Below are 72,089 nucleotides of genomic sequence, written 5' to 3' on the forward strand. Positions count from 1 at the left end.
CTCTAAACGATCTACTTTTACAAACTTTCACAATCTATCTTGATTAGATAAAAGCCTAATATCAAAAATAATGCTTACAAACGGTGAGCGATCTAGTGACTTCTCAGAAGCAACACGAATGACCTAGGAGCAATCCGACTCCACTATGATAGGTAAGAGACTATGTTCCAAGGCTAGCTCCAAGCCTTCCTTACAAGCCAACAGTTCTACTTCAACAGCTTCAACACAACGTGACAACAAACGACATGCAAAAACAATGATATTCCCATCGGCACCTCTAAGCACCATGCCACGTCCTACCGTGTCTTCATCCAATTTAAATGAGCCATCAATAGTTAATTTAACCCATCCATCACGGGTTTCAATCAGATTTTACCAAGTGGTTTCATGGGCTGCTCAGGTCGAACTACTGAGACGGCATTGACAATCAGTTGTTTGCTCATTATAATCGTTTCCGTGGGTTCATCCGAATTTCTTGGGATCTTTAGAGAAACTTCTTAGGATCTTTAGAGAAACCTTTTGAAAGACTCAACTGATGGCGGGAGCTTTTCATGTGTTACTTCATTACGATTGTGCCAGGCACGCCAAGCTACCAGAACAGAACAATCATCTGCTTAGGTACAAAGGTTAGTAGCGATCTAAACCAAATTGAAGAAGAGAGCTGCATATTTTTATTTGGTGAAAGGTTCTAGACATTCTCATATTTCGCCAAATACCGAACGCATAGAAACAGTGATACAAGGCATGAGCACCATCTTCTTTCTCCATCCCACAAATGTTAGTCTGTTGGCTTGCAAAAGTTCTCCATCTCCTGTATCGTACAATTATAGTCTACGCATATTTGTGCTAATTAGTCTACACTCATTGACTCACTTGCCGACGGTTTAAGTCAAGCATTCCATACGCTGATTAGTCAGTACTCTGAGCAATTTAAGTCTTAGGAAATGCAGCTAACAGATACGTTTAGTGTCTAAAATAAAATATATCATCAAAAATACTTTCAAAAGACAAAGGTATATTAGATAATTATCCGCTAAAATACACCGATGTAGGATTATAGTATATCGCGCTAACTAGAGCAAGCCGTTTCTCGGAGCCACGAGATAGCCATGGAAACAGCCGCGCGGCAGCACGCTAGCATGCATGCATGCAGAAGAGCAGAAGCATTGAAACCGTTGATCGCTCTGCTTCGTAACTAGCGATCGACACCGACGCGAGGCGTACAGTTGTAGTATAGCAGTAAACACGAGGCGGCTGAGCGACGTGTCGCGCCTCGTCGTGGCTGTGCCGCCACGCGGCTAGTTCTGTCCGAGTCACCGGCTCATCACCGCTCACCAGCAGCCGGCCGACGCTTGGCTTTGTCTCTTGCGTTGCATGGGCTCCTGTATCTCCTCGCGTGGATCCGACACGGAGCCCGTCTCCTCTCCATGATCCCGCCTCAGGATCGATGCGTCGTGGCCAACGGCGTGTTTCTCACGCTGCGGCCCCTCGTTTAATTAACACCCGCACTCGCAGTTCTAAACTCGATCTTTTTTTTTCTGAGGGGGCTCGTGTTCTTCCCGCCGTATGACGTAAAAGTTTTATCTTAACTCAGTTTTCTCTCTCCGACTACCCACAAGCAGTGGCGGACTCAGGATTTTCTCAAAGGGTATACTGCACCGAAAGTTTTACATCTTATTTGCAAGACTTTTTTCTCCAAATAAAAATATCAAATGATGATTATAAATATGACAAATAATGAAATAAAATACATTTTTGAATTATAATCAACATGTGAAGTGTATGATATATTAACCATCGATGGGCAGCTCTAATATTAAACTAACTCTCGCCGTTGTGAGCGATCTTAAATTTTCAAAGTACTCGATCACAGGATAATCATTTCGGCAACAATTAAAATATAATTAAATTGTAGTAAAAAAACAGTAATATATGTAAAACAGATATTACAAAAAGCTAAAATGCAAAATATAAAAAATATTACTACCAAAAATATTTATCAGCTGACTAAATTATGAGAGATAATGCTAGTATCATAGGTAGATACCGTATCATAGCACATACTACTAGAAAATTTTAGTGTCAAATAAATCTTGTACATATATTTGCATTGAGATTCTATAAATCAATTAATACAAGGGTACTATAATACTAGTTATATGATATTATGCATTGTGACTAGTCTCTCACCTGAAATATGTTCTACTACTTCTTATGTCTTGGTTCATAGAGCTTGCGCATATGCCTAGATCGTAAATTTAAACATAATGATACAAGATATATATTATAAAATGTATAATATTAGAAAACTCATATGTTTAACATTTTAGTGACATAATTTTTATGTGATATAAGTGATATTATGTTATCCAAACTAATAACCTAGTACCTCTGTATTAGAATATAGCACATCTTTGTAAACTATATTAGCCTATCAAAATATTTTATATTTTATAACGGACCGGGAGTGGTGTTTTGGCACATGGAAGTATATGCTTCCTATATTTTGAAATCCAACTTACACATATTTTAAAATGTCAAAAAGGTTAAAATAAAAAAATTCTCGTACATCTTCACCTCCTACACACCCACAAAATCGTTTCATGAAAAAAAATCGACTTGGCGTGTGACATGTGTAAAAAAATAGAATTTGGTGCTAAAAATAAGGTTTTTCACAAAAAGATTCTATTTTTTTTACATATACCAAAAATAATATTGATTTTTCATAAAACTTGACGAATATACATATATTGTGGGATATACATGTAGAATGTTTTGCCAAAAAAAAATTAACACTTTGAAAAATGTTTTTTCGGTAGAAGGAGCATATGCACCCTGATTGCTGAATTGAATTTCCGAGGTAACATTGTACTAACATTGTTAAGAAACTGACGTCTCTGTGCTGTATATGGCCTTGTCCTATTTGCTGTACTTGTATATACTCCAAGATCTCCCTTTTATTGTGTCTGAAATACATACAAAATATTATATATAATGGTGTGCAAAACACCGGAATTCATCAATGTTGTAGCATTAGCCACGTTTATTATTACGATCATGGTATCTTATTGCAAGATATGGTACAAGATATGGTACGTATTGATGTCACACCATACTATATCTCGACGCCGTATTGACAGTTTCCTAAGCTTGAGATACTTCCAGATATACATAAGCGTAAATCCGTGTGGCGTTCATACTATGCAAAATGGGAGAACGAAGGAACGTGACTCGAAAATCCACACATTGACCAGGCTGTGCCGGGGTATAATACTGGCTTCACTGAATCCTGTGAGCCGCACACTCCGTATAATTCTTTCCTTTGTCAGCGAACGCAGACTCGCACACACATCCTTTTCTTCTTCTCCGTGGCAAGCATCGGAAGAGCCTAGCTTTCCACCCTCTCGATCACCAAGGCGTCCTGATTGTTTAAGCTTGGTGCCATCGCAATCCGGCTCCAAGTCCAATAGGAGAGCTATCTTGCCATGGTCGCGCGGCATCCTTTCCTTGCCACCGAAGCAGACAGGAGGTAGCCGGCCATGAGAGCGACCATGCCGTGCTTGCATGGGCATGGGCATGGCGGCAAGGCCGTCTGTGCTGTGGCCGGTTGCCTTGCGTTCGTGACCTTCCTGGTGGTCGCCTTGGATCCCAGGACTCGATCTTCGTCCTGGTTCCTCTCTTCCTCTTCCTCTTCTTCTCCCGGCGTTTTCTCCCCGTTGCTGCCAACTGCGAGGGGCAGCAATGGTGGCAGCGGCGCCAGCGGTGGCCCTCTGTTGGCCACCTCTAGTGACGGCGCTGGCGGCGATTCGGGTGGCAAGAACAGCACCGGCAAGGAGGTGCTGTTCACCGGTGGCGGTGGCCGTGACCCGCTGGTGGCGTCCTTCGCCAACGCTGACTCTGGTTACGTCGACGACCAGCCGCCTCACGTCTCCGTCGCGCCGGCTCCTTCTCCGGCTCCGGTAAGAATGTTCTCCAGCTTGTCCTCTCGATCTCGTCGAAAATACATTAAATCAATTCCATTTTAGTTTTCCTTCAATTGTTTCCAGTTACTTCTGCTCTGTAAGTGTGAAACGGAATTAGTTTCAGTAGTTTCCGTATGGATTCTGCTGGCATCGGAGACGCGTGCATCGGTGCGCGCGACGCAACCTCTCTCGCGCGCACAGAAATTTCGTGATTTTCTTTTTTTGACAACCCCCCAAAAAAAGAAAGGTGTGAACAAAAGTTAATTACCTTTACGTAAAAATTGTACCCCTATTAAATTTCTCCGTGTAGAAATAGCAATAGTTAAGAATTTGCTGATAGGGTTGCCATATCCGAAATGTGGACATATGCCGATTTTGGTTTATCTTTGTATCCTTCTTATCTGGTAATCCTTGGTTTCGAACGACAATAATTGCTTTCTATTCCTGCCAGAAATGAACTGGCACGTATAAAATTCACATCAATAGTTTCCTAAAAGAACCACATCAATAGTTTTGTTCATGGATCAGATGGCGTATACACTAGAGAAAAAGATATATTCCTCTCTCTTTCTAGCTATCGAGACCAAAAAAACATGCGAGATGCTCTTGTCTTGGTGCTAACAGGTTCAAGTCACACGGAAAGACATATTCGTCCCTTCCTTGAACTTGACATGAGGGCACAACGTTCTGGATCATTGCTGTATACGTGTATAATATGCATCCAGGATTGTACAGGACCACACAAGTAGGGATTTGGACGGTTTGATCCAAATCGGCCGGCACTGGCTCTACTATGTTTTTTGGGCTGCACAAAGCTTACAGCAAAATGAAATTGCTTGCCAAAATCCTTAACAACGTTTGTGTCACACGGTTTGTTGGATAAAACCTTTCTGAATAACCTTACACACAAGAATACATGTTTCATGTTTGTTCTGCACAAGAATGATCAGTGTTATTTGCCAATGACCATTGCTCTTGAGAGCATCATCCGATCACATGTGCGATCTAATTCCTAGGAACGCACTATTCGTCCATAAGTATTCAACCAGTTGTCACTGTGCTATATATATGGGCCCAAAATTACGTATCAGAAACTGTTGCTAACTAAATCTGTTTGGATCAAACAGTTGCCTCGTTTGTTCAGTCTGCACTTAAAAAGTGGAAACTTTGCATTGATCCATATGCCTGTTCTGTTTATGTATGATTTAGAACTGGCAATAGGTTTTGAGTATTCAGAAAGTAAAGTTTACATCCTTCGCTTTGTTTGTATGGAGCATGATTTAATCGAATCTACTAATATTCTAAAACGTTTTGAACTGGTTAATACACGTATGATGAGTTGCTCAGATGTCATTTTGTGTATGACAGGAAAGTGGATTTGACGATGATGCAAGGCCGGACGGCGTGATTGAAGTAGTGCCAGTAATACAACAGAGGAGGAGGAATGTGAAATTAGAGAGGTTAGAACTCGGTCTCGCAAAAGCTCGTTCAGTGATAAGGGAAGCCATTCGAAACAAGGACAACAGGCCTCCGTTAACAGACAAAGACTATGTGCCGGTTGGACCGGTGTATAGGAATGCCTATGCGTTTCACAGGTACTCTAATTCCTTTTGCCCCTCATGAACATTTTACCATCAGGGATCGAAATGGATGACGAATAGTATCGAGAAAGATGTCTGACTACATTTTATTCAGTAATGGCACACAGTCTCGGTGCCACCGAATCTGATCTCTGTTTGCTCATTTCGGTAGGAGCTACTTGGAGATGGAAAAGCTGTTCAAGATCTATGTCTACGAAGAAGGCGAGCCACCGGTGTTCCACGACGGGCCGTGCCGCAGCATATACTCGACAGAGGGCAGATTCATATACGCGATGGAGATGGAAAACCGGATGCGCACGACGGATCCTGAGCTTGCTCATGTTTTCTTCCTTCCGTTCAGTGTTGTCAAGATGGTGAAGATGATCTATGAGCCCAACTCGCACGACATGAGCCCGCTGCGACGGACCGTCTTTGACTACATCGATGTGTTGTCGACCAAGTACCCGTACTGGAACCGGAGCGTCGGAGCGGATCACTTCATGCTCTCCTGCCACGACTGGGTAAGCAAACATGTACTGTAGCATTTCCGGAGGTTGTTGAACATGATGGGGGGCATGGTTTTGGCCAATCTTGCAAATACTCATCTCTGTTAATTGGGTACATCAGTGGCTGTCAGTTTGAAGGGGTATTAACATAGGAAATATTCAGTAAAAGATGGACTCTGATGGCGGATGGTTCTGTTCTGTGACAGGGGCCGTATGTGTCGTCGGCGGACGGCCACCTCTTCTCCAACTCCATCCGGGTGTTGTGCAACGCCAACACGTCGGAAGGCTTCAATCCTTCCAAGGACGTCTCTTTGCCGGAGATCAACCTCCGGAGCGACGTCATCGACAAGCATGTCGTTGGCGGCCCGTCGGCGTCGCAGCGCCCCATCCTGGCATTCTTCGCGGGCGGCGACCACGGCCCCGTCAGGCCGGTGCTCCTGGAGCACTGGAAGGGCAAGGACGACGACGTGCGGGTGAGCGAGTACCTGCCTCAGGGCGTGTCGTACATCGACGTGATGCGGCAGAGCAAGTTCTGCCTCTGCCCCAGCGGGTACGAGGTGGCCAGCCCCAGGGTGGTGGAGGCCATCTACCTGGAGTGCGTGCCGGTGGTCATCGGCGACGACTACGTGCTGCCTTTCAGCGACGTGCTCAACTGGTCGGCGTTCTCCGTGCGGGTGTCCGTGCCGGACATACCGAACCTTAAGAGGATCCTCGCCGGCGTGTCGCCCCGGCAGTACATCCGGATGAAGCGGCGGGTGAGGATCGTGCGCCGCCACTTCATGGTGAACGGCCCGCCGCAGCGCTTCGACGTGTTCCACATGATCCTGCACTCCATCTGGCTCAGGAGGCTCAACATCAGGCTCCACGGAGAGGACTGAAATTAAATCTGAAATAGGAGTATTCTTTTTTTTTTTGGAAGCTTGATGAAAAGTTCAGTTCATAGATTCTGACAGGCGGTTGGCATTGGGAAATTGGCGTGGGCCGTAGAGTTTGTTTCAGTCTTCAGTGCCATGTGTATACAGCGCATGTTGGAGAGTTTTTGGGCGTGTGGGAAGATATATGTGCAAATTCCCTTCAACATAGATTTCTTAAGGTCTCGAATCATACTGTTTTTCTTCCCATTTGTTGCAGAGTTTGTTTTGTGCTTGTTAATGGTGGTCTTCACTTGTTTGGAACGATTGATTTTCACCTGCGCATGCAAGGAAATGGCAACAACAAAACAACTTTGATCTCCACTTCTTGCATCTAGTACACATGCGCATGCATATTCGCCCAGCGCCTGATTCGCGTAATTGATCCCGCATTTCCACTCGGGGTACATGTAGATCTTGAATGTATCTACATATAATACATGGATATGTTGTAATTTTGTTTTTAATAATTAAATAATATATTTTAGTGTTAACTAGCAAGATGGCCCTCGCAAATGCGAGGGCATCATCTTTTTGTTTTTAAGTGGTTGAAGAACATTTTTTTGTTTTATGAATGTTCATATTATGCGTGATACATAATAATGTTGTTCTATGACAATCATGGATATTGCGGTAAAGAAAATTTCTCGTGTGCGATTATCATTTTTTAGTTCATTCAAATATGTAAACATCATGTTGTCATTTCTTAGACATCATAGTTATTTGGTCCGAAAACTATATACTTTCATAAGTGTTTCTTCCTTGCGCAACTACATGCCTAATAATGAACCACTAATCCTCCACCTCCATACACAAATCTCATTAATCAGTCTCTCCTTTTTACTTGGATAACCCTGTCATGTCATATAAACTTAGAATTTAGAACAAATTTAGTTGATCAATTTCTTGTTCTATAATCCTTAAGTTTCAGCATGTACAGCTCCTCGCAAGTATAGGTTGCAAGGTTGTGAGTAGACCAACCAATTAATTTTAACTTACTCTTCCTGGTTATATATTATATCATGTTGATCTGCTTTCAATTTTTTTTCATGGTTAATCAGTTTTGTAGTTTTTTAATGGGCAATCAGTTTTGGAGTTTGTCTCCTACACATATGAATTAATTCTGGAATTTTCCCATCACCGGATCAGTTTTTGTGTTTTTGCTTTGAAGGGACATCAGCTTTTGAGTTAGCTTCATGTACGTTCTTACTCATCATCTCGTTGATGAAACTTTTCTTTCGACGACCAATGATCTTTTGAGTTCTTTATGAAGAAGGATGAGCTTTTTTTAAACACACGTATAGAATGAGCTTTTGAGTTAGCTTTTTTTTACTCATTCACGGCACTTGTTCATCTATATTTTGGCACTTGTTCATCTATATTTTGGCGAATCAAGCAGGGAATAAATCCCATATAGAAAAATCCCAGAACATGAATAGCTGATCAGTCTATTAAGAAAGAAAGATACACCAGCTGTCTGATTCGGTTTGTAAAATAATTGTAGAGACCAGCTAGCTTGCCTAAGTCTGTACGCACAAAAAAAAAGTGCTCAGCTATTTGGCATATCTTACTATCTCGTAACATCATGTAAATTATATTGGACAGTTACTTACTTATCTCATATCATTATCTAGATCATGTACCCACTCCCTCTCGAAAAGAATATCAAAAATTTATCAAAACTTAGATGTATCTATAGACTATTTCGTCTATAGATATATCTGATTTTAGATAAATCTGCGGTATATTTTTGAGACAGATTGAGTACGCATCTACTACTTATCTCATATCATTATCTAAATCATGTACCCACTTCCTTCCAAAAAGATGTGAAAATTTTATTGAAACTTAGACGTATCTAGATACTATTTTATCTATAGATACATCTAAATTTAAACAAATCTATGACATATTTTTGAGGCAGTTAATCACTAACATTTATCTTATTTCGTCTTTTTACTACAAGTTCGTCTACGTGTATGGCCGATAGTCTAGCACACACGTCATTTTTTCTTCCTGTGGTCTAGTCCATTTATCCTAGATTCCTATTTTCTTTCTTGGATTTGAACTTCTCCTAGTAAACAACGTTGTTAGTTGGTCCATGTCTTAGGACGCTCAAAGATAAGTTAAACGAAGCTGTACAAATTAGTTACGCTGAGTTTTTCTCCTAGACGTGTTGGACATATTTTTTTATTATAAAATAAAAGATAATAGATGTGTCAAACGTGGTCACCCAGTTACGTTAATATTAGCCTTTTATTAAATCATAGCCGTAAATTTTAGATCTAACAGCTAAAATAATTCTGATGATGTGGATTAACGTGGTGTCTCTATTTTAAACTTCCGTATTGTGCTTTTAGTATATAAATAGATACTAAAGATCACCTGATAAATATATCCATGCATAATGTAATCCGTTGTATCGGAGGTATTTATGTCAACATCAGTGGATCTCCCAATTCACCGGTTGTCAACCCGAAGGTCCAACTCCCAAGCTGAGCAAGCAGAAGGCGTCGAGCTAGCCAAGGCATGTAGCGAGCTTGATGAGCTTACAAAGGGGATGGACCCTTCATTCAGCCAAGGGAGTCCGCGCTGGTGTTGGGCAGGTTCAGACAAGAACTTGCTCCTGATGCGGAGACCTCGCTATGAACAGAGGGATTTAGATATAGCTACTCCTAAGACAAGTAAAATGAGACAAAATTAGGGTTTGATAGTTTTCTTCGATAGCCCCGTCTTTCCCATACACACGGGACTTATAGTCTGGTACAACCATTCTTACAGCAGAGACAAGAGAGGACGGTGAAAAGTAAAACTGGAACGGTAACAACACTCGACTGACTAACAGTAGCCGTTGATCCTCCAGATCCTCTGTTAGCCGTCTGATCGACACAAACCATTTAGGTGAGTTAACTGAATTGAGATACAGTTGGTGTGCAGAAGTGTAGGTTCTGACAATACCCCCTCCTGGAGAGCAAACTTGCCCTCAAGTTGCAGTGTTGCTGTTAGGAAATCAAGACTTGATTGTACTTGAGTAAAAGGCAGGAAAAACTCTCTTGATAAAATTCGCATCCCCCCATGATGCATCAGGAAGGTTCTGCCACTCCACTAGCCACTATGTAACGAGTATCTTGTTCCTCGGTGAGGATATTGTTTCCAAAACTTGCAGTGGCTCAGTCCTGATCTTGCCATCGTCTCCGACGAGCGGAAGGCCTTGTTCAGGAACCGCATGACTGCCAAGGTGTTTTTTTAGTTGGCTTACATGGAAGACGGGATGGATGCTAACACCATCAACAAGAAACAACTTGTATGCTAGTGTACCGATTTTCGTCAGCACATGGAATGGCCCGTAGTACTTACTTGTTAGCTTGATTGACTGACGAATGCCGAAGGAAATCATTCTGTAAGGTTGCATTCGAAGATAAACTATATCACCAATTTCAAATGATCTTTCTGTGTGTTTGGCGTCGGCATATTTCTTCATTCTTACTTGAGCTTGTGTGAGGTTTCCCTTGAGGCGTGTAAGCATTTCTTGCTTTTCCCTTAATAAGTCCTTGGTGTTAGTATCTGTAGGTCCAGGGATAGATACCTCACCAGTCATTGGAGGAGCATAGCCATAAAGAGCTTGAAATGGCAACACCTTCAAGGCTGTATGATAGGTTGTATTGTACCACCACTCTGCGAGTGGGATCCATGCTATCCATTTATGTGAATATGTCTCCAGACATTGGTTAACACGTTTAGATTGACCATCAGTTTATGGATGATACGTTGTACTAAGCTTGAGCTTGACATTAAGGGATTTGAAGACCTGTTGCCACATGGCACTGGTGAATATGGGATCCCTATCTGTCACAAAATGCTGATGGGAGGGCCGTGCAGCTTGAAGACATTCTCCACGAATGCTTTAGTAACTGGATGAGTGGAGTATGGATGAGGTAGAGGTCTAAAGTGGGAGTATTTGGTCATTCTATCCACCACTACCAGTATCACCTCTTTTCCCTGTGATTTTGGTAGTCCTTCAATGAAATCCATGGTGAGGTGTTGAAATGCCATGGCAGGTGGGTCTAAGGGTTTTAGGAGGCCTAGGTATTGACAATGCTCGGCTTTGGTGCGCTAGCAGATGACACACTCTAAGACAAACTTTTGCATATTATTTTTGAGTCACGACCAGTAGAATATCCGTTTGATGCGCTGATAACTTACCACCATGCCGGAGTGGCCTCCAATAGCAGAGGCATGTAGGGATTCCATCAATTGGTGCTGCAGGTTTTTATCTAGACCAATGTAGATGCGCCCTTTATGTCGCAGAACACCAGCTTGTAGAGTGTAGTGAGGTTCAGAGGCTGGTTGTACTGTGATTTTTTGGAGGAGTTCCTGGCAGTGAGGGTCACCAACATAATTTTGCTCCACCGAGTCAACCCAAGATGGTGTGATGGCTATTGTTTCCATTTTCTGACATGGTTTCCTGCTCAGAGCATCTGCAGCTTTGTTTTCTTTTCCTTTCATGTACTCTATTGTATAAGTGAATTACAAAAGTTTAAGCAATAGCTTGTGTTGGATCCCTTAAGCAACTTTCTGATCAGTAAGGAATTTGAGGCTCTGCTTGATCAGTTTTTATTTTAAGCTCCGTGCCTAAGAAATAGTGCCGCCATCTCTTCAATGATTCCAAAATGGCCAGGGCTTCCTTGTCGCATGTAGACATTGTAGCTGCTTTACTTCGCAAGGTCTTGCTGAAATAAGCAATCGGCTTGCCCTACTGCATGAGTACTGCTCCCAAACCCGTGCCGCTAGCATCAGTTTCCAATGTAAAGGGTAGTTGGAAGTTAGGTAAGGCCATGACTGGAGCAGTGACCAAACTTGTCTTGAGCTATTCAAATGCAACGGACCGTGTGGTTGTCCATTTTAAGGAATCTTTCTTGAGGAGGTCATGCAAGGGACAACAAATAAGTCCATAATCTTTGACGAATCTGCAGTAATAGCCTGGTAACCTGAGGAATCCTCTCAACTGTGTTATGCTGGTTGGAAAAGGCCAAGCCTTGACTGCTTCAATCTTTTTTGGATCCGTTACAACACCTTGTTCAGAAATCACATGCCCCAAGTATTCCACTTGTTTAGTGGCAAAGACACACTTGTTGAGCTTGGCAAAGAGGTTATGTGCTCTAAGCTTGGTCAGTACCACTTTTAAGTGTTCCAAGTGTTCCTCTTTTGTTTTTCTATATACCAGAATGTCGTCAAAGAAGACCAACAGAAATTTGTGAAGATATCCAACAAACACATTGTTCACGAGGGATTGAAATGTCGTTGGGGCGTTAGTCAATCCGAAGGGCATAACTAGGTACTCAAAATGTCCAAAGTATGTCCTGAAAGCTGTTTTATGAATGTCTTCTAGCCTTATCCTTATTTGATGATATCCTGATCGAAGATCCAGTTTACTGAGGAAAGAAGCCCCATTGAGTTCATCCAATAAGTCCTCTAGTACTGGAATGGGGAATTTATCTTTAATTGTTTGTGAGTTGAGCTTTCTATAGTCTATGTACAATCGCTAGGTACCATTCTTCTTTCTGACTAGTATGGCTAGGGAGGCATAAGAGCTGTTGCTCTGACGGATCACCGAATTTGCCAACAATTCTTTAATTTGATTTTCCATCTCATCTTTCTGCCTATGTGGGATTCTATATGGTCTTATCCGAGGAGATTCTAATCCTTGTTTCAGAGGGATTGTGTGATCATTTGCTCTTTCTGGGGGAAGCCCTTGGGGTTCTTCAAAGATATCCGCAAACTCTGCTAGGAGTGCTTGAATTTCATCGTCTTCAGTTTGTTTAGTAGATGGTGTGCTAGCTGATAAAGGGAAGAGATAGTATCCAGTTGCTCCTTTATTCAACTCTTTCTCAAGTTGATCGATAGACATGAGATGCACTCCTCTTTTTAGAGAGTTATCCTTCAAGAAGAATTTCCTTTTCCCTTCGATTATGATCTTCACCTTTCTGGTATCATAGTCAAATGTGACAGGACTATGTGTTAACATCCAATCACCACCAAGCACTAGATCATATCCTTTGAGATGTAGTACTTTAAAAGAATTGTGAAATGTTTATCCTTGGATAGTATAGTCTAGGGATTGCACATGAGCTCCAGTTTGTAGTGTTCCACCCCTGCCACATGCGCAATTTCTAAGTTGTTGTTGATTGTAGTGCACTGAATCTTGGTGGAGAACTTGAGGTCGATGAAAGTATGTGTGCTGCCAGTGTCCAAGAGTGTTATGCCTTGCTTGCCTCCAGTGTTCACCATAATTATGAATGTGTTACTGGATACATTTCCTCTTTCTACTTGTATGGATATTTGCATGAATTGAGGTTCTTCTGTGTTATCAAGAGGTGGTGGTGCCTTGTCAACAGATTCTTCTTCTTCCCGTTGATCATCATCTGATCGTTCGGTTTCCTCAGATGTCATGAGGTTTAGCTTCTTGTACTGCTGGCAACGGTGTCCAAAAAACCATTTTTGGCCCTAGTATCTGCATGAGCGAGGCTCATTGGTTTTGCCCTCAGCTTTTGTTGGTGGTTTATCTAGATCCTTTCTTGTTACTGGGGTCTCAGTATCTTGCTTGGTTTTTAAGAATGGATGCGAGTTGTAGCTAGATTCTGAGTACTGGTTCGAGGACATCAGCTTCGTGTGACTCAAAGCAGCCGCATTAACACTTTGCTCCATATTCCTGGCATGTTCTACTGCCCGATATAAGGTTTTTGGTTCAAAAGACTTGAGATGATGTCGAATCTCGGTCTTGAATTCATTGATGTAACATTTGATGTAGTATGGTTCTTTTACATCAGGGTTTTCCTTTCTGTAATTAGCCATCTTTTCTTCAAAACTGTCTGTATATTCTGAGATAGTGTTGGTGCCTTGCTTGATGGTATTGAAGTCATCCACGACATCTGGTGAATGCAAAGCGAGCAATGAGAGCATCACAAAATTGATTCCAGTTCAAGTTTTCCTCAAGCACCCCAGAATTGCGTAACCAGGTATCAACTCTTCCCGTGATATACATATGAGCATATATAGTCAAATTTGGCATCCTCTGGAACATAGACCATATCAAAATACTTCTTTGTCATCCAAAGCCATTCTTGAGGATTAGTGCCATCAAATCTAGGAAAATCCATTTTTGGAGCTTTTCCAATGGATATGTAGAATTGTGTATCTCTATAAAATCCTTGATTGTTATGCTCTCTATTGTTGGGTCCCCTATCATGATGCTAGTGCTCTCGGTTTGGGTTCCCCTGATTCCTGTTTGTGGCATGGTTGGGATTGTAGTGGTTGGTGTGGTGATGTTTGGGTTGTAGATGGGTGGGTTTTGTTGGTAGTATGGGTTTGGGTTGTATGGAATAGGGTTGGGTTGGTTGTATGGTGGGAGGTGGAGTAAATAGGCATATTTGGTTGTGGGTTGTAGTTTGGTTGTGGTTGGTATGTGGAGGAAGGATATGGTTGTGGTTCTTGATAGGAGAATTGGGTGTGATAGTATTGGGTTTCGTAGTATGCCTGCCGATACTCATGTGATGCATATGCATGCTCCTGGTACCCTTGAGACTGTGGATCATACCTTGATAGGTCATGAGGATCAGCATCAGGCTCTGGTTGCTCGTGGTATGTTGCAGACGTGCCATTCTTCCTGCACGAGTGAGGAGGGCCTTCATGCCAAATGTATTCATCTTTTTTCACCAGAAGAGGAAGGCTGTTGCTTTGGTGGTTCTGTTTCCTTCCCCGCAGGTTGCTTTTCCAGACCAGCAGTGAGAAGAGCTTCTAGCCGAGACTGAGAGTTCTTCCATCTGAGTCTGCACCCCATCGACCTTACCACCGATTTCTTCTGCGCGATTATTGACGCTCTCTAGGTCCAACCTGAGCGCCTCAATTTCCTGTGCAGTTGCTTCCGGAACCTTGGACTTAGTCATTTCGTCGAACGCCTTGCGCGCACTCCACCACCGCCGTCTACCGCCGCCAGCACCCGCCTCCAAGACGCACAAATCAAGAGTAGGACCGGGATTTGACCGCCGGGGGAGATGATCCCCAGTAACCGCGCTGCTTCGCTCGATTTGCGCCCGAACTGTGCCGCCTCCCAGTCGCCACCGTCGACCACGTCGTAGAGGATGTCACCACACCCGCGCCACCGTCGACTACACCCCACCACCTCGAAAAGGAAGAGGAGGGAGGGCCCTTTTACGAGAGATCCCAACCGCCCTCGTCGCCCAATTCGATTCTTCGCCGTAGATCCCGCGCCACCGCGCTCTGCCCGATTGGAAAAAAAAAATCGGCCAAGGAAGGCCTTGCTCTGATACTAGTTTGTCAGATCATGATAACCCACAAGTATAGGGGATCGCAACAGTCTTCGAGGGAAGTAAAACCCAAATTTATTGATTCGACACAAGGGGAGGTAAAGAATACTTATAAGCCTTAACAACTGAGTTGTCAATTCAGCTGCACCTGGAAAAGCACTAGTAACAGGGGTGATGTGAAAGTAGCGATGATATGAGAGCAATAGTAACAAGATAACACGACAGCGAGTAATAGTAATATGAGAGCAATGGCACCGGAAAATAGTTGATACTACTTCCAATGACATGTAGAACGAGTATATGATGATGAAAGATGGACCGGGGTTCCCGACTATCTACACTAGTGGTAACTCTCCAATAACAAGTGTTGGGTGAACAAATTATAGTTGGGCAATTAATAGGATTGAAATAGCATTAAGACAGAACATCAAGATCATTAATCATGTAGGCATGTTTTCCATATATAGTCATACGTGCTCGCAATGAGAAACTTGTACAACATCTTTTGTCCTACCAGGCCGGTGGCAGCCGGGCCTCTAGGGAATCTACTGGAAATTAAGGTACTCCTTTTAATAGAGCACCGGAGCAAAGCATTAACACTCTGTGAAAACATGTGATCCTCATACCTAAGCCTTTCCCTCCAGTTGTCCCAATTTCTGTCACTTTGGGACCTTTGATTCCGGACATAGACATGTGCATACAACTTGTAGATACAATCTAAGCAATAAGTATAGAGCTTAAATCTAAGATCATGCCACTCGGGCCCTAGTGACAAGCATTAAACACAACAAGATTGCAGCAACAATAACTTCATAAACTTTGTAGATAGACAATCATAATGTAACAATCCATCGGATCCCGACAAACACAACACCGATTACATCGGATGAATCTCAATCATGTAAGGCAGCTCATGAGATCATTGTATTGAAGTACATGGGGGAGAGAATACCAACTAGCTACGGCTAGAACCCGTAGTCCATGGGGGAACTACTCACGGAGCATGATGGAGGCGGTGGCGTCGATGGAGATGGCTTCCGGGGCACTTCCCCGTCCCGGCAGGGTGCCGGAACGGAGACTTCGTCCCCCGAAACGGAGTTTCGCGATGGTGGCGGCGCCCCGGAGTCTTTCCGGAGTTTCGTCAATTGGTATCGCGTTTTTAGGTCGAAAGGGCTTATATAGGCGAAGAGGCGGCGCAGGAGGGGCACCAGGGCGCCCTCCCCATAGGCCGGCGTGGCCAGGGGCCTGCCCGCGCGGCCCTATGGTGTGGGGCCCCTGGGCCTCCTCTCCGGGTCTCCTTCGGTGTCCTGGTCCGTCTCGGTGAATTATGATGTTTGGTCTTCGTTTCGTCGAATTCCGAGAATATTGCCCGAACAGCCTTTCTGGAACCAAAAACAGCAGAAAACAGGAACTGGCACTTCGGCATCTTGTTAATTGGTAAGTTCCGGAAAATGCATAAAACATTATAAAGTGCAAGCAAAACATGTAAGTATTGTTATAAAACAAGCATGGAACATGAGAAATTATAGGTACGTTGGAGACGTATCAGCATCCCCATGCTTAGTTCCTGCTCGCCCTCGAGTAGGTAAACGATAAAAAGAGTAATTTCTGTAGTGACATGCTACTTACATAACCTTGATCATACTATTATAAATCATATGAGATGAATGAAGTGACTCAAGGCAATGATCTATAGTTGCTAACAAATAGATAACATATAGCAAAACTTTTCATGGATAGTACTTTCAAGACAAGCATCAAAAGTCTCGCACAAGAGTTAACTCATAAAGCAATAAATTCAAAGTAAAGGCATAGAAGCAACACAGAGGAAGATTTAAGTTTCAGCAGTTGCTTTCAACTTTCAACATGCATATCTCATGGATAATTGTCAACACAGAGTAATATGATGAATGCAAATAAGCAAGTATGTAAGAATCAATGCACAGTTGACACAAGTGTTTGCTTCTAAGATGGAAGGAAGTAGGTAAACTGACTCAACATAAAGTAAAAGAAAGGCCCTTCGCAGAGGGAAGCAGGGATTAAATCATGTGCTAGAGCTTTTTAAGTTTTGAAATCATATAGAGAGCATAAAAGTAAAATTTTAAGAGGTGTTTGTTGTTGTTGTCAACGAATGGTAGTGGGCACTCTAACCACCTCATCAAACAGACTTTCAAAGAGTGGCTCCCATGAAGGACGTTATCTCTACCAGCAAGGTAGATCATCCCTCTTCTCTTTTGTTTACACATGTATTTTAGTTTTAGTTTTATGGTTGACACTCCTCCCAACCTTTTGCTTACACAAGCCATGGCTAACCGAATCCTCGGGTGCCTTCCAACATTCACATACCATGAAGGAGTGTCTATTTGCAAAATTAAGTTGCTTACTGATAGATCAGGGCAAAACATGTGAAGAGAATTATTAATGAAGGTTGATTAATTGGGGGCTGGGAACCCCGCGCCAGCTCTTTTTGCAAAATTATTGGATAAGCGGATGAAGCCACTAGTCCATTGGTGAAAGCTGCCCAACAAGATTGAAAGATAAAACACCACATACTTCCTCATGAGCTATAAAACATTGACACAAATAAGGAGTAATAAAGTTTTGAATTGTTTAAAGGTAGCACATCAAATATTTACTTGGAATGGCAGAAAATACCACATTGTAGGTAGGTATGGTGGACACAAATGGCATGGGTTTTGGCTCAAGGTTTTGGATGCACGAGAAGCATTTCCTCTCGGTACAAGGCTTTGGCTAGCAAGGTTGTTTGAAGCAAACACAAGTTTGAACCGGTACAACAAAACTTACATAAGAACATATTGCAAGCATTATAAGACTCTACACTGTCTTCCTTGTTGCTCAAACACAATTACTAGAAAATATCTAGACCTTAGATAGACCAATCATGCAAACCAGTTTCAACAAGCTCTACGGTATTTCTCCACTAATAGGTTTAAACTACATGATGCAAGAGAAACATGATCTACTTGAGAGCTCAAAACAATTGCCAAGTATCAAATTATCCAAGACAATATGGAGCATTTTTTTTTCCAACCAAATAGCAATAAATGCAATAGCTTCCAACTTTTATCATTGAACATTAAAAGTAAAAGGAAGAACACAAGTGTTCATATGAAAAAGCGGAGCGTGTATCTCTCCCACACAAGGATTGCTAGGATCCGATCTTATTCAAACATAAACAAAAATAAAAACACATAGACGCTCCAAGTAAAGAACATAAGATGTGACCGAATAAAAATATAGTTTCAATAGAAGAAACTTGATAAGTTGATGAAGAAGGGGATGCCTTGGGCATCCCCAAGCTTAGACGCTTGAGTCTTCTTGAAATACGCAGGGATGAACCACGGGGGCATCCCCAAGCTTAGACTTTTCACTCTTCTTGATCATATATCATCCTCCTCTCTTGACCCTTGAAAACTTCCTTCACACCAAACTTCTCATAAACTTCATTAGAGGGGTTAGTACTCAAAAAACTTTAATTCACCTTAGCCCTGTAGTGACACATTGCAAGAACTCAATAAAACATTAGTTACAGCTCTCCACGTCTAGAAAGTCTTACTTAAAATCCACAAGAGACAATGCAAAAAACAGAGACAAAATCTGTCAAAACAGAACAGCCAGTAAACACGAATTTCTAAGAGGTACTTCCGTTGCTCAAATCAGAAAACTCAAAACTAATGAAAGTTGCGTACATATCTGAGGATCATTCACGTAAATTGGCAGATTTTTCTGAGTTACCTACAGAGAATCATACCCAGATTCGTGACAGCAAGAAATCTGTTTCTGCGCAGAAATCCAAATCTAGCATCAATCTTCTATTAGAGACTTTACTTGGCACAATATTGCAATAAAATAAAGATAAGGAGAGGTTGGTACAGTAGTAACAACTTCCAAAACACAACAAAACAGTAGCAAAATAAACACATGGGTTATCTCCCAAGAAGTGCTTTCTTTATAGCCATTAAGATGGGCTCAGCAATTTTAATGATGCACTCGCAAGAAATAAGAGTTGAAGCAAAAGAGAGCATCAAAAAGCAAATTCAAAACACATTTAAGTCTAACCCACTTCCTATGAATAGGAATGTTGTACACAAATAAATTCATGAAGAACAAAGTGACAAGCATAAGAAGATAAAACAAGAGTAACTTCAAAACTTTAAGCATATAGAGAGGTGTTTTAGTACCATGCAAATTTCTACAACCATATTTTCCTCTCTCATAATAATTTTCAGTAGCTTCATGAACAAACTCAACAACATAACTATCACATACAGCATGCTTTTCATGATTTCCAAACACATAATTTTTATCAAGCTAAAAAATAATAGGATTAAAACTTTCAAACCCACTTTTATCAATAATGTAACAAGATGATTGATCAATCTCAAAAGATATGGGACTCATAGATAAAGTCAAGAACTCTCCAATCCCATTTTCATTAGTAGTACAATTAATAGTATCAAGTAACATAGGACCATCATCTAGAGATTTATCATAAACATTTGCCAAGCAAAACTCTTTAGTACCATGCATATCGACATCAGGCACAAACAAAGCATTATCATAAAATTTATTAAAATATCATGGATTATCATGAATAACAGTAGCATAATTATTCTCACAAGTTTTACTCATAGGGAATATTTCAAGAGAATCCACAGGAACATAACATTCATCCTTCTTTGGTAAGCATGGAGGACAATCAAATAGTGTAAGAGATAAAGAGTTACTCTCATTAGAAGGTTGGCATGGGTAGCTAATCCATTCTTCCTCATTTTGTTCATCACTCTCCTCTTCTTTTTCATCCAATGAGCTTTCAGGTTCATCAATTTCCTCCTCTTTTTCGTCCAATGAGCTTTCAGGTTCATCAATTTCTTCTTCCACTTGGTTCCCGCAAATTGTGAGTGCATTCTTGTGCATTAATGAGTCTCTCTTTATAATCAATGATATAAGGATTATCACTGTAGCTTTCTATGCAAAAATTAAGGATAGAAGAGACATAGTCTTTAAGGTCCTTACAAACAACACAAGTTTCATAATTTTTAGCAATGAAGGATTCAATCTCAGAGGCTCCCATAAATAAGACAAATTATTCTACCTCTACGAACCCAAAATGGATATAGCTATTCCAATTATAGTTCTTAATTAAAACTTCCTCACTGAAGCCACATTGAAATTTAAGATGTTTAGTATCCTATTTAGAGCAACAGTTTATATCATGGCGTTTAAGCAAGATTTTAGCAATTGTATTCAGTTTTTCAATCACAGCACTCATAACTTTTCCCGTTCTTGATTCTCTATAATTATTATATAATTCAATAAGCTCCAAATAGATTGTAGGTTCTCCCATAGCAATAGTTTTTAATTTTTAGGTTTTTCAAATTTTTATGGATTTTTGGGTATATGAGGGAAGTAAAGAAAAACAAAAACAAAAGTAAATTAAGCAAAATAATACTAGACAGAAATAAACTAAGCACAAATAAACTAGGCAAAAGTAAACTAGGCAAAACAAAATAAAATAAAACAAAAACAGAGAGAGAGGTAGAGTGTACTCCCCAGGTGAACTTATGAGTAGAGCTATGCCTCTCCGGCGACGGCGCCAGAAAATAGTCTTGATAACCCACAAGTATAGGGGATCGCAACAGTCTTCGAGGGAAGTAAAACCCAAATTTATTGATTCGACACAAGGGGAGGTAAAGAATACTTATAAGCCTTAACAACTGAGTTATCAATTCAGCCGCACTGGAAAAGCACTAGTAACAGAGGTGATGTGAAAGTAGCAGTGATATGAGAGCAATAATAACAATGAATACGACAGCACAGTAATAGTAATATGAGAGCAATGGCACCGAGAAAATAGTTGATACTACTTCCAATGACATGTAGAACGAGTATATGATGATGAAAGATGGACCGGGGTTCCCAGCTATCTACACTAGTGGTAACTCTCCAATAACAAGTGTTGGGTGAACAAATTACAGTTGGGCAATTGATAGGATTGAAATAGCATTAAGACAGAACATCAAGATCATTAATCATGTAGGCATGTTTTCCATATATAGTCATACGTGCTCGCAATGAGAAACTTGTACAACATCTTTTGTCCTACCAGCCGGTGGCAGCCGAGCCTCTAGGGAATCTACTGGAAATTAATGTACTCCTTTTAATAGAGCACCGGAGCAAAGCATTAACACTCCGTGAAAACTTGTGATCCTCGTACCTAAGCCTTTCCCTCCAGTTGTCCCAATTTCTGTCACTTTAGGGCCTTTGGTTCCGGACATAGACATGTGCATACAACTTGTAGATACAATCTAAGCAATAAGTATAGAGCTTAAATCTAAGATCATGCCACTCGGGCCCTAGTGACAAGCATTAAACACAACAAGATTGCAGCAACAATAACTTCATAAACTTTGTAGATAGACAATCATAATGTAACAATCCATCGGATCCCGACAAACACAACACCGATTACATCGATGAATCTCAATCATGTAAGGCAGCTCATGAGATCATTGTATTGAAGTACATGGGGGAGAGAATACCAACTAGCTACGGCTAGAACCCGTAGTCCATGGGGGAACTACTCACGGAGCATGATGGAGGCGGTGGCGTCGATGGAGATGGCTTCCGGGGCACTTCCCCGTCCCGGCAGGTGCCGGAACGAGACTTCTGTCCCCCGAAACGGAGTTTCGCGATGGTGGCGGCGCCCCTGGAGTCTTTCTGGAGTTTCGTCAATTGGTATCGCGTTTTTAGGTCGAAAGGGCTTATATAGGCGAAGAGGCGGCGCAGGAGGGGCACCAGGGCGCCCTCCCCATAGGCCGGCGCGGCCAGGGGCCTACCCGCGCGGCCCTATGGTGTGGGGCCCCTGGGCCTCCTCTCCGGGTCTCCTTCGGTGTCCTGGTCCGTCTCGGTAAATTATGATGTTTGGTCTTCGTTTCGTCGAATTCCGAGAATATTGCCCGAACAGCCTTTCCGGAACCAAAAACAGCGAGAAAACGAGAACCGGCACTTCGGCATCTTGTTAATAGGTTAGTTCCGAAAAATGCATAAAAACATTATAAAGTGCAAGCAAAACATGTCAGTATTGTTATAAAACAAGCATGGAACATCAGAAATTATAGGTACGTTGGAGACGTATCAGATCACATTGGGGATTCAGACAAGAACTTGCTTCCGATGCGGAGACCTCTCTAGGGATTTAGATATAGCTATTCCTAAGACAAGTAAAAGGAGACAAATTTAGGGTTTGATAGTTTTCTTCGACAACCCTGTCTTGCCCATACACACGGGACTTATAGTCTTGTACAACCATTCTTACAGTAGTAGAGACAAGAGAGGACGGTGAAAAGTAAAACTGGAACGGTAACAACACTCGACTAACAATAGCCGTTGATCCTCCAAATCCTATGTCAGCCGTCCGATCGACACCAACCACTCAGGTGAGTTAACTGAATTGAGATACAGTTGGTGTGTAGAAGTGTAGGTTCTGACAGCAGGTCAGGCCAGTGATGCTTCTAGTAACTTCTACGCAAAATGAGACGCACGCCACCACGTCCGCCCGCACCAGCGTGTACGGGGCCGCCACATGCGCCTGCGTCAACAGCTGGATCTCCTCTGGCGCCGTATTGGTCCCGACCATGGAAGTCGCGAGTCTTCATCAAACTTGGTGACGAAGAATAGCCGACCAAGGTGCGAACCCTAGCTAGCTAGGGGTTTATCTATTTTATTTAAGTTTAACCATTTTATCCCTACATAAATTGTTATATATTTTATTTAAGTTTTACGAAAAAAATATAATTTACATCGGACCACTGGGACAGCCGCACCCAGACGGACAAGCACTCAGATTAGGGATGTCAACGGGTCTACTCCCCACAGGGGAGTGGTTTCTTATCCCCATTCCCATTTAACAACCAAACATACTTTTTTCCCATCCCTATTTCCACCGGGTTCGGGGCGGGGATTGGGTTCCCCAACAAGAAGCGAAATGTAAATGATCTTTCTCATAGTTTCATGATGTTACACTTTTGAGACAAAAAAATAAGAAACTTTTGTAATATGTTGTTGGTGAAGTGACAATAAATTAGTATCATTTGTTAAATATTATTGAAATATAGTACACCAAAGATAATAGGGAAAATATACACGGAAGCGCCGCACGGTTTCGCTCCGTGTGCGGCGGTGCCTCACGACTGGTCAAATACATCGCGCTTCTATAGAGACTGGAGCTGACCCACCCGCACGTTATTCCTTCCCCACGAGATGGCTGTTCACACACGCAATCCCTTCTATTGCCATGGGGAGCAGCGCACGGGGGCCGCCGCTGAGCACCACCGTGGCCCGTGGGGAGGCCGCTGCCGGGGAGGTTGCCGCCGCCGAGCACCACCATGGAGAGGCCGCTGCCGGGGGAGGCCGCCGCCGCCGAACACTTCCGTGGCGAACTGGCGATGCGCCACGCCCAGGAGGTGGAGGAACGCCGCGCCGGAGAAGGAAGAAAGGGGGAGGACGTTGCCGTGCAAGCACGCAGCGGGGAAGGACGCCGGTGCGCGAGCACGCAGCAACAACAGTGGAAGCCGGCGCCGTCGAGCACAAGCAGCCACGCTGGCAAGGATTCATCGACTTCATGGAGGAGAAGAGTCCTGGACTTCATGGAGGACAAGTGTTGGGGAATTGGGTGAGACGACGAAGAGGAGCTCGGCAGCTAGCTTCCTGCCTCTTCCATGGCTCTACAGGCGGAGAGTCTCGTGTGTGGGGGAAATACAGGGGAGAGATAATGCGGGCAGATGATGCTAATGAATTTGGCACTTAAGTTTAATTAACCGGGTAATTAGTACTCTGGTAATTATTTGGCAGAATTAACATGCTAATTAGTAATCTGGTAATTTGTACTACCTAATTAATCAGGAAATTATACATAACTAATTGAAGAACTGGCGGTCCTTCGAAAAATCTAATAGTCGTTTGTAAAAATCTGGTAGTTGTTTGTAAATAATCTGCAAGTTGATACAAGAAACTGGTACCGTTTATTCGAAAAATCTTGGTCGTTGTAAATAATTTGATAGCCGTTTCTACATAATATGGCAGTTAATACAATAAATCTGGTAGTAATTGAAGAACCTTACAATTCTCTCGAAAAATCCGGTAGTTATTGCTAAAATAATTTAATAATCATATCGTAGGTGGTATTAGTAGTAAATGTACAATGGTGAACCTCTTAATCGGTTGGAAAAAATGCGGTAGCTGACAAGAAAATCTCATACAGTACTAGTAGTTTTTTAAACATATGGTAGTTGTTCAAATAACTTGATTAGCGTTGCGCTTAATCTTGTGCAAATAGTAAAACGAACAGCAAACTCCTGCAAATACTAGTACTAGTACGAGTGAGCAGCGTGAAAGGAAACAACAGAGTTTGGCAGGGGCCTATGATAATAGGCGTACTAGAATATTATAGTCTGTCATGGATGTGCTAGTGCATGCAATCTTTTCTTTAGCTTGCGTTTCGTGGACGATCTCTGCGGGCGTGAGCTGCCGCCGCACGGAAAGCTAATTATGCGGCGCCGCTAGGTAGTTCTATCCAAGATAATATTACAGCATATTTCATATAATAATATACCAACTTATATCTATATACAGTTATAGCGGGGTGTAGCGGGGAGCGGGATTGGGAGACCTTTTAATCCCTATTCCTATTTTACATAGCAGGGATCAAAATGCCTCATACCCTTCCTCTAATAGATGAATTATGTTTACCGGGAATGAGCCCAATTGCCATCCCTAACTCAGATTTGCCTATTTTATGTCAGCGACCCAACCAAACGAAGCAAAGGTTCGATCCTAAAGCATTTATTTTGAAAAGTTTCCAAATGAGATTGATATAAACATTCGATCAACTACTACGGAATGCAATCTTTACATTGAAAAAAACGAAAAACTACTCTAATCCACCAACCAGACACGCAATTGGGCTGCTAGCCACGTCAGGCCGCACCAGATTCCGCAGCCCGATAGACACGGGCTCATCCAGTCATCCTCGTCATCTTCCGTCTCTGCAGCTGGGGTCCACCCAGCCACAATGCCAACACTGCACGATACTCCTGCTACAAATATGAGTCCACTCGCCGCCACTCCACTGCCCCAATCCAAAATCCAACCACCGCGTCGCCGCCAGCTCCGGCCGATCAACCCCGATGCTCCGCGCCGTCCTCTCCCGCTCAGGTAATCCTGCCCCCCCCCCCCCCTACTCTCGTGCTCGCGGCCGCAAATCCCTGATCACCCTGCTTTGTCCGCCTCCCCGTGCAGCCTCCGGCCTCCGCCGGTCGCCGATGGCCGCCCCGCTCTCCACCGCCACCGCCGGCTGGCTCTCCGAGGCCGCCTCATCTCCGGTACGTACACGCCTGTCGCTGTTCCCTCCCGAGCCCCACGTACCCATTCCGATCCGTGTACGCGCCTGTGATTGCTCGCGGTTTCCTTTTGCGTACGGCTCACCGGTCATTCCGCTCCCTCGCAGCCTAGGGTTCGCCTCCTCATCGGCGGCGAGTTCGTCGAGTCGCGGGCCACCGAGTATGTCGATGTCACCAACCCCGTAAGCCCGCTCTCCCGGCCCGCCAGTTGATTTCGAGCTGTACACTTGGTCCATTTGGAGCGTGTAATAAATGTAATAATATCTGGATGTTATACTGTGCCATTTCACAGGCAACGCAGGATGTGGTGTCTCGGATCCCGCTCACCACCGCTGACGAGTTCAAGGCTGCCGTGGACGCTGCCAGGACTGCGTTCCCCGGGTGGCGGAACACTCCGGTGACCACGCGTCAGCGCATCATGTTCAAATACCAGGAGCTCATCCGGGCCAACATGGTAATACACAACTACTAATAATAAGTTGACTTTCCTTCTGCCGGGTAATTTTACAGCTCCTTGCTCATGTGTGATCGCTTAACTGTCTGCTTCAATGGTGGTGATATTAGGATAAGCTGGCAGAGAACATTACAACTGAGCAGGGGAAGACACTAAAAGATGCTTGGGGCGATGTATTCCGTGGGCTAGGTTGGTTTTCACGACCTTACGCCTGTTCTTGCTGCTTGCTTACTTAGTGACTGTCTTGGCATTTCTATCTTGTCATTTTTGTTAATCTACGAGTAATTGACATGTGTAATGAATCCACTGCTCTTAGATTTTGCGCACAATAGGTAAGATTATATGTTATTTGGAAGGTCTACAAAACAGTAAAGCATGTCCTTGGAAATATCAGGTTATCCTTAAGTGTGCAGTATATGACATGGTTTGTTTTTCTCCACATCCTCCAGATCACACAACATGTCAATGCTACTAGCGTTTTTTCTGCTGTAGCCCAAAAGCAGCTACCCCTTAATAGTTCATACACTTGTTTATGAAAATGGCCTATTCTGCAAGAGATTGTTTGCTAATATGGACTACTACCTGACATCCTGGCTGTAAGGATTTGATTTCAAACTCTGATATTGCAGAGGTGGTGGAGCATGCTTGTGGAATGGGGTCACTGCAAATGGGTGAATATGTATCTAATGTTTCTCATGGGATTGACACCTTCAGTATAAGGGAGCCACTTGGTGTATGTGCAGGGATATGCCCCTTCAATTTCCCTGCTATGATTCCTCTATGGGTATGTCTGCCGCAACTGTTTGTTGAACATCAACTTTTGCTCTTATTATTAGGAATCTTGCGATCAGTATCAATTGTACTTTTCATACACCTTAATTTAGCCTGCAGGAACATGTAGTCCTGTACTATTTCCATGGCCTTATTTTTGTCAGTTGTCAACTCCTCTTCTTCCCCATGCTGCAAATATTGATCATTTAGGTTGTTTTTTGTTCCTTGGCTGCAGATGTTCCCCATAGCTGTCACTTGTGGCAACACTTTTGTTCTAAAGCCGTCAGAAAAGGATCCAGGTATTTCTCTTTATCAGCATATTGTTGCCCACTTTATTAACTACATGTGTTGTTGGTATACAAACTAAAACTGAAGAAATGTATGTTTGCGTGCTTAGGAACGCTGCAGATTAATAGCTTATCTGTGCTTACCTCCATGACTATTGTGTCCAATGTATCTTTTGTTGTATAAGGGATGGCAGGTTTATTGATATTTGGTGCATATTTATCTTAGACAACTCAAACATTTGCACCAGTATTACCATAGCACTAGGAAATGTCCCCCCCCCCCCCTCTATATCATTAGAAGTGGTAGCAAGGGAAAATGCTCACCATCCCATTAGGAGGGTTACAAGGTAGATATTACTGATTGCATTACACGCTTCCTAGACATGGAAATACCATTGAAGTTTTCAGTGAACTGGTACTAATATTATTTGTAAACCACGAATCTAATACATTCATACACTGTAAATTTGGATCATGGTAAGTGACACAAGTCCTTCAAAATGCTTTAACTTTAGGCCTTTAGGGTACTTTGCCAAAAAGAAGCCACATGATCAATCTGGGAATTTGATGGTAAATTGTTAATCTTCAGGGGCTGCTATGATGCTTGCGGAGCTAGCAATGGAGGCTGGTTTACCAAAGGGGGTGTTGAACATTGTTCATGGTACTCATGTATGGTACCCTTAGATACTTTTCTTCTTTAATCTAAATTTTAAGCTGGTCACTAAGTTATGCTGTTACATCACGTACTTTTTTTGTGCAACGATGCACAACTATAGTTTTTCACTCCTTAGAACACTGACAGAGCAGCACACGTCGTGGCTTAACTATAATCTGCCTTGCTTGCTCAGTAGCATTATGTGCTCATAATAGATATAAGAATCTATCATGCTTTTTTTTTTCTAAAAAGAACACTACTGCATCTATTGTGCTGGTGTCCTGAGCCTTGTTAAGTTGCTTGTGTTCTGATTCTGGTTTACCTTATCAGGATGTTGTCAACAACATATGTGATGATGAGGCCATTAAGGCAGTATCTTTTGTTGGTTCAAATACAGTAAGTGGATCCTATGATTCCCCTATTTCTTGATTTGCTGTACTTTTGCATCGCCCATCTGACAGTATTCTGCTCCGTTTTTCCTACCAACATACGCATTTTCTGCTTTTTGATCATTGACCAGCCTTTGTTATAAAAATGAGGATTCCATGCATACTTGATCCCATCTACACTTGGAAGATCTTTTTAATCTTGTGTGTATTATGATGCTTCAAAACCTAAGGAATTTTTGATCTACCAACATGTCATAAGAGTTATTTGTCCAGACACAAGTGTTCTTGGTGTTGATGTATCCCTTTTAATGGGATGAGAATGTGTTCTCATGTATTACACACGTCCAGTATAAGTTCTGTTTGTATTATTAACATTATATTTATTAGCACATACGTCGTTTCATTTGATTCTGCTATTGAATTATCTGTTGCTCAGAGCTAGTCAACAGTCATTTGCTTCTGCGAAGAATGATATTTTGTGATTTCTCTCTCTCCCTCCCATCTCAGGCAGGTATGCATATATATTCTAGAGCATCTGCAAAAGGGAAGCGTGTTCAGGTGAGTTTGCATCTATCGGTAATTTTTTTTCTGCATTTTACGTTGTAAGTAGTATAATCGAAAATAACTGTTACCGTTTCTTTTTAGTGTAACATGGGTGCCAAGAATCATGCTATCATCCTTCCTGATGCTGATCGAGATGCCACACTGAATGCCCTTATTGCTGCTGGTTTCGGTGCAGCCGGGCAAAGGTGTATGGCGTTGAGCACTGCTGTTTTTGTTGGTGGTTCAGAAGCATGGTAGAGTTTTATCCAAGCAAATTTCTTTAAGCTAAAAAGCCTTTTCTCAGATTTTGTGTTTGCATAGCTAACCTTGTTTTGTTGTTGTAGGGAGGATGAACTAGTCAAGCGTGCAAACAGCCTTGTAGTTAATTCAGGAGCGGCTAACGATGCAGACCTTGGTCCCGTGATCAGCAGACAGGTTTGCTTTCAGACACATGTTTGTGTATGCTCATTTTATCACATTTACCATTTTTTGCTACATACTGGAAATAACATTTGGAACCGTACGCAAAATTCTGCAATAACTGCTTTACCAAATTTTGATGTTCAAATATTACTAGTGTAAAGAAAAGAAATGTCAACTTTTGCGTGCTTCAAATATTCATTGAACTTCTGCAGGATCTTCATTTCTTTTATGCAGAAGATGTTCAACAGTTAAGAAGTTTAGATCTCCAAAGAGACTGGTTGATTTAGCATTTTAAAATAGACTGGTTGATTTTTATACAGTAGCTACTTAACCATGAAAAATTTCCGAGAAATTTTACGGTACACTGTAGTACTGTACTCCCTTCAGGTAGATTGGAGTACAATTTACATCCGACCTTAAGGATATTTAGGTTGTTAGAGTTGGGAATATTCTTCTTCTCATGAACAAGAAAATAAATCTTGCTGCAGAGGCAGGAGGGTGGGGTGGATGGAGAGGAGTAAAATGCAAAGAGGAGGAGTGAACCCCTCATGGTCAGTTTATTCCCGGCCACTTGCGCATCCCACAGCCATTGGCGCCACCTACGTTACTTTGGCCGCCCTGGACCTTCTGTAGGGTTCTTTGTACTTGGCCTGGAGCCATTGCCTGTAGGAGGCCACACAAGGAACTCTATGGTGTCGCCCTTGGTTAGCTATGTTGGACCTATTGGCGAGGCATTAGATTGATTTTTAATTTTGAATCACATACTGATAGTCTAAGAGGATAAATAAAGGGAGCAAAGAAATCAGCCAATAATACTTGGTGCTATTACTCTAATACCATTGTTGGAGTACATGGAAATCTCAACGATCAGGTTAGATGTAATGCGTGCTCTATATTAACCTAAGGGCATCGTAAATTTTATTCAAGCGAATTAACCATGAAAACCTTAGTTTCTAATCTTCATATGACCAGAGTACGAAATAGGATCCTATTGAAAGTGCTACACCTGCTTTTAGCAGTGATGAACTGTTGAGATATGGTATAGCCTATAATCTTATATGGAACCGTATTAGCTCCTGATGGTTTTCTGTCTCATTGGAATGAATTTATCATTCATATAACCGTTCCAATCTGTCTTTCAGTCTTTCTCCCTCCCTAGTTGCCACTGTATTACTTTGATTAATTGATTGTTTTCTTCTGGGTCTAAGCCACTAAGGCTGCATTGTTGAGCTCTAAAAATAAAATATCACGATTAGTAGTTTGGTAATTACACGCATTTTTCTTTTTGGTGGCTTAGAGCCCTTTGGTTTCTTGGTGAATCTGGTGCTCTAACAGTTTGCTATCGACAGGCCAAGGAACGAATCTGCAAGTTAGTCCAAAGTGGCATTGACACTGGTGCTCGTATTGTGCTTGATGGGAGAGAGATCGTGGTAATTTGTCAGAATTGATTTGCTTAAGTGGCTGCGTGCAATTCTACTGGGTTTTGGTATCACAGAGCCTAATAGCTCTATACTGTGCAGGTCCCTCACTTTGAGGATGGTAACTTTGTTGGTCCAACCATCTTGGCTGATGTTAAAAGTGACATGGACTGTTACAAGGTATTTGTTGAGAATGTGTTCCTTAATACTTGCCACAGGTTCAGTGAACGTAGACACATTTTAGCCTATATTTTGCATGTATTTGCAACAAGTAATTAGGGCCGGTGGGAGTACCATATTTGACTTTGCATATATATTATTAGTATTAATTTGCTAAAGAGTGATTAAGAGCAGGGTTGGCATTGTTCGTAGGGTCAGGCTCTCTGTATCATGTACAAACTAAAACATGGATTGCATTATCAACATATTGGTTTCACACTGATGTACAGACTTCTACGTTCTGTCATGACATAACTTGTACTGAATTAGTATGAAGTACCCATTATCTCTGTCGGGGCCTCTCCTAAAGTTTTATCTTTCAAAAGACATCCAGGGTGTTCAGTACCACCCAAACAGGTCTGTGGCAAATCATCTACTTTCCTTATAAACTTACCTCTGAATCCAAGTTTTTCAGACAATGTCCATTCAAAGGTTATCGTTCCTCTTAATTAGACCATACGAGCCATGATATCTTCATAGCAGAGTAGTGGTGTCTTATTTGCATGTCCCTTGATACATTTGGACTGACTGATTGCTGTTGGCCTGTTGCATGCTTTCTGAATTTATGGCATATTTTTGGTGAAGATTTAGTATTTGCTAGAAAAGATTATACAGGTTGAACATCAAATATTTACTGCTCTATACCAGCTTATTAAATAAAAATACTCAAATACTTATAAGCACCATGAGTGTCAATGTAGATGGCGGCATTTTTTTTTTTCAGTCAAGGAGACCTCCAGAATAGAGTTAATTTTTTTTTCGCATGCACGTTATATTTGACTGAATCTTGCATTATGCTGAATTTGAAACAGGAGGAAATTTTTGGTCCAGTTCTCCTCTTGATGAAGGTACGCCAAAAACTATTTCTTATACTTTCTGTGAGACTGCGGTCGATTTTTTTCCTGCTGATTGTGTTCTCAATTATTCTCAATTACAGGCAGAAAGCTTAGATGATGCCATACAAATTGTGAACAGAAACAAGTAATTTTATCTCCTGTGAACTTAGTCCCGAGCAGAGCATACAATACAATTCAATGATTTATAAATCATCCTCCATTTCTGTGTGCATCTCAGGTACGGCAATGGGGCTTCCATATTTACCACATCTGGTGTCTCTGCAAGAAAATTCCAATCGGACATTGAAGCTGGCCAGGTAGATCTCTCTGTTCACGCTATAAACTGAAATTCGAATAATCTAAGGTGGTTGCTAATTCGAATTGAAAGACATAAATTGGTAGAGGTGCACACTGAGATATAACTGAGAGCGTGACAGAAACTGCAGGAATTGTTAACAGAAACAAGTAATTTTATCTCCTGTGAACAGAAACTTAATTCTGAAATCAACAGAAACTGCAGGAATTGTTATGCTTATCTTCTGCATGGTATATGAATTAATTCCACAACATGTATTATTCCCAACATACGGTTTTGTCTTTGCAGGTGGGCATCAATGTACCTATTCCAGTACCCCTGCCATTCTTCTCCTTCACTGGCAGCAAAGCCTCCTTCGCAGGAGACTTGAATTTCTATGGTATGGCGCCCCACTCTGATATCAATCTCACTTGCTCCCCCTGAAACAGTCACGACTAACTAGAGTAGTCGCATCCGACAATAACTGATGGTATACATGGAATTGCAGGCAAGGCTGGCGTGCAGTTCTTCACTCAGATTAAGACGATCACACAGCAGTGGAAAGAGTCGTCTCCACAGCGCGTTTCCCTCTCCATGCCCACCTCGCAGAAGTGAGGTGACTAGAACTAACTCTCAAATATTCACCTCTGGAAATAGACCCATGCATTGGTGTGAAATTTGAGCTTCAAATGTCGCCTCTAGACTCTAGTCTGTAGATCGACTACCATGTGTAAACTTTGGAATAAAAACTTAATAAAGTCGTTGTGCTGCCGTGCCGGGCTGTTGTCTCTTTGTCAGAAGTGTTGAGTGTTATGAAATTGAGAATGGACCGTTTCTTCCATTTATCATGAGTTGGATAGTTATACAACAATTGGTAAGTCTCCCCGTAAACTTTGCAATGTCAAACTTGTCTCATACCAATTTAGCGAATACATTTAGGAATGTAGATGTTGGGTTCGAATCTAGCCTAACCAAACTTGCTTGGAACAGATTGGTCTGCTACATTGTCACCTGATTTAGTTCGTGAAATATTAGGACATGTAGAATGGTTGATAAGGCTGTCATATCTTACATATTACATGCAATTAGGGAAGACAAAAATGCATGTTGTAGTATAATGGATTATCTTTTAATGTTATCATGTACTCCTTTTGTCTCAGTTTACTAGTCTTCCCCGTATCCGTAGGTTGCCAATTTAACCTATATAATTTAAATTATATAATGCAAAAATTATATCGTTAGAAAATAGAACATCTAAACTTTCTGATGATATAATTTTTATAACATATAACTAATGCTAACTTGATTAAATTTGCGACCTAGGGGTACGCGCACACCTAATAAACTGTGAGAGAGGGAGTAAGATTATTATTTGCACACTCCTTGAATTAGGGCACGATTGAAAATAAACAAGAAAATGTGTGTATAAGATAACACATCTCATACAATGGAGAAAATGTCTCTCTCTATAAGAGATGGTCTCCTAGCTAAGAGAATACACATATATCTCTCCTCCAACTCATATCTCTCCTCCAACTCATCCCTTAATTAATCTATAAATCGTAGCCAAGCATGTTGGCAGCGTAAGCTCGAGCAGGATCCTTGTGAATCAATCTTTCTTTTAGGTACTAGATCCTTGTTATGGATTAGGTCCGCACTTGGCAAGCAGTTTCAGGTAGAGCTTGCAACTTGGTGCTATCCTGGCCGTTGATATGCGCTGCAAAAACAACACATGCAAAGAAAAATAATCAATTAAAAGCGAGTATTACAAGTGACCAGAAATCGACTAGTAGTAGTTGACTCACAGATTTGAGCCCTTGGAGTGCACCGCAACTCCGCAAGTGACATAGGCATCTCTAATGGGTCTGCCGAAGATGGTACCCGGGTTTACTGAAGGTTCACGACCCGAAGTTTATGAAGTCCGGAAGCCCAATGAAGAGATAGTTTGGAAATATAGAGTTGTATTAGGAATACTTGACTATTACGGGACAAACTAAAAGAGTCTCCCGGACTTTATAACTTGTACATCACGAAACCTCGGCTCCACCTCCTATATAAGAGGGAGTCGAGGGAGAAAAAAGGGATCGATTTCATTGTCAACACAACCCTAGTTTTCTAGCAGTCGAGTACTTTTCCGGCTGAACCCTCGAGATCTACTTACCCTCTACTTTCTACTAAAATCCTAGTCTACAATCCGTAGGCATGACAATTCGATACCTTGTTAGTAAGCCCGCCGATGCTATCCCACTGGAACCAAATGCTCTTGCTCGCTAGGAGAGATAGAAATAGTTTTCGATGGTAGCCTCGTTTCTGTCGACGTTGATGCCCTTGGCGGTTCTGATTAAATTTAGGAGATCATGTATGGAGCTGCTTGGTATTTTTAGCACCAGTTCAATGGACCAAGAGCTTTGAAATAAGTAAGTACATGTTGCTCATATGCATCATTAGCAGCAGCCTGCTCATATGCATCGTTAGCAGAGTTTTGCCTGCATCCTGAGCAAGGGCTTGTGGTACACACGGTGGGGTAGGAGGTACGAGAGCAATGTGGTGCGGCAGACAAGAGACCTCGTCGGTAAAGACACCCCAAAGTCGAAGACCACGCATATGGATGCGTATAAAGACATTAAACTCCTCATAGTTGGTGCCTTCAAAAATCACCAGGTATCGAGGAATGATGCATAGCCTGCAGAAGAGGATGCCATACTTTTTTTTAAGTCAACTATCAAATGTCAGATCCAATCGGGCGAGCGCTCAGACTCACGCTCGTGAGCAGAGGCAAGTGGCCGGCAGCAGCGGCGCTGCGGTGGCCTGGGGGCGGCGTGGGAGCGGCCGGATGGGGCCGGTCGGCCAGGGGGCGCGGGGAAGAGCAGCAGCCAAGAACCCTAGCCATATCGGGCAAATCCACATAAGATCAGCAACACATCTTGACCCCAAACCAGAAATGGGAGAGGAATAAGAAGGAGAGGTAGCGGTGTCCGAAAGAATCATCGGCGGCGGCGCAACAGGGCACATAGTTGCTATGTGCGGGAGGAGCTAAACCTAGAGCTCTGATAGCATGTTATGAATGGGAAACTTGTATTCACAGGGTCAAAGGTCAGTACATGTACATGTGTGATAATATGCAGAAAACCTCTCATACACTAAGGTTATACAAGAAAGACAAGAAGTTATACAAGAAAGGGGACTATACATCTCTAATATATGTAAGGCCATTTAATTAAAATATTAGTTGGAACTTTTCACTACTTAAGCTTCCACCATGCCAACTTTAGTTGTTTAGGCCTTTGGGGAGTGCCGGCGCCAAAAACCGCGCCCAGCCGCAACCTCCAAAATAGTGTTTCATTCGGCGCGGTCCAACTATCTATCTGGCACCCTAGGCCGAACCCACTAGAAAGGGAGGCTACCGCGGGCGCCGGCACGCCGCGTGTTGGCGGGAACGACGCGGGAAGAAGGCGCGGGAAACGCCTTCTAGCTGTGGACCTGCCCCGTCAATGTCGGCGGAGTCGTCTTCCTCCCCGCCTTCCACGCCCATCAAAGGCTTCTCGCCTTCAGCGTCGGTGTTAATGCTGCTCGTCTTTAGCGCATTCTCATCTTCAGTGACGGCGTTAATGCTCGCCAACGCCCCCTCGGTGCCATATAAACCCCCCGTGCCGCTCCCTCACCGCACATTCCAGCCAGCGCCCTCCAAACCTTCTCCAGCACCGACGCCCTCACCATCTCATCCAAAACTTCTCTAGCACCGGCGCCCTCGGCATGGACCGCCAAGAACAAGAAGGCGCCGCCGCCAACAGCTTCGGCCGCCATTGGCTTCAAGTTGCTGAGGCACGCACCCTCTGGAATGCGAGCTACCCCGTCCCACCGGACATGCACTGTTTGGGGGATGGGCGCTCAACCGCGGTGGCCTGCCGGTTCCGCCAGTGCCGACAGGGTCGACGCGCGCCGTCGCCATCTACGGCCATTTCTGGGGCTAGTTGACGCCGGAGGAGCGCAACGACCTGCGCTTGTCCCCCTAAACGACCACGCCTGGACCGCCTTCTTCCAGCGTCAGCGCGAGGACCGCCTTCTTCCAGCGCCAACACGAGGACCGCCTCACTGCCTACGACGGCAATGGCGATCCACCGGGAAACAATAACGCCAATGGATGGCGGCGGCGGTGGAACGCGCTCGGTAAGACCCTCGCGTGGGTCCTCAGCTACATCGCTGATGGGAACGATCCCCCGCTGCAAATGCCACCACGGTAGTTGCAGCTGGCGCCCTCGCGAGGCAACGACCCGGTGGACGGCGCGTCGCCAATCTTCCTCGTCCTCGCGCTCCTCGTCTTCGTGCTCCTCGCCACACTTCTTGGCGATGGTGAAGGACGAGCCGAGGAGGCTCCTACTACTCGAAGGCACTCGCCATGGTGGTGGTGGCGTCCTCATCCGTGATTGGCACCAACCTTCTCCGCTGAGCCAGCGGGAGTGGACGCCATAACCGGAGTACAAGGCGGCGGCGTCCATCGTCAAGGCAGAGGACAACCCCCAAGGAGTTCCCGGGGATGCGCCGCACCCAACTTGAATCGTTCCAGGCGACGGACGAGTTCGTCGAGGCCTGGAGCATGGCTGATCACCTCCGCGCGGAGGAAGAGCGCCGCCGTTGCCTCGACCTCGTCATCAACATGGATGATGACGACGACATTAGCCAATCCAGCAGGCCGCACGGGAGACGTGGGGATGCCGACAGGGCTGCAGCTACCTCCCGCAGCTGAAGGAGGAGCCCAACGACGAGGAGGATGACTACGCGGCGATGATGTACCGCTGCCTAGGGCTAGGGCGTGGCGGCAACATTGGCGGTTACTAGTTTTTTAGGATTTTTTAATGTCTATGTTTTTAAATTTGTACAAATATTGACCAAGTATGACCGAACTATCTATAAATCTACTATTTCTATAAATTGTGTTATATTCTAAATTTTTAATTATTTTTAGTATAGGGGCCGCGACTAGGAACTGCCCGGCTCCTATTTTTATTTTACCACTGATGCTTCTATATAAGCTCTAAAACGGCTGCGCCGGAGCCCATATAGGGAACACGTGGAGATGCTCTTAGTACTACACCGTGACCTTATTTATAACACCTGCAAATGTAGCTGTTACATGGAACTGTTAGATTGGGACATTGAATCCGCGAATTGAGAAGTATGGCATATTTTACCGTTAATGCCAGTACTGGTGGACCACAAGACCACAACCGTGTTGCATACAATCATTTTCGTTACTTATATTGTGTGATGCAATTTTGTTTTCATAATGGCAGCACGGTTGTAAAAGTGTAACTATAACTCAGATATTGCACAACTCCTTGTTTCAGCTGGCATGAGAGACAAGCTGCTTTAGAACGGATAGTCTCCACCGTCACATGTCTGATCCTACATACATCTTCATCCACAAAATACTGATACAAAAGCGGGGGAAAAAAGTTCCCGGGTGTACAAGGACGCAAACTAATACCGCCAAGCATGCATGACATAGAACCAAAGCCTAATATTATGAAAACTTCCACTTTTTATTGGTCTAATCTGAAGTGCTACTAATAAAAATTACTCGTTGACAATCCGATGTTCTATACATCTCTTCTTGCTGCGCATCTTGTTTTCAGATTTACTCCAATGATTAGCGCTAAGCTCGAACATGGAGAAATACCAAGCTCGAACATATCCTTATTTAGCATCCCGACACTTGTTAAGCAATTCGAAGTAGACTTGGCAGTTGAAGCTTTCCATGTCACCGCTGTTCGTGCACTGCAAATACAACAGATGCAAAAGATAGGCAATTAAAATCGAGTAGTAATTAGGACAGAAGTAGGCTAGAGAAGATCCAAATCATCTACTAGTAGATAGATACTCACAGCCATAAGGGCCTTGAAGAGCCGCTCACGGCACTCGTCCGCCTCCTGGCTCGTCATGGTTTCTGCTTGGGGTCCCTTCTCTTCTTTCATTTCTCTTTCTGAAAGAAACATGCCAAGCAAACAGTACACATCCATGCTTTTTTCCCCCGAAAAGGAGGCAAAGCCTCGAGACAAACTGAAGTGCGTACTCTCTCTTGTTATCGGAAAAGCAAGCAATACGTACCCAGGCTAGAGTTATCGAGCCCCATCATCACAATAATCGCCGCGAAATTCACGGCACCAGCGCTCGAAATCTCGCTGCAAGGAGGGGCACACTTTTTGCTAGCCTTGTTCTCGAAATCTCGATCGATGACTGCACGTAAGTGGCGATGGTTCTACTTGTTGCTGGAGAAGTCTTTGTCGAGTTGGCTGATATTTGTAGCGCTAGTTGGACGACGGTAATCCGGAGGAGTATTGGATTCTGTTTTCCCCGGCGTCGAGTTGGAGACCACGGAAGCTACTATCGTAAGAGTATCTTCACTCGTTTGGCCTCTCCACGCAAAAATCCGGACGAAATAACCGCTGGATTGGATGAAACTAATTCGTGGGGAGAACCATATTTCCAGTCGTCCACCCGAAGTTCGGCGGACAAAGGCGAAATTCAAACAAAACGAAGTCCCGCTAACATCTAGGTCGGCAAAAGGATCAGCCACAGATCGGCGATCGGAGGGAAATTACACTGAAACAGGGGCGTCGGCAGTCCCGTCTGGCACGACGGTGTCTGACGGCCTAGTTTCCTCATACGCCGTGGTCGAAGCGGCGGCCTATGTCGCTGCCGGCGCAGTCGACGTCGAAGCGGCGACAGTCGATGTCGTAGACGGTGAGGGCGAAACACTGGCCGGAGTGGATCGGAGGATGTCGGTGCGGTGACCCTCGTACCAAACCCTTGTCTCCTCGTCCATCAGGGCTGTGTTGTCGCCCATCAGAAACGCCAAGTCTGTGTTTCTCTTCTTCACCGCGGCCGTCGTCTTCAGCAAGGCGATCCGGGCGCCTTGGTTGGCGAGCATCTCCCTCCACCTGCCGTAGAACTTGTCGTCCCTCCCGGCGGCGTGCGTCCTCGCGTCGGCCCAACACTTATCGAACGACGCCTGCATCCTCTCGGCGGGATGGCCCATCTTTTTCAGATCCTTGAGCTTTTTCTGGCCGAGTTCCGGGCGGCCATCCGACGAGCCTGGCGCCGGAGCGTCGGGGTTGTACTGTTCGGTTTTGCTCTTCGAGAGGTTCGTGCGGGTTTCCGTCCACTTCTCGCACTTCTCGATGCGGGAGAAGACGTTCAGGAACTTGAACGTCAAGCCGGTGTCGTCGTGGTACATGTCGAAAGCACGGCGCACCTGCGACGAAATAGGGCGGCGATATGGGTCAGCTCACGGCGATCAGTACATGCAGGGTCGACGGAGGAGCCACGGCGTATGCATACCTTGGCTTCAAAGTCTTCGCCGCTCACCGGCAGTTTTTTGAGCTCCTCATGTATGCCGTGTCATTTGCTGCACGCCGTCTGTATGATCCCCCAATGGGTGGCCATGGCCTTGTCTCCCCGGTTCATGATCGTCTTGTTGAAGTAGGGATCGACGAGCCCTCGTTCAGGTTGCCGTCGGCGAGATCGGGCGGCGACGGCGTGAACCTGGACGTTTGGCCGTAGGTCGCCTCTTGGAACATGGCAGGCGACAACGGCGAGAAGCTCGAAGGGGAGAAAGCCGACGGGGAAGTGCTTGTACTTTGGATCGGCCACTGGTCGGGGAACATGGCAGCGCCGCCGCCGCCGCGACCATGGCCCATGCTCATGGCCATGGAGACCTTCTTCGCTTGTTCGTCCTCCGCCGCCAATGTCGCCCTCTTCGTGTTGAATTTCTTCTCCTTCTCCACCCTGGCGCTTGTTTCGATCTGTCGCCAGAGCTCGTCCGCCGCCCACTGCGTTGGACACACCCGGCGGCCGCTCCTTCTTCGGCCGCGACTTCCTCGGCTTCGGCGGCATGGTGGTGGACGAGAAAGAGGAGGAGGAGGAGAATGGAGACGGCTACACAAATTCGGCGGGAGAGAATGGGGATATGCAAGCAAATTGAAGGGAAAACGACATGATTTTGGCGGTCCAGTCGCCGACTACGAGGGTCCACACGCCTCTTTCGCGCCAAATTCTTTCGTCCGGAGCCCCCGAGCGCGCCTCGGGAGACCGGGGATGGCGTGGGCTCGCCGGATGGATTAGGCCCAAGTCCGGACGAAATCGAGGAACCGGGGGCGCGACTGGGCCGAATTACGCCGTCCAGATGGGAAAATCGTCGCTCGGGGGCCTTATCGGGGAGACGAGTGGGGATGCTCTAAGGGAGACCAATTGATGAACCATCCGGATTTGAACTATAGCTCTGAACCAAAACTTAAGGAAATCCACCAAATCTTTGGCTGACAGAGAATCTGTTAATTTTTTCAAACTTGGACAAAAGCTTGTTTTTTTATTACTGTAATTGAAAAGAAGACAATTGTCCGGCTAACTAGAAAAGGACACCAACCATCGTGGAGATGACTGTCTGCCATGGACACACCCAGCAAATCTAGCTACTAAATCAAACACATACCAGGTAGAGGAGAGAACAATAGTCCAAGTTGCCCATAAGCATCATTGTTATCACCCATTTTGCCTCCGATATGGCGACTCCAACTTCGTTGGTGACGAACACCTATGACGCGATCCTCGGGGCAGACATATGTGGCCCGCATCAGCTCAAGACGAATAATTGTGGGGACTCATATTAGGTATCTAGAACATCCACTATATATGCATCTCACATTGATCTCATCGTTCAGTGTCGCGAAGCATAAATTATACCGACATCACATATTACTTACATTCATTAGCGCACATAATCTTACACAAGTATGGCCTTATGGCTAAAGTGTTACTTCAATGCCACACGTACATGGGTAAAATTCGAGTCTTTCAGCGGATCAACAAAAGAATAATTGTGGCATGGTTGGCTCCAGTGACGTATCTGTGTATAAGTTATGGTCAATTGACCCTATAACTTTCCTATAAACCCATTTCCCTTTATAAATGGTATCTAGGCAGTATGAACCCACATATTTATGTTGTTAGCTACGCCAATGGTTAGGTCTTGTGTTCCTCATCATATGTCCAAATACCGTAGTGGTGTCACGTCGAGAACTAACTCTTGCCATCTTTATGCTCATTGAATTCATTTGAGCATATGTGCCTCTTCTTTAGAATTTAGATCCATGATTCTTACTTGTGAGCATGGAGGATTTAGATCACTTACTAACTATGAGTATCTTATGTTTTTCAAGTATGAATTTTAAGAAGCTTGCTTTCTAAATTCATATAAAATTAGTTCTAAGCTACACAATATTCTGGGAGAAACATATATGAAAAATAAAGAAACAACCACAATAGGACGGCAAAAGAGAAGGATGCAAACAAAACATCATTTATTCCTCTCTAAATGGCAGAATGCTGTCCTGGAGCACAAACGAAACATCCATTTCAATTAGTGAAGCAAACAGCGCAATTACAAGTTTGTTCATCACACCAGGAGTCTTTCAGATAGCCACCCCGCTCTTTTGCCACAGAGTTGCATGTAATCTTGCACGGCGAGTTGAGGCAAACTTTCTGCCCAAGTGCATGTAGGATGCACTCTCGCTCTGTGACACACAATAGCGTATAGAATTGTTGTTAGGTTAATTATGTGCACATGAAAAACATATGTCAAATAAACGAAGTGAATAGGACTAGATTTCTATGTATGCAAACTAGCATCTTTTGGCCTGTTTGGATATGATGCGGAAATCTGAGTGTCGGATGACATAATTAGGTATGAATTACCTAGAAATATATAAATTAATTTATGCATATATTTGCGTAATTAAGTTTGGGTTAGCTTCAAATGTAAGAGTTTTCCATGCATCAGATGTGAGTACAGACCTAAATGAGCTAGGTACTTCATTTGATGTATTTTAGATTTAAAAAATTGGCCAATTTTTTTAATGAATATTAAGGACACAAGCGCTTCTCTAAAAAAAAAAAGAAGAATGGCCATTTCTGAGCACTTCATTTCTTGACCGTAAATAATCTAGTTTTTTGCAATGACATAAATAATCTACTTGAGTAAACATACCTGCGGATGTTATATTTCCTAGTAACACAAGAACCAAGACCAGACAAACACTTGCAGCCCGTGCGTCCATTGCAGAATGTTGCACCAGTATGCAACGACCCTTTTTTCTTGGTTTTTTGGTTGTGTTTTCACGGGTGGCTAAGAAACATCAACGTTGTATTGTGTGAATAAGGGAACAAACTCCCATTTTATAGGCTCCTTGATAAAGATTTAAAAGAGCATATAATTTTTATTGTGCATATTAATTGTATAATTAATGATGAAATATTTGATCTATTTATTGCCCGATATCCTATTTATATAGTGTGTTCTAGTACCAACTACAACATTAAAACAAAAGATTGAGATATAAAGAAAATCTTCATCATTATTATAGTATGCAATAATTAAGACATATTATGACACGCAATATATGCAAGGGCATGAAATCTTTATCATTATTATTCTAGCTGAATGCCCGTGCGTTGCTATGGGTCTTACAAAGAATTAATGTCATGCATATCACATGGTAACATACCATATATATTAAATTAGCGGTGATGCCAGTCTTCCTTTAGAGATACCACGTTAGATTTTTGCTTAGTTGGAGAGAGAGAATGAAGAGATAGAAGGTTGTCTTCCCTTAGCTAAGGGATCATCTCTTACGAAATAAGGGAATACTATTTTCTCCATTGTATCACATATGTCTTCCCTTAGCAACAGATTTCCTACCAAAATTTAATTATTAATATTAATTGCTAGAGATGGTCGTAAGAGATAATGCATTGTATAACTTATATCTAATGACTTCTCTAACTGATGTGGAGGGGTAAGAGAATGCATGCCTTCTCTACCATTTTACATGCCCTTCTACTACCAACTACAACATTAAAACAAAAGATTGAGATATAAAGAAAATCTTCATCATTATTATAGTATGCAATAATTAAGACATATTATGACACGCAATATATGCAAGGGCATGAAATCTTTATCATTAACTCCTAGAATACAGTAGTATATCGCTATCGCCACATGTAAAGCTTGGCGTGTGGAGTTTCTCTCCTTCAATCTACCATGCATTTATGCTATAACATGTGTCATGGCATCAACAAGTTTTAAATTCAAATACTTTTATATTTTGAATGGCTAATCTGGTTGACTTACGTTTTCACCGTTGGTGTATCCGGAAGAGATCTTCAAAACTGTACCTTATGTTGACATGTTTTGCCAACTTTTTTGTGTTAGTATTTGCCAGTTACACAATACGAAACAACCTAGTTGTAAAAACTTAGTTGACATGTCAGCGATCAATGCAAGGCTGCATGACTAATTTTAGTGAAATGGTATCACCTCTTAGTTAGTTATTGGAAACAATAGAAAATACTCACTCTCTACCTCTATGTAACATTGCAATGTCATAAGCATGTATAAAAATATCTGGAGACTAAGCAATATTATCATGACAACCGTTCTTTCAGTTGCCATGTTATTCTACGTCATTCTAAATTAATGCAAGTCTGGAGATACTCTTTTAAGTGGAATGATATCATCTCTTAGTAAATCAAACCAGTTGAAATACTCACTAACTAGCTCTGCATAACATTGCAAATTCCAAAAGCATGTCTAAAAATATCTAACAACTTGTAATATTATCTTGGTAACCATATTTTCTTAATTTGACAACCATGGTACATAGAAACGACAAATGGTGTGACAAACACATTTTTTGAAACATTGGAACACATGATCTAGTTTTGAATTCCTCGTCAGTATGAACTTGACAGTAAAAACAAATCGCTAATCAGATTAGCGATTTATAAATAAATTATTTAAATATTCACTACTACTCTGTTCGTAATACAAGATGTTACAAACACTATCTGGTACCCACTATGGTGTGTGTGCTCTCTCCATAAAATGACACATGCACACATCATTTAAACAAAATTATTCTACAAAAATCTGAACATGTCATTATTAGAGTAGATCAAAATGCAAGTATAAGGATTTACAATTTGGAGAAGTGGTTTTCGGTGAAAGTGAACTCCATGGGTCAATGTCAACCCAAAAAAGCTGTCTAAAAAAGGTCAAACAAAAAATCTGAAATTAGTTTCATACACTAAAAATATGTTTTGTACTAGGAATACAATATAAAATGGAGTTATACGGCTTGAATCAATGGTTGGTGGGGGTGGGGGTGTGCACACTCCATGGGCACCAAATTGCATCTTTAAGATGTTATTCCAAGGAAGAACACTAAATTATAATATCCTTAATGTGAGTATATTGACTGTAATAACATCTTATATTATGGGATGGATGAATTTTTTGCATAGAATGTGATGACGTCAATGATTATGTAGAAAATTTGCACGCAATGCATGTTCTCTCCCATTAGAGGAGATTCTCATCAGAGACCGGAGTATTTAGGAATTTTAGAAAATGCACATTGCCCGAACACATTTATTCTAACAACTACCACCATTCTCTCTCTCTCTCTCGGTGGTGTTTTCCTAAGTAGATCAATTTCCCTATTCTTGTCCAATGTATCGCGAATTGGGCTTGACGGGGGATCCTAGGCCTTATCGGCAATGCTTCTTTTCCCTAGCTTAGTTCTCCAGCGCTCCACTCTTCTTGATAGCCTCTCAAGCTTTCTTGTTAGGTACAACAGGGGACTTGATACAAGTCAACTGTATTAATATGCTCTTAACCTTCCATAGTGGGAATAACATAGGTAGTGACATGCATTCTATATACGCAAAAGGCTTAGGGGGAAGTTATTACTACCTCCTTTCCGATTAATAAGGCTTGTAAGTTTACTAAAATTCAAAGCTTACAAAATTTGACCAAATGCAATAAAGAAAATATGAACATCTACAACGTGAAACAAATATATGATAATATACTTTATGGTGAATCTACTAATATTGATTTAAATGTTCATATTTTTGTCTATAACATTGGTCAAACCTAGAGTGTGTTAACTTTTAACTAAGTTTAAAAGCCTTACTCGTTGGAACAGAGTGAGTAGTAAGGAGAGTGATGATTGTGATACTCCCTCCACCCTAAAATGTAAGTCACCCTTAAATTTCGTTGGTTAGCAGTTTGCAAGTTTGACCATGATATTTTTATTATAATATAGGCATAACATTTGTATATGTATATATGAAATGAAAGAGATTTGCAAGGTGAATGCAATGATACCATTTCTAAATTCTGAATGCATACAATTTGATATATATTAAGGATCAAAGTTGCGCAACATAAACTGTGCGGAAAAAATGTAGCTTAGGTATTGGGAAGGAGGAAGTCCCATAATATATAAACATAATACACTTACCTCACACTTTGTTCATACGTTCTCCAAAATTAAGTCACTAGCTTATATGCTGATAGAGTTGTTTCATTGGTAAAAGGGGTGTCAGGGAAAATTGGTTACCCCACCTATTAATATGCAAACACATGAACAACTACTTTGTAGAACTTGTACATTGACTAAAGGAAAGTGTACCCGCTCATGCGAATGTACTCATCCACTAGGTCACCGAAAACTCCATACGCTAGCATCCTCAATGCCGTAGTGAATTCCTGCGAATGTACTCATCCACTAGAACAGTCCGTAAAGACGAATTTTTTCGAGGCACTTAACATGCTCAGATGAAAAAGATCAAATTGAATGAAAGTTGCGTACATATCTGAGGATTACTCACGAATTTTTGCAAGATTTTACGATGTTCCTACAAAGATAATAGCACAAATTCGTGACACCTAAAAATCTGTTTCTGCGCAGAAATCCAAATCTAGTATCAACTTTCTATCAAAGACTTTACTTGGCACAACAATGCAATAAAGTAAAGATACAAAGGTATTGCTACAGTAGTAACAAGCACCTTGACTCAAATATAAAACAAAAATTGCAGAAATAAAATAATGGGTTGTCTCCCATAAGCGCTTTTCTTTAACGCCTTTCAGCTAGGCGCAGAAAGTGAAAATAAAGTAACTTCAAGAGAAGAAGCATCAACATCATAATTTGTTCTAATAATATAATCAAAAGGAAACTTCATTCTCTTTGTAGGGAAGTGTTCCATACCTTTCTTAAGAGGGAATTGATATTTAATATTTCCTTCTTTCATATCAATAATAGCACCAACGGTTCGAAGAAAGGCTCTTCCCAAAATAATAGGACAAGATGCATTGCATTCAATATCCAAAACAACAAAATCAACGGGGACAAGGTTGTTGTTAACCATAATATGAACATTGTCAATCCTCCCCAAAGGTTTCTTTATAGAATTATCAGCAAGATTAACATCCAAATAACAATATTTCAAAGGTGGCAAGTCAAGCATATCATAGAGTTTCTTAGGCATAACAGAAATACTTGCACCAAGATCACATAAAGCATTACAATCAAAATCATTGACCTTCATTTTAATGATGGGCTCCCAACCATCTTCTAACTTCCTAGGAATAGAAGTTTCAAGTTTTAATTCCTCTTCTCTAGCTTTAATGAGAGCATTTGTAATATGTTTTGTAAAGGCCAAATTTATAGCACTAGCATTAGGAATTCTAGCAAGTTTTTGCAAGAACTTAATAACTTCAGAGATATGAAAATTATCAAAATCAAAACCATTATGATCTAAAGCAATGGGATCATTGTCCCCAATACTCTAAAAAAATTCAGCACTTTTATCACAAACAGTTTCAGCAGTTTCAGGCAGTTTTGCACGCTTTGTAGTAGAAGTAGAAACGTTGCCAACACCAATTATTTTACCATTGATAGTAGGAGGTTTAGCAACATGTGAAGCATCAAAATTACTAGTGGTGGTAATAGTCCAAACTTTAGCTACATTATTCTCTTTAGCAAGTTTTTCTTCTCTTTCCCACCTAGCATGCAATTCAGCCATCATTCTAATATTGTCATTAATTCGAACTTGGATAGCGTTTGCTGTAGCAAATGACTTAATATCTTTAGTTTCATTAGGCATAACTTTCAGTTTTAAAAGATCAACATCAGCAGCAAGACTATCAACCTTGGAAGCAAGAACATCAATTTTACCAAGCTTTTCCTCAACAGATTTGTTAAAAGCAGTTTGTGTACTAATAAATTCTTTAAGCATGACTTCAAGACCAGAGGGTGCACTCCTACTATTGTTGTAAGAATTACCATAAGAATTACCATAACCATTACCATTATTAGAAGGATATGGCCTATAGTTGTTACAAAAATTATTCCTATAAGCATTGTTGTTGAAATTATTATTTTTAATGAAGTTCACATCAACATGTTCTTCTTGAGTTACCAATGAAGCTAAAGGAACATTATTAGGATCAACATGAGATCTACCATTAACAAGAATAGACATAATAACATCAATCTTATCACTCAAGGAGGAGGCTTCTTCAACAGAATTTACCTTCTTACCTTCAGGAGTCCTTTCAGTGTGACATTCAGAGTAGTTGATCATCATATCATCAAGAAGCTTTGTTGCAGCACCCAAAGTGATGGACATAAAAGTACCTCCAGCAGTTGAATCCAATAGGTTCCTTGAATAAAAATTTAATCCTGCATAAAAGGTTTGGATGATCATCCAAGTAGTTAGTCCATGGGTGGGGCAATTCTTTACCAAAGATTTCATTCTCTCCCATGCTTGGGCAACATGTTCATTATCCAATGGCTTAAAATTCATAATGCTACTTCTCAAAGATATAATTTTAGCAGGAGGATAATATCTTCCAATGAAAGCATCTTTACATTTAGTCCATGAATCAATACTATTTTTAGGCAAAGATAGCAACCAATCTTTAGCTCTTCCTCTTAAGGAGAAAGGAAACAATTTTAGTTTTATAATATCCCCATCTACATCCTTATACTTTTGCATTTCACAAATTTCAACAAAATTATTAAGATGGGCAGCAGCATCATCAGTACTAACACCAGAAATATGCTCTCTCATAACAAGATTTAGTAAAGCAGGTTTAATTTCATAAAATTCTGCTGTAGAAGCAGGTGGAGCAATAGGAGTGCATATGAAATCATTATTATTTGTGCTAGTGAAGTCACACAACTTAGTGTTCTCAGGTGTATTCATTTTAGCAATGATAAAAATAAGTAAAGCAAACCGAATTAAATAAAGTAAAGCAAGTAACTAATTTTTTTGTGTTTTTGATATAGAGAAAGCAAACAAGACAGAAAATAAAATAAAGCAAGACAATAAAAAAAGTAAAGAGATTGGGTGTGAGAGACTCCCCTTGCAGCGTGTCTTGATCTCCTCGGCAACGGCGCCAGAAAAGTTTGCTGCTTACGCGTGACGGGTCTTGCAACGGCGCCAGGAAGTAGCTCCTTGTGACGGTAAAGCACACGTCCGTTGGGAACCCCAGGGAAGGTACGTATGATGTGTATAGCAGCGAGTTTTCCCTCAGTAAGAAACCAAGGTTATCGAACCAGTAGGAGATGAAGGTCACGTGAAGGTTGTTGGTGAAGGAGTGTAGTGCGGCGCAACACCAGAGATTCCGGCGCCAACGTGGAACCTGCACAACACAATCAAGATACTTTGCCCCAACTTAACAAGTGTGGTTGTCAATCTCACCGGCTTGCTGAAAACAAAGGATTAAACGTATGGTGTGGAGAATGATGTTTGCTTGCAAAGAACAACAGAGAACAATGATTGCGGTAGGTTGTATTTCAGATGTAAAAGAATGGACCGGGGTCCACAGTTCACTAGTGGTGTCTCTCCAATAATATAAATAACATGTTGGGTGAACAAATTACAGTTGGGCAATTGACAAATAGAGAGGGCATAACAATGCACATACATATCATGATGACTACTATGAGATTTACTTAGGGCATTACGACAAAGAACATAGACTGCTATCCAGCATGCATCTATGCCTAAAAAGTCCACCTTCGGGTTAGCATCCGCACCCCTTCCAGTATTAAGTTGCAAACAACAGACAATTGCATTAAGTATTATGCGTAATGTAAACAATACAAATATCCTTAGACAAAGCATTGATGTTTTATCCCTAGTGGCAACAGCACATCCACAACCTTAGAACTTTCTGTCACTGTCCCAGATTCAATGGAGGCATGAACCCACTATCTAGCATAAATACCCCCTCTTGGAGTTACAAGTATCAACTTGGCCAGAGCCTCTACTAGAAACGGAGAGCATGCAAGATCATAAACAACACATATATGATAGATTGATAATCAACTTGACATAGTATTCCATATTCATCGGATCCCAACAAACACAACATGTAGCATTACAATAAGATGATCTTGATCATGATAGACAGCTCACAAGATCTAAACATGATGGCACAATAGGAGAAGACAACCATCTAGCTACTGCTATGGACCCATAGTCCAAGGATGAACTACTCACGCATCAGTCCGGAGGCGGGCATGGTGATGTAGAGCCCCCCGGTTATGATTCCCCTCTCCGGCAGGGTGCCGGAGGTGATCTTCAGAAACCCCGAGATGGGGTTGACGGCGGTGGCGTCTCAGGAACTTTTCTCGTATCGTGGCTCTCGATACTAGGGTTTTCCAATACGAAGGAATATATAGGCGAAGAGGCAGCATCGGGGGAGCCAGGGGGTGGGCTCCTGTAACATCCCAAATTTCAATAAAAGAGAGAAGAAGAATTCGAGAGATCCAAATTTCAGAATCAACAAAAACTTTTAAATTGCATATAGTACCCTGCATAGGACTTGTGCATTTTGAGTGATATGCCATGATGATTGATTTATTGTTTATGTGATGAACTCTAAAACCCTAAAGTAATCAAGTGAAGATCACCAATCAAATAAATCAAAAGAGAAAGAAATCAAATAAGAGTAAAACCCTAAAAACCCTAACATATGGCCTATGCCATTTTTGTAAACTTTGACCCTAGACCCATTTGACCTTCACCATTACTTGTAATATGCTATTTGATAGTTATTACAACTTTGGGAATCAAAGAAATACCTTTTGAACCAAATCCAAAATCAAAATTTGCTCACATAGAATAATGGTCATTTTTTACTTTTACAATCTGGTCACCACTTCGAGCCTCTATAATTCAAGATTTCTAAACCAAACAAATCCCATTCTTTGCATGTCATCCAAGTACTCACCAAGGTGAACAACTTCTGTAAAGACCATTACACCAAATTCATCTTGGATCAAAAGTTAGATGCAAGCAAAGAGGAGACTTTGAAACTTTGGCAAGATCATCAATTTTCAAACTTTGATCAAACCAGGCCACCTCTTGCTCACCACTTGACCTAGCTATGATCCCTGGACCTCACCCTACCTAGACCATGCATTGACACCACCTGGACACGACCAAACATGGCGTGGCCATGGCCATGCCGGCCGTGTTCCCCATCGACGCCCACCCCTCTCTCCCTGCATCTCCAGCTCGAGCCACCTTGCCAAACGAGTAGCCCTTGATCTCCTGAGATCGCCTGTACCCGCCGTTGAACGCGAGGACACCGACACGACCCGGACGGAGCGCGCCCAGGACGCTCCAGGTACGCCACCAACGGCATGAAGACATCACCCGTGCACGGACGCGCGCGACACGGGCACGCGTCGTTCGCCGTACCCCGCCGTACCCCGAGCACCTCCGCGCGCCCTGGTACTCGTCTCGCCACGCGGAGCTCGCCGGACACGCTCACGTCACCCCCTAGCGCCTACCGCCGCTGAAGAGGAAGCTTCCTTCCAACACGGCCGCGACAGTACGCGCAAGCGCCCGACCATCGTACGCCACCACTTACCGCGCCGTTGACGCTCCGAGGACCACGGTGACGTTGTGAACACTGCGGCGCCAACGCCTAGCCCTCTAGCTCACCGGAGACGCCGCGCACTTGTCGACCACCACCCTGCCCCGCAGCACACCTCCCCTTCTATAAATAGAGGCCTTCCCCGAGCAATCCCAGCACACCACCATGATCTCCTCTCACCACCGCTTCTCCTCGCACCAGTAGCCACCTCAATCGACGCCGGAGCAAGCTCAATCGAGCGATCGGAGCCACGGAAATCCTGGTGAAATCGCCGTCGATCCAGGCCACCTCGAGCTCCGCCGCTGCTACAGGCTACCTCGCCGTCGTCTACAACCTCGTCAAGCACACTGCCAACCCTAGCTGGAGCCACGGTGAGCTCGCCGACCCCCTACCTCGCCGCGCCAGTGACTCGATCTCGCCGGAGATGACGATGGCCCTGCGCCGTCCGATCCTCGTTCTAATCCAACGCACCGCATCGCGCGTACCGATTCGGTCGTTATGACCGATCGACGGGTGGAGCCCACCGTCAGACAGCCCACGCGTGCGTGGACGCGTGGTGGGCTGGACTTGGGCTGTTTAATTCAAATCTGGCCCGTTAGAGTTTCCCGCCGGCCCTTTTATTTGAATCTCGTTTAAAATTACCAAACAAATTTCAATACTGGATCCCACTTTGAAAATCCATAGAATCTGTTTGGCTTGGCCAAATTTAACAAATTTCATATTGTTAGAAAGCTAGAGAAAAGTTCTACAACATGCCACTGGTCTTACCTTGAGATCTTTTGTAGAAATAATGTGACAAAAAGAACAAGCCAGGGACTTTTGCACATTCAATTAAATCTTAAAAATCAACCACAATAGATATTAAGTTAATTCCAACTCCAATAACTCACATTTGACTTACACTAATTGTTTCTACAAGAAAATTTTGTGGTCACTTTGCATGATCATGCCCTAGTTTAAGTAATGGGCAATATGACTAGTTTACTTAAGTGATATTGTCCAAAACTATTATGCAAACCATATGAAGTATTTCACTTCATTTAAATCTTGTCTCAAGTGAATTCATGTGATGTTTGAACCCCTGGTCAAACACTCTTATATGAAATACTTGGAGATTTAAATCATGTGTAGAATTATTAAATGGTATGAGGTGGTCTACCTCATTTAAATATTTTTCTCAAATAATGAGAATGAATGGTTGACTTGGCTCAACATAAGTTCATGTATTATTGTTTGAGAAATTAAATCTTAAGAAGATTTCAATGAGAGGAAATTATTCCTCAAGAACCTTATGGAAATTATCTTTCACATATGAAATGAGAGGAAATTATTTTTCCTCAAGCCACACAACCAATGCGCCCAAATTGAATTAATTGTGTGCTTAGCATAGTTTGTGTGAATGTATATGATGTTTGGAATAGCCATTGAATTAGTGAGTAATTATACTCATATTTAAATTTAGACGCTAGCACCGGAGACTACCAGGAAGAGGAAGGATTCTACCAAGAGGAGGAAGAAGAGAACCTTGAGAGCTACCAAGGGAAGCTAATACTCTTGCAAACAGCAAAGCTCCTTTGGGGCAAGGCACCATGATTCTTATCTTTCTTAACACAAGCCTATCCCAAGTTTTTACCTTACAAGTTTTACCTGCTTATTTCAAAGAGTTACTTGGATAAGTTAACTTGGTCTAAGTGATTAAGATTACTAGTGTAGCAAGGTTAGTCTCAAGCTAGCCAAGCAAGATAGCACCCCTTATGATTAGTGCTAGTGCTAAAATACTAAACCTGACTATTCTAGATGGGAACATGTGACTTTGAAAGGAATTTGAAACCTTGGAATGATGAGTCATTCCATTGAATGATTTTTGAAGGTGAAAATGACCAAGAGAAGATGGTGATTTTTGATACAAAACTGATATTGGTTTGAATGCGATACCTTTCCAATTTTGAGTACCCCCACAATACCTTATTATGGGTAGGGCTTAACTGGAAGTTTATACACCTTAGTATGGGTTCCCTCGGAACACACATCATAGGGGTTATGCCGAGGCTGCCTCCGTTGTTGAGAAAAGATGTGAATTGAGGTGAATTGTAAGGCCAAGCCCTGTGCAGTTCCCAGGTTGACAGTTGGTTTTCACTGGGAGGCCAAGCTCATGGGGAGAGGTGCTCATACTAGGGTTTGTAAGTGAAAGGTTATGGTTGATGATCCGCGTACTATGTTACAATGATTCGGGGTTATCCCGACGGATGAAATCAAATGTTGTGGCGCAAGTGTGCAACCTCTGCAAAGTGTAAATCTATTCGAATAGCCGTGTCCACGGTTACGGACGGTTGGAAATGCCATACAGTTTCTGTAGTCAAATTTTTGAAAATGTTGGTGAAATGCATGGTGAATTGGGGACTTGTTTTGGAATACAACAAATGTTGTGGGAATGACACTAATGTTCCCACTTGAGTTAGTTAGCTCATGAATAAGTCTTTGCTCAAATACTTGTGAACTAAAATTGGCTTTATGCAAATTAAACTAGAGCTTAGCACCCCTTATTAAAATTGTAGTAATTACAGTAGTGTTAGTTTGCAAGTACTTAAAGTACTTACGGCTTTGTCCCTGGCTATTCAAATGGCCAGAGTATGAAGATGAACAGAACTACCATGGAGATGACCAGCAGGACGCCTACGACAACTAGGAGTCTTCCGACGTCAAGCGTTGGCCTATGGACTAGAGAGTCCCTTTATCTTTACGCTTCCGCTATGAACTTGTGTTCGTTCGTTGATCAATAGATCAACTATTTGTGTAATATGGATCATGTGATTCAAGTTGTAAGACAATATGGTTTGTAATAAATGATGATCGTGATACTTAACTATTATGCCTCGCAACAACAATATTCCTGGGATTGCGATGAATGACATAATAGGCATCTGGACTTAAAATTCCGGGTGTTGACAAGTTGGTATCAGAGCCATTGTTTGACCTTAGAAGACCCTAGTTAGAATGGACGTTCAGAAAAAACCTAACTTTGAAATCAAATGAAGAGATTATTTATGAAAATTTATTCACATTCTTGCCTTTGAGACTTTTTCGAAATTTGATGAACCATGCTCTTTCTTAAATCTACTTAAAATTTTGCCACACTTGTTCACTCTCTAACTTACTCATCCATTTCGTTTTCAGATGGAGCCGAATGAACCCATCAACGCCAAGTTTTACCAGCTCGGAAACGGTGGGAGTCTGATTTTCGAGCACGACCTCAACGCTGTCTCGAAATTTCTTGGACACCTCCACCCCGAGTTCCACGGGATTCAGGTGAACGATCAACCCGGCGGCGAGTTGCAGTGGATCATCACTGCAGACCTGAGGGGCACGAGGGAGTCTCCCACCTCGGAGAGGATCCTTTTCTCCTTCCGTGAGAGCAACTGGCTCGACGGACTCGCCAGAGCCCTTCAGGAGGCACTTTCACGCCTCTGTGGACAGAACGTGGTGCGCCTACTTGCGTCCCGCTTCGCTCACCTTGTGAGGCGTGATGCCGCAGGAGTGCCCATGGAGCTGCAGTCTCACCCTGAGTTGAGGCACCACGCGGAGCATCTGGATTTCATGCTGTACCACACTCAGCAGGATCTGGACAACGCCCGTGCGTACGCCAACCAGAATCACCTCGCTTTGGCAAATCATGCCGAGGCCATCAAGATGCTGGCCAATGACCGCAAGAAGCTTCGCCTGCAGCGTGCGAAGAAGGATGCTACTATTGTGCGCCTTCACGCCCAGATCGCATCTTTGGAGGCCACTGTCAAGGCCCAGGAGGACCAGCTGAGGGAGATGGAGGAGGATGATGAAGGTATCGACCTTCAGGGAGGAGGAGCCTTCCTGAGTGACGACGACGACTTTGAGGAGGACGAGTTCACTGAGGAGGAGGACTACGCGTTTCTAGAGGCAGGACCTGACGATGTCGTCCCTATCGACATTGAGGACGAGGGTAGTTGCACTTGAGCACTTATGTAGGTGTGAGTTGTATCCCGTCCGTTGTATCGTAGCATGTGAAATGGTTCTTCAAACCATGGAAAGAGTTGGGTGTTAGCTTGTAATGTGTTATGTTGAATGAATGAATGAATGTGTGTGGTCATAAAAAACATTCAAGTTTTGAAGTTTTTAACTTACTCAAAATAAACTATATAATTTTTCCCTCTTATCTCATGATCTTCTGTATATCCAGATGGCCCCTCCCAATCGCCACAACAACAACGCCATGATGCAACTGCTGCAAACCCTGCTGCAAGACAGGGAGACTGAAAGAGCTGAACGTCAAGCCAACATCGCAGCACTGCAAAACCTTGCTAACCAAGGCCATGGGAATCATGATCACCCCGGATCAAAACTCAAGAACTTCCGAACACCAACCCTACGGTGTTTAGCAAGACTGAGGAACCCCTCGATGCCGATGACTGGCTCCAGACCATGGAAAACAACTGGGAAGTAGCTGGAGTGGAAGCCAACGAGATGGTCCTGTTTGCAACCCATTATCTCGCTGGACCAGCCCGAGCCTGGTGGACTAGCACCCGCGCCATGAACGGAGGACAATTCATCAGTTGGGCAGACTTCAAGCTTAAGTTCAGCAAGTACCATGTACCCCCGGGTCTTATCAAGAAGATGAGGGATGAGTTCCGTGAACTGAAGCAGGGTCGCATGACGGTGGTAGAATACCGCGACAGGTTCCTTACCCTGTCAAGGTACGCTCCTGACGAGACCGACACCACCGAGAAGAGGCAGGAGAGATTCCTGAACGGACTGCATGATGAGATGCAGACTGTCCTAGTCAACATCCCCTTCGCCGACCTTGAAGCCCTTGTTGATTCCGCCATCCAGATGGAGGGCAAGCTGAATCAAGCCAACGAGAACCGCAAACGCCGCATGATGCACCAGAGTGGGCCTAGAAATGCCCCGAAGTATCGCCCCAGCTCAAGCGGAGGTTTCACTCCGAGAAACAACAACAAGCTCCCTATGCAGAACTCGCGCCCCGGTTATCAGAACCGGAATGGAGGAAACCCCATGCCGGGAGGCCACCACAACAACAACAACTACAACAACAACAACAACAACAACTTCAACCGCGCTCCGCCCAGAGCTCCCAACCCCAACAACAATAACACCAACACTGCCCCCAGAACTGGAAACAACGCCATTCCCGTCGCCCCCAAGGACAAGTCCACCATCACCTGCTATGAGTGCGGAGTGGTGGGACACTACTCCAACGAGTGTCCCAAGAGGCTCGCCAAGCTCGCAGGAAACACCGCTGCACACCGCTCAGCAGCAACGCCGCGTCTCCACCGGCAAGAAGTTCGCCCCCAACAACCCCAACAACCGCAATGGCCGTCTCTTCCACATGAACGCCGAAGAAGCCCAGGAAGCACCAGATGTTGTACTGGGTATGTTTCTTGTCAACTCGATACACTGCGAGTGTTGTTTGATTCCGGAGCATCTCATTCTTTTGTCACGGAAGACTTTGCATCCACAAGTAAAATTCAACCTATCAGCTTGAAGCATGTCATGATAGTTCAAATCCCCGGATCAACCACCAAAGCCAGAAAATTTTGCAAAAATGTACCCATCATAATACATGAAGTCGAGTTTTATGCCAACCTGATCATTCTGGGAACCAAAGGTTTGGAAGTAGTACTGGGTATGGATTGGATGGCCAAACACCATGGATTGATTGATTGTGCTAAGAAATCCATCACCATGACTAGTAGCACCGGTATCATAGTAGAACATGTATCTGATAGACTACCCGGAAATTCACCTGCAACCAGAGTGTATCCAAGCCCACCTTGGATCAGATCAGGGTCGTTTGTCGATACCCTGATGTGTTTCCTGATGGTCTACCCGGTATGCCCCCAGATCGGATATCGAGTTTATCATTGAGTTAATTCCCGGAACAGGACCTATAGCCCAGAGAGCCTATAGCATGAACCCGGCAGAACTAGTGGAACTGAAGAAGCAACTGGATGAATTACTAGCTAAAGGTCTGATTCAACCAAGTGCGTCGCCTTGGAGATCCCCAGTTTTGTTTGTGGACAAGAAGGATGGTGCCAGTCGTTTATGTACGGATTATCGTAAGCTTAACGATGTCACCATCAAAAAAATACCCCTTGCCAAAGATAGAAGACCTGTTTGACCAACTGACCGGTGCCATAGTATTCTCGAAGATTGATCTTAGGACTGGATACCATCAACTGAAGATTCGTGCATCGGATATTCCCAAAACTGCCTTTACCACCAGATATGCATTGTACGAGTACAATGTCATGTCATTTGGATTGACAAATTCCCCCGCTTACTTCATGAACCTCATGAACAAGATCTTCATGAACTTCCTAGATAAGTTTGTCGTTGTGGTCATCGATGACATCCTAATCTACTCCAAGTCTGAAGAAGAACATGAGCAACACCTGGAAGCTGTCCTAGATACCCTTCGGGAGCATCAGTTGTATGCTAAGTTTAGCAAGTGTGAATTTTGGCTGAAGGAAGTAGGATTCTCGGGACATATCTTGTCTGCAGGAGGAATTGCCGTAGATCCCGCCAAAATCAAGACTGTTGCAGAATGGAAAGCCCCAACAACCCAGACCGAGGTCCGCGCTTTTCTTGGATTAGCCGGATATTACCGCAGATTTGTCGAAGGCTTCTCGAGCATCGCTCGACCAATGACCCAATTGCTGAAGAAGGACAAGAAGTTCGAATGGACTGACAAATGTGAAGAGAGTTTCCAACAACTCAAGAGTAGACTGACCTCAGCCCCAATCCTGATCATGCCGGACATCACCAAACCATTTGACGTCTATTGTGACGCCTCCAAGATTGGTCTTGGATGCGTGTTAATGCAAGAAGGCAAGGTGATATCTTATCTGTCTAGGCAACTGAAGCAGCATGAGCAGAACTATCCAACCCATGACCTCGAGCTTGCCGCTGTAGTATTAGCACTGAAGGTATGGCGTCATTACCTCATGGGTAATCGCTGCGAGATCTATTCGGATCACAAGAGCCTGAAGTATATCTTCACACGAGAAGGAGCTGAATATGAGGCGAGAGAAGATGGTTAGAGTTGATCAAGGACTATGATATGGAAATTCACTACCACCCCGGCAAGGCCAATGTGGTAGCAGATGCGCTGAGTAGACTGCCGTGTCAGTTGAACTCCATGATAGCAGAAGAACAACCTAGCCTCTACCAAGAGTTTGAGCAGTTTAGAATGGAACTAGTTAGTGAAGGATTCCTAGCCAGCATAGAGCTTCAGCCCACCTTGATTGGTCAGATCAAGGAAGCACAGAAGGAAAATGCCAGCATTGACGGAATCAAGAAACAGATAGCTGCAGGGAAAGCACCGGGATTCACCGTAGATGAAGCCGGAGTTCTTTGGTACAAAGGACGCCTCTGCGTACCATCGGACTCAGTCTTGAAGCAAGTCATTATGCAAGAAGCCCATGACACCCTTTACTCAATTCACCCCGGAGGTACCAAGATGTATCAAGACCTGAAGGAGCAATTCTGGTGGCATGGAATGAAGAGAGAGATCGGAAGCTACATCGCCAAGTGTGATATCTGTTAGAGAGTCAAGGCGGAACATCAGCGACCCACAGGACTGCTGCAACCCCTACAGATTCCAGAATGGAAGTGGGATTCGGTAGGAATGGACTTTATCACCGGTTTGCCCAAATCCAGCAAAGGCAATGATTCAATATGGGTAGTTGTTGATAGATTGACCAAGGTAGCTCATTTCATCGCCGTCAAGACCACATACCAAGGCCCGAAGTTAGCTGAACTGTACATCTCCAGAATTGTTGCCCTGCACGGAACCCCGAAGTCGATAGTGTCAGATAGAGGATCACAATTCACCTCAAGATTCTGGCAGAAGGTGCACGAAGGACTAGGAACCCGTCTGAATTTCAGCACCGCCTATCATCCGCAGACCGATGGACAGACGGAAAGAGTCATCCAGATACTGGAGGACATGCTGAGAGCATGTGTACTAGAGTACGGATCCAAGTGGGAAGACTGCTTGCCTTACGCAGAATTCTCTTACAACAACAGCTACCAAGCCAGCTTACAGATGGCCCCCTTTGAAGCTTTGTACGGAAGGAAGTGCCGTACCCCCCCTGAATTGGTCAGAAGTCGGAGAAAGCCAAGTCTTTGGACCTGATGTTCTTCGTGAATCCGAAGAGAAAGTGCACAAGATCCGCGAGTACCTCAAGACAGCGCAATCAAGGCAGAAGAGCTACGCCGACAAGAGACGTCGAAAGATGACCTTCGAGATCGGAGATTTTGTCTATCTCAAGGTATCCCCCCTGAAAGGAATGCAGAGATTTCAGCTGAAAGGAAAGCTCGCACCCCGATATGTCGGACCCTTCAAAGTTCTGAGTCACCGAGGCGAAGTATCCTATCAACTGGAGTTACCTGAAGAAATGTCGGCGGTGCACGACGTGTTTCACATCTCACTTCTCCGGAAGTGCCTTGAAGTCCCCGAGAAGACCGAAGTGTTCAAGAACATCGATCATCGATCGGTGGACATCAACCAAGACCTGATGTACCGCGAAGTGGTTCGCATCCTGGAGGAAGCTTAAAGAACCATCCGCACCCGAAGCATCAAGTTTCTGAAGATACAGTGGAGCAACCATACTGAAGATGAAGCCACTTGGGAGCGAGAGGAAGACATGAAGAAAGAATACCCAGATCTCTTTAGCACCTAATTTTTCTTTAAGATCTCGGGACGAGATCTTTTGTAAGGGGGAAGGGTTTGTAACATCCCAAATTTCAATAAAAGAGAGAAGAAGAATTCCAGAGATCCAAATTTCAGAATCAACAAAAACTTTTAAATTGCATATAGTACCTCGCACGGGACTTGTGCATTTTGAGTGATATGCCATGATGATTGATTTATTGTTTATGTGATGAACTCTAAAACCCTAAAGTAATCAAGTGAAGATCACCAATCAAATAAATCAAAAGAGAAAGAAATCAAATAAGAGTAAAACCCTAAAAACCCTAACATATGGCCTATGCCATTTTTGTAAACTTTGACCCTAGACCCATTTTACCTTCACCATTACTTGTAATATGCTATTTGATAGTTATTAAAACTTTGGGAATCAAAGAAATACCTTGTGAACCAAATCCAAAATCAAAATTTGCTCACATAGAATAATGGTCATTTTTGACTTTTACAATCTGGTCACCACTTTGAGCCTCTAGAATTCAAGATTTCTAAACCAAACAAATCCCATTCTTTGCATGTCATCCAAGTACTCACCAAGGTGAACAACTTCTGTAAAGATCATTACACCAAATTCATCTTGGATCAAAAGTTAGAAGCAAGAAAAGAGGAGACTTTGAAACTTTGGCAAGATCATCAATTTTCAAACTTTGATCAAACCAGGCCACCTCTTGCTCACCACTTGACCTAGCTATGATCCCTGGACCTCACCCTACCTAGACCATGCATTGACACCACCTGGACACGACCAAACATGGCGTGGCCATGGCCATGCCGGCCGTGTTCCCCATCGACGCCCACCCCTCTCTCCCTGCATCTCCAGCTTGAGCCACCTTGCCAAACGAGTAGCCCTTGATCTCCTGAGATCGCCTGTACCCGCCGTTGAACGCAAGGAAGCCGACACGACCCGGACGGAGCGCGCCCAGGACGCTCCAGGTACGCCGCCAACGGCATGGCGACGTCACCCGTGCACGGACGCGCGCGACACGGGCACGCGTCGTTCGTCGTACCCCGCCGTACCCCGACCACCTCCGCGCGCCCTGGTACTCGTCTCGCCACGCGGAGCTCGCCGGACACGCTCGCGTCACCCCCTAGCGCCTACCGCCGCCGGAGAGGAAGCTTCCTTCCACCACGACCGCGACAGTACGCGCAAGCGCCCGACCATCGTACGCCACCACTTACCGCGCCGTTGACGCTCCGAGGACCGCGGTGACGTTGTGAACACCGCGGCGCCAACGCCTAGCCCTCTAGCTCACCGGAGACGCCGCGCACTTGTCGACCACCACCCTGCCCCGCAGCACACCTCCCCTTCTGTAAATAGAGGCCTTCCCCGAGCAATCCCATCACACCACCATGATCTCCTCTCACCACCGCTTCTCCTCGCACCAGTAGCCACCTCAATCGACGCCGGAGCAAGCTCAATCGAGCGATCGGAGCCGCGGAAGCCCTGGTGAAATCGTCGTCGATCCAGGCCACCTCGAGCTCCGCCGCTGCTATAGGCTGCCTCGCCGCCGTCTACAACCTCGTCAAGCACACTGCCAACCCTAGCTGGAGCCACGGTGAGCTCGCCGACCCCCTACCTCACCGCGCCAGTGACTCGATCTCGCCGGAGATGACGATGGCCCTGCGCCGTCCGATCCTGTTCTAATCCAACGCACCGCATCGCGCGTACCGATTCGGTCGTTATGACTGACTGACGGGTGGAGCCCACCGTCAGACAGCCCACGCGTGCGTGGACGCGTGGTGGGCTGGACTTGGGCTGTTTAATTCAAATCTGGCCCATTAGAGTTTCCCGTCGGCCCTTTTATTTGAATCTCGTTTAAAATTTCCAAACAAATTTCAATACTGGCTCCCAATTTGAAAATCCATAGAATCTGTTTGGCTTGGCCAAATTTAACAAATTTCATATTGTTAGAAATCTAGAGAAAATTTATACAACATGCCGCTGGTCTCACCTTGAGATCTTTTGTAGAAATAATGTGACAAAAAGAACAAGCCAGGGACTTTTGCACATTCAATTAAATCTTAAAAATCAACCACAATAGATATTAAGTTAATTCCAACTCCAATAACTCACATTTGACTTACACTAATTGTTTCTGCAAGAAAATGGTGTGGTCACTTTGCATGATCATGCCCTAGTTTAAATAATGGGCAATATGACTAGTTTACTTAAGTGATATTGTCCAAAACTATTATGCAAACCATATGAAGTATTTCACTTTATTTAAATCTTGTCTCAAGTGAATTCATGTGATGTTTGAACCCCTGGTCAAACACTCTTATATGAAATACTTGGAGATTTAAATCATGTGTATAATTATTAAATGGTATGAGGTGGTCTACCTCATTTAAATCTTTTTCTCAAATAATGAGAATGAATGGTTGACTTGGGTCAACATAAGTTCATGTATTATTGTTTGAGAAATTAAATCTTAAGAAGATTTCAATGAGAGGAAATTATTCCTCAAGAACCTTATGGAAATTATCTTTCACATATGAAATGAGAGGAAATTATTTTTCCTCAAGCCACACAACCAATGCGCCCAAATTGAATTAATTGTGTGCTTAGCATAGTTTGTGTGAATGTATATGATGTTTGGAATAGCCATTGAATTAGTGAGTAATTATACTCGTATTTAAATTTAGACGCTAGCACCGGAGACTACCAGGAAGAGGAAGGATTCTACCAAGAGGAGGAAGAAGAGAACCTTGAGAGCTACCAAGGCAAGCTAATACTCTTGCAAAGTGCAAAGCTCCTTTGGGGCAACGCACCATGATTTTTATCTTTCTTAACACAAGCCTATCCCAAGTTTTTACCTTACAAGTTTTACCTGTTTATTTCAAAGAGTTACTTGGATAAGTTAACTTGGTCTAAGTGATTAAGATTACTAGTGTAGCAAGGTTAGTCTCAAGCTAGCCAAGCAAGATAGCACCCCTTATGATTAGTGCTAGTGCTAAAATACTAAACCTGACTACTCTAGATGGGAACATGTGACTTTGAAAGGAATTTGAAACCTTGGAATGATGAGTCATTCCATTGAATGATTTTTGAAGGTGAAAATGACCAAGAGAAGATGGTGATTTATGATACAAAACTGATATTGGTTTGAATGTGATACCTTTCCAATTTTGAGTACCCCCACAATACCTGATTATGGGTAGGGCTTAACTGGAAGTTTATACACCTTAGTATGGGTTCCCTCGGAACACACATCATAGGGGTTATGCCGAGGCTGCCTCCGTTGTTGAGAAAAGATGTGAATTGAGGTGAATTGTAAGGCCAAGCCCCGTGCAGTTCCCAGGTTGACAGTTGGTTTTCACTGGGAGACCAAGCTCATGGGGAGAGGTGCTCATACTAGGGTTTGTAAGTGAAAGGTTATGGTTGATGATCCGCGTACTGTGTTACGATGATTCGGGGTTATCCCGACGGATGAAATCAAATGTTGTGGCACAAGTGTGCAACCTCTGCAGAGTGTAAATCTATTCGAATAGCCGTGTCCACGGTTACGGACGGTTGGAAAGGCCATACAGTTTCCGGTGTCAGATTTTTGAAAATGTTGGTGAAATGCATGGTGAATTGGGGACTTGTTTTGGAATACAACAAATGTTGTGGGAATGAAACTAATGTTCCCACTTGAGTTAGTTAGCTCATGAATAAGTCTTTGCTCAAATACTTGTGAACTAAAATTGGCTTTATGCAAATTAAACTAGAGCTTAGCACTCCTTATTAAAATTGTAGTAATTACAGTAGTGTTAGTTTGCAAGTACTTAAAGTACTTACGGCTTTGTCCCTGGCTATTCAAATGGCCAGAGTATGAAGATGAACAGAACTACCACGGAGATGACCAGCAGGACGCCTACGACAACTAGGAGTCTTCCGACGTCAAGCGTTGGCCTGTGGACTAGAGAGTCCCTTTATCTTTACGCTTCCGCTATGAACTTGTGTTCGTTCGTTGATCAACAGATCAACTATTTGTGTAATATGGATCATGTGATTCAAGTTGTAAGACAATATGGTTTGTAATAAATGATGACTGTGATTGTTAACTATTATGCCTCGCAACAACAATATTCCTGGGATTGCAATGAATGACATAATAGGCATCTGGACTTAAAAATCCGGGTGTTGACAGCTCCCCACACCTGGGCGCGCCAGGGGGCAGGCCGCGCCACCCTATGGGGTGGCCCCCCTGCTGGCCGCCTCCGACTCTTCTTCTGTGTTCTGGAATCCTCCGTAAAATAGGGCCGTGGGCTTTTGTTTCGTCCAATTCCGAGAATATTTCCCCGTGTAGGATTTCTGAAACCAAAAACAGCAGAAAACAGGAACTGGCGTTTCGGCATCTTGTTAATAGGTTAGTACCGGAAAATGCATAAACATGATATAAAGTATGAGTAAAACATGTAGGTATTATCATAAAACTAGCATGGAACATAAGAAATAATTCATTAACATCCGAATACATTGCCGGAAGAGAGGCGCCTTGAACAAGAGATTAGTCCGATGAAACTAGTCCCGTCATAGTTGATCATGGATGGCTTCTCGCTTGCGGTCCTTCCCTACGGTGCGTACCTTGACCGAGCCCATGTACCTTTGTACTTGGTTTTCTTCATGCTCATGGACGAGAAGAGTCACAGCTGTCAGGATCTCGCTAACATCATCGGACTCGTCCGACGATGTGTCGATGACATGCATGGTCGTAGAAAAACTCATATGAACTATACACCATGGTCTACCATAGAGTATTACGGACTATGAGCAATGTTTTTCATATGTATGGATTGAAAACAGTGGACAGCGAGGCCTTCAAATTATCTATAGGCTAGCGATATAATTGGTCGAACATGTTGCGGAGTGATGGCTGTGAAATACACCAATTTTGCCTCATGTTTAAACCCTAAACTATGTCAATAAATTTACTATACTTCTCTCTAAGTGTGCCACTAATTACTAGTTATTGCAAATATGTGCAATCATTTCTATCTTTGAATGGTGTGCATGAAATCAAGTCTTAATGTCAATGGAGCTGCAATTACTGAAGAAAATCTTGTCACAAGTGCAGCAAAATCAACCAGAGGGTCAAAGTCGATTCCAGAAGGGTTAACGGGCACTCGTACGAGCAGGACCCACCTGTACCATCCGTCCGTCCGGTGCGCCGCAACATTCCCGAGGTCAAAAACTAATTTCATGAAGGGAGTGATGACGCGTAAAGCACACGCCCGTTGGGAACCCCAAGTGGAAGGTGTGATGCGTACAACAACAAGTTTCCCTCAGTAAGAAACCAAGGTTTATCGAACCAGTAGGAGTCAAGAAGCACGTTGAAGGTTGATGGCGGCGGAGTGTAGTGCGGCGCAACACCAGGGATTCCGGCGCCAACGTGGAACCTGCACAACACAATCACAGTACTTTGCCCCAACGTAGCAGTGAGGTTGTCAATCTCACCGGCTTGCTGTAAACAAAGGATTAGATGTATAGTGTGGATGATGATGATTGTTTGCGAAGAATAGTAAAGAACAATTGCAGTAGATTGTATTACAGATGTAAAGAATAGGACCGGGGTCCACAGTTCACTAGTGGTGTCTCTCCCATAAGATAAACATATGTTGGGTGAACAAATTACAGTTGGGCAATTGACAAATAAAGAAGGCATAACAATGCACATACATATATCATGATGAGTACTATGAGATTCAATCAGGGCATTACGACAAAGTACATAGACCGCTATCCGAGCATGCATCTATGCCTAAAAAGTCCACCTTCGAGTTATCATCCGAACCCCTCCAGTATTAAGTTGCAAACAACGAGACAATTGCATTAAGTATGGTGCGTAATATAATCAACACAAATATCCTTAGACAAAGCATCGATGCTTTATCCCTAGTGGCAACAAGCACATCCACAATCTTACAACTTTCCGTCATCTGTCCCGGATTTAATGGAGGCATGAACCCACTATCGAGCATAAATACTCCCTCTTGGAGTCACAAGTATCAACTTGGCCGGAGCCTCTACTAGCAACGGAGAGCATGCAAGAACATAAATAACATATATGATAGATTGATAATCAACTTGACATAGTATTCAATATTCATCGGATCCCAACAAACACAACATGTAGCATTACAAATAGATGATCTTGATCATGATAGGCAGCTCACAAGATCTAACATGATAGCACAATGAGGAGAAGACAACCATCTAGCTACTGCTATGGACCCATAGTCCAGGGGTGGACTACTCGACACATCGATCCGGAGGCGATCATGGCGATGAAGAGACCTCCGGGAGATGATTCCCCTCTCCGGCAGGGTGCCGGAGGCGATCTCCTGAATCCCCCGAGATGGGATTGGCGGCGGCGTGCGTCTCCGGAAGGTTTTCCGTATCGTGGCTCTCGGTACCGGGGGTTTTGCGACGAAGGCTTTAAGTAGGCGGAAGGGCAGGTCGGGAGGCGTCATGAGGGGCCCACACGATGAGGCCGGCGCGGCCGGGGCTTGGGCCGCGCCGCCCTATTGTGTCGCCACCTCGTGGCCCCACTTCGTTTCCTCTTCGGACTTCGGAAGCTTCGTGGAAAAATAGGACCCCGGGCGTTGATTTCGTCCAATTCCGAGAATATTTCCTTACTAGGATTTCGAAACCAAAAACAGCAGAAAACGACAATCGGCTCTTCGGCATCTCGTCAATAGGTTAGTGCCGGAAAATGCATAATAATGACATATAATGTGTATAAAACATGTGAGTATCATCATAAAAGTAGCATGGAACATAAGAAATTATAGATACGTTTGGGACGTATCAAGCATCCCCAAGGTTAGTTCCTACTCGCCGTCGAGTAGGTAAACGATAACAAAGATAATTTCTGAAGTGACATGCTATCATAATCTTGATCATACTATTGTAAAGCATATGAGATGAATCCAGCGATTCGAAGCAATGATGAAGATAATGAGTAAACAAATGAATCATATAGCAAAGACTTTTCATGAATAATACTTTCAAGACAAGCATCAATAAGACTTGCATAAGAGTTACTCATAAAGCAATAAATTCGAAGTAAAGGCATTGAAGCAACACAAAGGAAGATATAAGTTTCAGCGGTTGCTTTCAACTTCAACATGTATATCTCATGGATAATTGTCAACACAAAGTAATATAACAAGTGCAATAGGTAAACATGTAAGAATCAATGCACGGTTGACACAAGTGTTTGCTTCTGAGATAGAAAGAATGGGTAAACTGACTCAACAATAAAGTAGAAGATAGGCCCTTCGCAGAGGGAAGCATTGATTACTATATTTGTGCTAGAGCTTTTCATTTTGAAAACAAGAAACAATTTTTTCAACGTAATAAAGCATATGTGTTATGTATAAGATATCCTATAAGTTGCAAGCCTCATGCATAGTATACCAATAGTGCTCGCACCTTGTCCTAATTAGCTTGGATTAACATGGATTATCATTGCATAGCATATGTTCAACCAAGTGTCACAAAGGGGTACCTCTATGCCGCCTGTACAAGGGTCTAAGGAGAAAGCTCGAATTGGATTTCTCGCTTTTGATTATTCTCAACTTAGACATCCATACCGGGACAACATAGACAACAGATAATGGACTCCTCTTTAATGCATAAGCATTCAACAACAATTAAAATTCTCATAAGAGATTGAGGATTGATTGTCCACACTGAAACTTCCACCATGAATCATGGCTTTAGTTAGCGGCCCAATGTTCTTCTCTAACAGTATGCATACTCAAACCATTGGATCATGAAAATATCCCTTACTTCAGACAAGACGAACATGCATAGCAACTCACATGATATTCAACAAAGGTAAAAGTTGATGGCGTCCCCAGAAACTGATGGGATTCATAGCATAGAAAACAAAAAAAATTCCTACCGCAAGAACGAATAACAAGCCAATATCCAATCTAGAAGATGGTATCAACGAGAAGATCATGAGACTAACCCTCGAAGATTTCCAAAGCCTACGAGATTAGATCTCGTTGTTGCTGTAGTCGATCACTTGCTGCTTTCAAAAGCGCGTAGAAGATCTTGATGGTGCCACAGTCGGGCAGCACCTCCGTACTCGGTCACACGTTCGGTGTTGATGACGACGTCCTTCTCCCCATTCCAGCGGGCATCGGAAGTAGTAGATCCTCCTCGGAATCCCGCCAGCACGACGGCGTGGTGGCGGTGGTGGTGGAGAAATCCTGCAGGGCTTCACCGTAGCCGTGCAAGAGGGAGGAGGAGGAAGGGGCGTCTAGGGTTTGGGGAGAGGGGGCAAGGTGTAACACCCCAAATTTCAATAAAAAGAAAGTTAGAGAATTCCAGAGAGCAAAATTTCAAACCAACAAAAACTTTTCAAAGTGCATATAGTACCATGCATAGGACTTGTGCATTTGAGTGATATGCCATGATGATTGTTATTAATTGTAGTTGATATGCTCTAAAACCCTAAGGTGATCATATGAAGATCACCTACCAAATAAATCAAAGAAGAAGAAATTCCAATAAATGAAAAAAACCTAAAACCCTAACATATGCCCTATGGCATTTTTATAAATTTTGACTCTAGACCTATTTGGTCTTCACCATTAGTTGAATAATGTTATTAAACACTTATTACAACTTTTGGAATCAAAGAATCACATTTCAAATGAAATTCAAACACAAATCTAGCTCACATATGATAATGGTCAAAGTGACAATTATAGTCTGATCACTACTTTGAGCCTTTGCCATTAAATTTTCTCAAACCAAATCTTGCTAACTCTTTGCACCATTTCAGAGTCAACATCAAGGTGAACAACTTTTGTAACGACCACCATGCCAAAATCATCTTTGATCATTAGCTATGCTCATCCAAAGTTTCAACTTTGTAACATATGCAACATTCTTCACTTAGCCAATTTTGGCAAAACTTGGAATTAAACTTTTCCACCACCACCTCTAATCACCTCTGGTCAAATACAACTTATCTAAACAAATACTTTTCAAATAGATTCACCTTTTGAATTATTTCAAATTTAGACAAGTTTGCAATTTCCAAATTCGGGCACTATTTGCAACTATTTCAAATAGTGATCTACTCCACCTAAACTACCCTAACCTACACCATTGTGTCCCCTGGTCCCCTCTAACCCTAAATGATGCATAGTAATGCTAAGGAGAGGAGGAGGGCAGCTAGGGCATGGCCATGCCGGCCATGTCGCCAAGCCCGACGACCTCCCCTCTCTCCCCTTGCATCCCTGCCCTGGCCACTGCGCCACAGCACGCCACCGCATCGCCTAGCATCGCCATGGTCAAGCTCGACGACGACACTGGCCGAAGATCGCGCACCCAGCACACGCCCTGGACGCCGCTCGCGTCGCGCATGCATGCCACAGACACGCTCAGTACACGCGCCGCGCCACCACCTCACGCTCGCCCTGGCCCCGCTGACCAGCTGTTGAGCATCACCGCGCCACCTGGACGCCGCCAGACATGCGCGCAGCCCAGACCCGTGCCCGCCGCCGCCGGAGACGGTGACAAGATCCCGCCACTGCCGCCGCACGACACGGAAGCAAAGCGAACGATTCTGACGCCGCCCGACCACGCCGTCACCACCAGTAGACTCGCCTGGACACGTAGAGCATCGCCATGACCTCGCCTAGCTCGACCAGCCACCGGAATCGCCGCGCCATGGTCGACCGCCACCCTGCCCCGCAGCACCCATGCGCGGCTATAAAAGGAGAGCTCCCCTGAGCAATCCAAGCACACCACCGCACTCCCCACCTCTCACCGCTTCTCAACCACCTCACCACTCACCTGATTCACGCCGGAGCAAGGCCAATCGAGAGCTCGCCGCCGCGGAAGCTCTGCAGCAATCGCCGGTGAACCAGTCCACCCCAGGCGACGCCACCTGTACCTGGAGCTTCGCCGTCATCCACATCTACACCAAGCACACTGCCATCCCTCGCTGGAGCCGCCGTAAGCCCTCCGACCCCCTACCTGAGCCGCCGGCGAACTTCTCTCTCGCCGGCGAGAATATGCACTGGAGCCGTTAGATCTTGATCTAATCCTACGCCCCACGCTGCCCCATACCGCTTCGGCGTTTAAGAGCCGCTGACAGGCGGGACCCGCTGTCAGGCAGCCCGTGCGGCACTGGACCGTGGATGGCTGGCCTTGGGCCTGTTTAAATGATTAGGCCCAGTAGTTTTTCCCGCCGGCCCTTTTAGTTCAAATGTTATTTAAACAAATTCAAATAATTTCAATACTGCCTCCACTTTGAAATTCAATAGATTTAAATTGGCTAAACCAAATTCAATGAACCTTATATTGTTGGAAAGCTAGTAGAAATATCTACAAAATGGCACTGGTCCCATGACCAGATCTGTTGTAGAAATAATGTGGCAAAAAGAACAAGCCAGGGACTTTTGCACATTCAAATAATTCTTAAAAATCAACCAAAATAGATATTTAGTTAATTCTAACTCCAGTAGCTCACATTTGACTTACACTAATTGTTTTTGCAAGAAAATGGTGTGGTCACTTTGCATGATCATGCCCTAGTTTAATTAGTGGACAATATGGCTATTTTCTCTAAGTGATATTGTCCAAAACTATTATGCAAATTATATGAGGTGTTATACTTCAGTTAAATCTTGTCCCAAATGAATTCATGTGATGTTTGGACCCCTGGCCCAAACTCACCTATATGAAATACTTGGAGATTTAAATCATGTGTAGGATTGATAAATAGTATGAGGTGGTCTACCTCATTTAAATCATTTTCTCAAATGATGATAATGAATGGTTGACTTAGGTCAATACAAATTCATGTATGATTGTTTGAGAAATTAAATCTTAAGAAGATTTCAATGAGAGGAAATTATTTCTCAAGAACAACATGGAAACTATCATTTACATATATAATGAGAGGAAATTATTTTTCCTAAAGCAACACAACCAATGCACCCTAATTGATTTACTTGTGTGCTTAGAATAGTTGTGTGCATATATGTGATGTTTGGAATAGCCATTGAATTAGTGAGTGATTATACTCGTATTCAAATTTAGACGCTAGCACCGGAGAATACCAAGAGGGGGAGGAATTCTACCAAGAGGAGGAGGAGCCCCTTGAGAACTATCAAGGCAAGCTAATATTCTTGCAAAGTGCAAAGCCCCTTGGGGCATGGCACCATGATTCTTACCTTTCTTACCATAAGCCTATCCCAAGTTTCTACCTTACAAGTTTTACTTGTTTATTCAAAGAGTTGCTTTTATAGTTAACTTTGGTCAAAGTTAGAGGAGGTTACTAGAGTAGCAAAGTGAGTCTCAAACTAGCCAAGCAAGATTAGCACCCCTCATGACTAGTGCTAGTGCTAAATATTAAAACTTGACTACTCTAGATGGGAGCATATGAATTTGACACAAGTTTGAAACCTTGGAATGATGAGTCATTCCATTGAATGATTTTTGGAAGGTGAATATGACCAAGAGAAGATGGTGATTTTTGATATAAAACTGATGTTGGTTTGAATGCGATACCTTTCCAATATTGAGTACCCCCACAATACCTGATTATGGGTTGGGCTTAACTGGAAGTTTATGCATCTTAGTATGGGTTCCCTCTGAACACACATCATAGGGGTTATGCCGAGGCTGCCTCCGTTGTTGAGAAATGATGTGAATTAAGGTGAATTGTCCGGCCCAAGCCTCGTGCGGTTCCCAGTGCGACCTGTCTGTCTTCACCGGGAGGCCAAGCTCATGGGGAGAGGTGCTCATACTAGGATTTGTAAGTGAAAGGTTATGGTTGATGATCCGCGTCATTGTGTTACGATGATTCGGGAAATCTCGACGGATGAAATCAAATGTTGTGGCACAAGTGTGCAACCTCTGCAGAGTGTAAATCTATTCGAATAGCCGCGTCCACGGTTACGGACGGTTGGAAAGGCCATACTGTGTCCAATGTCAAACCTTTTGAAAATGTTGGTGAAATGAATGGTGAATTGGTGACTTGACTTTAAATCACAACGGAGTTGTGGGAATGACACTAATGTTCCCACTTGAGTTAGTTAGCACATGAAGAGTTGTTTACTAAAATGTTTGTGAACTAAAATTGGCTTTAGGCAAATAAACTAGAGCTTAGCACCCCCTTACTAGAAAGTCTAGCACTTACACTAGTATTAGTTTGCAAGTACTTGAAGTAATTACGGCTTTGTCCCTGGCTATTCAAATGGCCAGAGTATGAAGATGAACAGAACTACCCCGAGGATGACCAGCAGGACGCCTACGACAACTAGGAGTCTTCCAACGTCAAGCGTTGGCCTGTGGACTAAAGAGTCTTTGTATCTTACGCTTCCGCTATGAATTTGTGTTTGTTCGTTGATCAATAGATCAACTATTTATGTAATATGGATCATGTGATTCAAGTTGTAAGACAATGTGGTTTGTAATAAATGATGACTATGATATTCAGCTATTATGCCTCGCAACAACAATATTCCTGGGATTGCGATGAATGACATAATAGGCATCCGGACTTAAAAATCC

At 43.3% G+C, this 72,089-nt stretch overlaps 2 protein-coding genes and 1 long non-coding RNA gene across 3 annotated transcripts; 2 read left to right on the plus strand and 1 right to left on the minus strand.

Annotated features, from left to right (window-relative positions):
* The first annotated feature begins 3,308 nt into the window (after nucleotides 1–3,308).
* LOC124667060 (probable glycosyltransferase At5g03795) lies at nucleotides 3,309–7,128 on the plus strand. The gene is made up of 4 exons (XM_047204390.1): nucleotides 3,309–3,959; nucleotides 5,331–5,557; nucleotides 5,715–6,063; nucleotides 6,255–7,128. Exons 1-4 carry the CDS (start codon nucleotides 3,540–3,542, stop codon nucleotides 6,924–6,926), a joined length of 1,668 nt encoding a protein of 555 aa, XP_047060346.1. The 5' UTR covers nucleotides 3,309–3,539; the 3' UTR covers nucleotides 6,927–7,128.
* An 18,325-nt stretch (nucleotides 7,129–25,453) lies between these two features.
* Nucleotides 25,454–32,786, plus strand: LOC124667255 (methylmalonate-semialdehyde dehydrogenase [acylating], mitochondrial-like). Its single transcript, XM_047204559.1, has 19 exons — nucleotides 25,454–25,519; nucleotides 25,604–25,686; nucleotides 25,812–25,886; nucleotides 25,997–26,158; nucleotides 26,269–26,347; nucleotides 26,788–26,942; nucleotides 27,165–27,228; nucleotides 27,806–27,885; nucleotides 28,202–28,267; nucleotides 28,768–28,818; nucleotides 28,906–29,057; nucleotides 29,148–29,238; nucleotides 30,576–30,656; nucleotides 30,747–30,824; nucleotides 31,676–31,711; nucleotides 31,801–31,844; nucleotides 31,938–32,016; nucleotides 32,304–32,394; nucleotides 32,503–32,786. Exons 1-19 carry the CDS (start codon nucleotides 25,492–25,494, stop codon nucleotides 32,607–32,609), a joined length of 1,602 nt encoding a protein of 533 aa, XP_047060515.1. The 5' UTR covers nucleotides 25,454–25,491; the 3' UTR covers nucleotides 32,610–32,786.
* A 4,674-nt stretch (nucleotides 32,787–37,460) lies between these two features.
* On the minus strand, nucleotides 37,461–38,283 carry LOC124660014. Its single transcript, XR_006989779.1, has 3 exons — nucleotides 38,100–38,283; nucleotides 37,877–37,974; nucleotides 37,461–37,769 (listed from the first exon to the last, which is right to left on the minus strand). It is a non-coding gene; the product is annotated as an uncharacterized LOC124660014 (long non-coding RNA).
* Nucleotides 38,284–72,089: the final 33,806 nt, after the last annotated feature.

The sequence above is a fragment of the Lolium rigidum genome, chromosome 6, assembly GCF_022539505.1.
Source record: "Lolium rigidum isolate FL_2022 chromosome 6, APGP_CSIRO_Lrig_0.1, whole genome shotgun sequence".
NCBI lineage: Eukaryota > Viridiplantae > Streptophyta > Magnoliopsida > Poales > Poaceae > Lolium > Lolium rigidum.

Excerpts from the sequence above, each read along its gene's own strand:
- LOC124667255 (XM_047204559.1), top strand. The coding sequence starts at position 25,492 with ATGCTCCGCGCCGTCCTCTCCCGCTCAG. Across the intron at positions 25,887-25,996 it reads ATGTCGATGTCACCAACCCC|GCAACGCAGGATGTGGTGTC; the intron begins GTAAGCCCGCTC and ends GCCATTTCACAG. Across the intron at positions 26,348-26,787 it reads CGATGTATTCCGTGGGCTAG|AGGTGGTGGAGCATGCTTGT; the intron begins GTTGGTTTTCAC and ends CTGATATTGCAG.
- LOC124667060 (XM_047204390.1), top strand. The coding sequence starts at position 3,540 with ATGAGAGCGACCATGCCGTGCTTGCATGGGCATGGGCATGGCGGCAAG. Across the intron at positions 5,558-5,714 it reads AATGCCTATGCGTTTCACAG|GAGCTACTTGGAGATGGAAA; the intron begins GTACTCTAATTC and ends TCATTTCGGTAG. Across the intron at positions 6,064-6,254 it reads TGCTCTCCTGCCACGACTGG|GGGCCGTATGTGTCGTCGGC; the intron begins GTAAGCAAACAT and ends GTTCTGTGACAG.